The sequence below is a fragment of the Chlamydotis macqueenii genome, chromosome 4, assembly GCF_036417535.1.
Source record: "Chlamydotis macqueenii isolate bChlMac1 chromosome 4, bChlMac1.mat, whole genome shotgun sequence".
Lineage (NCBI taxonomy): Eukaryota > Metazoa > Chordata > Aves > Otidiformes > Otididae > Chlamydotis > Chlamydotis macqueenii.
This window is the reverse complement of record NC_141559.1, coordinates 7,666,672-7,738,760: the sequence shown is the minus strand read 5'-3', so window position 1 is coordinate 7,738,760 and position 72,089 is coordinate 7,666,672. Positions and strand designations below refer to the sequence as shown.

Here is a 72,089-nt window from a genome sequence, read left to right as displayed (position 1 = left end):
AATACTGAATAGAAACATTACTCTGAGAAACACTGAGATGCAAAGCATTGACTAGCAAATAACAAACCTTTGCTATGTTCCCTTTCCTGCCCTTTAAATGATAGGCATTTTCAAATGTCATCACCAAGAACCTGTTGCTTCACAGTTTAAAAATAAATGCTTTTGTCAACTCGCCTCAAAAGTGATGATTTATCCCAGAGGACTCTGTTCAGATACGATTTTTGCAGAAAGACAGCGAGCATACTTTCTGACCTGCTGGCAGACTGCGTTTTCAGACCCCTTACCACCAAAGGCAGCGTGCAGAGATCCTTGGCTGAAGTTAAGTAAGCGTGTTCCTGCTCCTGTTTGCGGATGCAGACACATTTAAACCGCATGAAGAGTTGGATGAATGCTTTAACTGTGGTTAAGCATGTAATGAGCAAGAGAATTAGTCTTTGCATGGGAAGAAAACTGCCCTGAATTGCCAAAAGTAGCATCTGAGTTTTATCTGCATCAGACTATTAGTCTGTTTTATTTCCAATACCTCACTCCAGACCTGGGGAAACACCTCTGAGCTTTACACATCAAGATTTCTTTTAGATTTTTCTTGGATACCATGAAGTAATTTTAATTTTTTTGTTGCTTTTGGGTTCAACATAAGGAGAAGTAGTCCCACTTGGCATCTGTTGAAGTATTTTCCTCTGAGAAATCTGCAGGGCTGTTACCCAAAATTCTGTTCACGCGTTTGCACAGCCCTGTGCTTGTCCTTGCCTCCTAGAAATAATGATTGATTTAGAGGGCCAGTTCCATGTTCTGTCTTTAATTAAAGCCTACGCTGTCCTCCTTTTTGCTATGCTGTCTTCCATGTCCCAGAAGTCTTTACCGAGTGTATAATTGGTGCTGTAATTAAATTCTCCCATTCCAGGATCTTGTTTCTTACTATTATTAACCATGTTTTTCACCTTTAGAACAAACCTTTGCAAATCCTTTCATGTCTTTTAGTACAGACTTCACATTTCCCTATCAAGGCTTCCTAACTTCTCTCCCCTCTCAGCTTTCTGACTGCAAAGACCATTGGTACATCAATAGCCTTTGGTACACTGTCTTTGCCCAGACACCCTTGTAGCACACCTGCTTGTCATTTTACGACCATAAAAAAAAAAACACCTTTCCAGATATTTCTGTGTTTGGCTTCTCTATAATTCATCAAAATGCTTACCTAGACCCCTAACAGTACTCATAGCCTTTCTAGTCCCATCTTTCTTAAAGACGCCCTTGTTCTTGACGCTGCACCGCCGCACTTTGCCGTACTGCAGTCCATACCCTTAGCATTTTCCGCAGCTAAATGCATTTACCAACATCTATTTAACTAAAGAAGTGTTGGCGTTCACCAAGTGCTGGTTCGTAAACATTCCTCAGTCTTGCAACGCAGATGTGCATATGTGAAGGGATGCTCATTCTTAAGCAAAGTTTTACTGGTTAATAATCTTTTTTTTCTTTACCAAGCAGTTTGTAAAGTTTTCCTATTTGTACTGTAAATGGACTGTGACAGAACAAATTAGATATGAAGTGACATTTTAAAGGGTTCTAAATTTCACACAGCTAAGCAGGGGAGTAAGGATTAGAGCCAGGAGGCTACTGAAACATGGCTCTATCTAAAATTTCGAAGTGGAAGTTTGAAAGTTAGCTGAAGGTTACTTCAAGCTAACGCTGCCATTCTTCAAAATTAACTCCACAAAGAAGTCTTAAAATGTGAATTTTAATGTGAAACCTTTATCAAAAATGGCATTTATAGTATTTCTTTATGTATTTTCAGACCACCACACTGAGCATAATTAGTGTAGCTTCATCCATTTTTTCATCCACTTTTATCTTTGTCTTCTGTAATCTGGCTCATTACCTCAGTATGGGAAAAACACTTGGAGTTACACCATCCCCTCTGCGTCAACTTCTACTCTAAATATATAATCTGTTTGATGCAGCAAAAAGAACAAAACCAATAATGAATGTAAATACTGACAAATTTGCAATGCATCAGAAACCCTTCTTCCTCTCAACGTATCCTGTAATTTTTAAAAACTAGCCATAAAAAATTATACAATGTGGTTGACAATTTCAATTTTTCTCCCTCGACTTGCTAAAAGGGGGCTCTTTTCTAATTGCAATGTTCACAGTTAGGATAATCTGAAACTCACTGAAACAAAAAAATTTCTTTTTTCACTCATTTAAATTAAATATTTGAAGTACCAAAAGCTTAAATAGAAGAAAGCAAATTTAAATTAGCATAGCTGCTATTAGTAATTGTCGTAGTTCAGCCCCAACGGGGACCAGACTACGCAGTCTCTCTCCCACTCCCCGCACTCTCCGAGAGAACAGGAGGAGATATGACAAACAAAAGAAAACCAGGAAAAAAAAACCAAACACGTGGGTTGAGATTGAACAAAAAGTAAATGTAACAGTAATGACAGAAGAAAACAAGAGAGTGATGGAACACAAATACAGTATAATAGCTCACAACAGATCTCCACATCCAGTCTCTTCCAACTAGGAGGGCCTCCCTTCAGCACCCTCCTCACTTATATACTGAGCATGATGTCAGATGGGATGGAATAGCCCTTTGGCTAATTTGGGTAAATTAACCCCAGCTGTTAGCTAATTAGTTAACTATCCCAGCCATAGGGGCTACCAGCTTCAGTTCTCCACCCAGCTCAGGTAAATATTAACTCTATCCTGGCCAGAACCAGGACAGTAATAAAATATAATTCTGTAACTCACTGACAATGGGAATCATGCTTACTCAGCATGATTTAGGCCAATGCTGAACAATATTTGATGTGTATGTTCAATATATTGACAACTTCAAGATGTGATTTGAATAAACTGAATTGTCATAACACAACATTTTTAAAAAGAAATTCTATTTATAATTCTTTTTTTTTTTTAAGCCTGACATAGAAGAAACTTCAGTGACTGTGGCAGAATTTCTATATTCATGATGACTGTTTCTCAAAAATAATGACTAAATGGTTTTTTTTTTTCTGGGTAAAGTAATCTGAAAGTACCTGGCAACTGTGAAGAATTATATGAGTGAGATCCCAGCTTCCCTGGGATTTTGCTTCTGTAGCTACTGTAATTAATAATTATGCAGTCATTGGGAGTAAATGAAAATGTCACATTGATGTTATTCTTAATGAAGCAGATTTTCATAAAGGTGACAATGTGCCTTGCTTACAAACCAGTGTGATGACAGCCTTTTTTTTTTTTTTTTTTTTTTTTTCCTTCCTTTTGTGGTGACTGGTATGGTCCAAATTTTCTATGCTCCTAGGAACAGCAGCAACATGTGTTTGTGTCGTCTGGCTATATAATCAGAACATTACTATAATTATACACACACATGCTCACCTCTGACTCCGTACCCATGAGCTCTGCTGCCGCCGCACTCTCCCTGCGGCATCTCAGGCCACGCTCCCATCCCAGCTGTGCGCTGCTTCCCAGGCAGGGACTGCTTTTACACTGGGGTCCTGCCCCATTGTGGAGCTGGAAACAGCTCCAGTTCAGATGTAAGCTTTGGAAAATCTGGGTCTAGGTTCCTAAAATACTTGTTTTGCATTGTCCTAACTCCACTGGTACTTGTTATACCTTCTCCTGCTCAGATGCTGTGTATAAAAACAGGCACTGGCTTCAGTTTAGGATTCATTTAGGAATATGATTTCCTCAGCTGATTGCAATTCTTATATAGTTAATAACGTTCATCAGAAAGCTGAATTACCCAAATAATTGTTATATGTTTATAGTAAGATAATATTGAGGCTGTCAGTCAGCATCCAGTTATGCTGCATTTATTAAAAATTTACACTCTTCTGCTTGGCTTAAAATGGTGATTGTTTTAGTTTTAACTGCACAGCTTCTACTCATCTACTTCTCATTAAAAGTACCAACGCAAATTTTTCCTTTCTGGTTTGGCTGGCAGTTTCAGCATTGTCTGTACATACAGCGCAAACAAATTTTGCCTTTTCAGTATCAACCACCTACCTCCCAAGCATCTGATTAATCCATCTTATCTATGGCATTCAAAAACAAAAAACCCCTATTGCTATGGCATAATTAAATTCCCTGACTAAATATAATTTGATTTCATTTAGAGGGAGTTACTCTTCATGGTGTGGGTGGATCTCAAGGAGCATTTAGAACAATCAAGCGAGCTACTTAACAAGCAAGTAGGGGATTTAGTGGTTGTAACCCTTTGTTGCAGATAAAACGCTACAGAACATAACCAGCCCATGCCACATGGTTAAGGGGTATGGCTCAAACAAGAAGAACAAGTAAGCATAAAATGACTGGAAAAAATATTTCTACTAAATTAGAGCATCAGGTCTTGCTGGTTGATAAAGCTGGCACAACCGCTTTGGTCACCACTGAGCTTGTATACTACTCACATCTGACTTTGGTTTATGTCAATAGGATTATAGAGCAGTTGATACACATGAATGCTATTACCTCCAGTAATAAGACTCTGAATTAGCAGTAAAACACTTAATCCTCTTCCACTGAATTTAATGCTGTGGATATAGTGCAAGAGAAAACACGGATGAATCTAAAACTCCCTGAAAACAGCCACTTAACTTTTCATTTTCCTTAAAAGCTGCTGCAAAGTAGAAAGTGTCTACTTGACTTCCAGTCATTTCTGAAATGTGGAGCACTTGTCAATGGAGGGAAACAATTACTGTTTTTCTATTATGGCAATGACACTAATTAGTGTCTTAACATGGGGAGTTAATATAGTAGCTTAATATAGGGATGTAATTTATCATTCTTAATTAGAAAGTCATTGAATTAACTTTCTGGTTTTCTGACAAATCCTGACAGAACTGATAAACTTGGCTTTAACCTGCTCATTTTGATTTACTGTAAGGGAAATAGTGATTACCCTCTTGATTAGCGGTCAAAGGGGAAGAAAATAAACACATGCCAAAAACAGTGGAAAAACACGGCAGAGATAACGAGGTCAGAGCCACCAAACAGGTTCTTACCACTTGAGAAATACAGACTGATCCAAAAAGAGTTGCAAAGGTATTTTAAAACGAGACTCTTGGCCATGAGACTGAAAATCTGTTGATGTCATGAGTATGTAATTGATTTCTAGCAACGTTTCCAGCATGTCTATCTGCTGTATAGGCAGCTTCCCCAGTCATCTTCAGCCCACTTTCAATCCTCTCCATTACAGTGAGATTGTCTTTGTCATGGTGACTAATGGCTTTTTCCTATGTACATCAAGTTCTTCCTTCTGCTGCCCTTCTGTTTTACTTCACTGAGTCTCTAGTGAGATGCTAAAGGTTCCTTCTCTTCTCACCCTGAGAATTATTCCTTAGATAACACATATATGGGGAGATACAACTCCGAGTGTTTCCACCACTGACCGTGTCATGTGAAGGGGAACTTATCTTACACCAGCAAATACAAAAAATCCCTGCACTTCCCCAGTAATTCACACCTGCCTCCCACCCAGATAATTTAATCTGTGGAGGCTTCAGGACTCCATTTATCATCTCTCCCTCCTCTCATTTACTAGATAGCTAAAGTTATCTCCACCTCCTTCTGCCTGAGTCCCATCACCCACTTAATCTATTTAAATCCTTCTATTATTTTTTTCTTTCTGCTAAATCACTGGTTTCAAGGTCCTGTGTGCCACCTCGTAATGTTTCTAAGTACATCCAGCACTAAGGGACCAGAGTGCTCTTGCTAAGACTCAGTTGAGCCAGCAAAGACAATTTATCTTTTGCCCTTTGTCTGCTGCTTATGACTATAATAAAATGGACTTTGTGCTTTTTTTCCAGTCTTCCTGCAGGTTCAGGATCACAGGAATTCACCTGTAAGGAGGTAAATAGGTCAGACTGGTAATCTGTTTAGTTTAATAAGCCATTTTCAACACAAACTAGTATTAATCTTTTCAGAAGAATTATATCATGAAATTAATGATTTTTTTTATCTTTTAACCTCAACTCCATTTGTATCTTTTTTAGATTTTTTTAAATGAGACTTGCTTTAAAGAGAAAACTAAAATAATAAGATGGGTCTTGCTCTGCATCTAAATATCCTTTAATCCTTTTGGGCAGTGTACTCCACAGTCATAAACCGTCATCATAAACCATCTGCTGCATAAGCCAGATCTTCATCTCTTCTCACAGGTTTCAATTTCATTGTCTGCTTCCTAAGAGCAGCATTTTATGAAGATGAGGCACTCATGGAAACAAACTGTACCCAAAACCTTTGAGCTTTAAAGACGTGGATTTTGACTTCAGTTTGGATTTCTACAGCATGCTCATGCAATGCAGAAAAGGGAGGGTACTTGGTCATGCAAGTTGAAGAGCAGCAGACAGCTAATAGTGAACAGCAAGATATTCAGCAAGGTAGCATCACGCTCAGTGCTGCTGAAGAGCTGTTTCCAAGCCATCCTCACATTTGTTTTCCAGGTTCCGAGTATGCTGGTCCAAAACGAACACCGCTGAAATCTACACTACTTTAGAAAAGTCTGTGTCTGTCAATTTGGGTCAACTTTTTGCCACTTACTGCAAAAGAGGGTATTTGTGGAAGCTTCTGTATAATGACTTGTATGATTTCCTTTTTATTCCCTTTATAAAAGGAATTACTATGAGAATAGATAGTCTGGAAGATGGAAAATAGGATGAGTTTCTTATTTAGGGGAAGGGAATTAAATTCTGCTTATCAAAGGACATTAATGATCAAACTAAATTCATTTCCACACAAAATGCAAATGCTGGTTTTCAGCAAACATTAATTTTTCTTTCTCATTTTACTTTCAAAGTCTAATAGGACATTTCTAGGAATATATTTTAGCTTCCTCTTCTAGATCCAGAAGATCTGTAACTAATCTAAGAAGACTTATCCAAAATATGCTCTAAAAATTCGTCATCTCACTCTGTATTTTCTGTGTTTAGAAATGTGTTAGAAAAGGACTAATGAAGCAATTTTATAGATGCAGCGAAAGAGAGCATTTTAAAAAATCTCTCTTGTATTTTTGTTTGATTATAATTTGTCATGAATAATTTAATTTTCTGAGTGTCTATAGTATTTTAGTAGCCCCAGTCTGTAAAAAAAAAAAGTTTATATTACAATTTTTTTTTTTTTAGGATTATGCTGATTATTTGTATTTACTAAGTTTGTAAGCACAAAAATAATTCCACAGGCAATGGGTAGGACTTTTCAAATAGACCTCAGTTGGACGATGGAGGATGCTGAAGTGGTGTTTTACCCTCCCTTTCCCTGCCTCAGCCTGGGCAGGGCGAAGGCCAGAGCTTCCTGTGACCCCATGAGCAACGTCGTCGGCAAGGGCCACCAAGCCTTGCTGTCTTCTGCTCCTGGCTCCTCCAGCGCGCTCGTTGAGTTGTTGGCCATGCTTTGTGTTACTTGAGTCTCCTCATAAGAAAGGAGGATCTGTATTTGCTATTTTAAGCATGCCTTATGTTAAGGAATAAAGATGGGCATGATTGCATTCCATACTATTTTGCAAAACGCTGATAACTCTGGAAGCTTAGCTTATAGATAAAACCAAATTTGCATTTGATAGATGTAGCAGTCTCGCAGCGAACGCAATGAATGGTAGAATGCCTGCCCAGCTTCAGATGGAGCAGGCTGCTCCCTGTTCAGGCGAAGTTTATTTAAAAGGACAGGCAAAATCAAATCCTGCCATTTTCTGACTTTAAAACGATGACTTACGGAGCACCCACAAATTTAGAAGAATAGCAGAAGAGCAACAGCAAGTGCTTCCTGACCCTGGGGGATTCTGTCAAATGGGCAGCCTGCCTGCACAAGGATTGTAGTATGGTGCTTAAAATACATGAATTCACAAATAACAAGAAACTGTATTGAGAGAGGGTAAACTACACGGTGAGAAAATGAGTTACATTGACTCTTTATAGTACATCAGCATAACTTCTCGCATAAAGGCTTATGAGCTACCATAGGCTGAGGGCAGAAGTTCATAAAAGCACGTACAGCAAAAAATATTTTAGTTATTTATTACTTACGGTTTCGCCTGGATAGTTTACACAGATTCAGTGACACATCAGTGAAACTTAGCCAGTTACAGCAACTTTATGGCTATTTTGTGTTAACTAAAGTGGTAGAAAATATTTTGGCAAATTTTGCTTTACCTTGCCGTTTGATTAGATGTAAGAAAGGAGATAGGAAAGATGTACTGGTTTTATGGTACTGATGGGGAAATAGAAGCAGGTAAGGAGGCATGAGTTGCTCAAGAAAACAGAAGCAAGCATTCAAACTCTGCTTGTGACACAAACTAACGAGGACAGTGAGATTACATGAGGAATATACAGTATGTACTCTATTTGGACACAATTTACCAAAGTTTACAGCTTATTCATTTCTCACATAAATCAAACACTTTGTTAGATTTCACTACATTTATACAAAATCCTCTATCAGCATCAAGTCTTCTGTTATTGTAGTAATTCTGATTCTTCGCACAAGTATTATACTCTTAGGCAACTGATTATCTTTTCATACCCGGTCTGAGAATGATACTGAATATATTTCTCGTCCAACTCACATTAAAAAGTTACTCTCTTGATTTAGTTTTCCCTTATGGCTCACTGCTGCAGGTTTTTATCTTTCCACTCCATAGACATTTTCACACCATCATTTAACGACATTTGAATTCTTCCCAGTTCCTCATAGGTTTTCATCTGACAGAACTAGTTATCAACTGCAGCACCTGTTTTCCAGAATATTATACTTTATTATTACTTTTGACTGGCCTTGTGCATTGTCAACTGTTATGAAATGGAATGGCAATGCTATGTCGTAATACGTGTCGCACAAATACTGGGTAACGTGTTACATCAAGGTGGGAGGAAGCTGAAGTATATTCACGTCCCTGTATACGCAGCAATATTCAAGGTTAGAATGGCACAGGCTGGACAGACTATAGCACTCCAGAGCACTGCATCAACATGTATTTTTTAGATGCTAAAAGCAGTCATTTTGGATTTTTTTTGTTCGTTTGTTTAGCTGCCTAAAAATTGCAATGCATTTTCCAGACATCCAACTAAACCCATGCCCAGTAAGTATCAGAGGTTGAGTACCAATTATTAAATAGAAGTTCCATCTCTTCCCAGTTCTGTGCAGACGCATATTTGTGTATATATATTCTAAAAAAAAAGAGATGCTGCAGCAAATCTTGAAAGCCAATGCCTCTGGTTTTGCCCAAGAGACATAAAACTGTCTCTAGCCTATCAGCTAAATTTAGTGTGCAATCCTGGTGCCAACGTCGGGAGGACGGTGCTCTCACGTAGAGAGAGAGGAAGAAAAAGGCTACTCCAGAAGCAATTCAGAGCGTTCGGGCTCCTATTTCAAATAGCCATCTGGAGAAGTGTTTTTCCTGACAGTGTAGTAGTGATGAGCAATTGTACTACTAGGATGACAGTATCACATAGTAGTAGATATAATCACAGTTATAACTACATGTGATATAAAAGATATCCAAGCTACCAGGCACTCATGTAATTACTGTCTCTGCAATACCGCTGCTGTGTTTTGCTCCGGTTTTGGCAGCTCATCTTGGCTGTCCTTCGATGTATTACATTTTGCTGATACTCCAGCTGGGGTAGACCTACCTGCCCCGCCTCTTTGCTCCTCTGCTATGGAGGAGGCCGAGCTGCCAGCTCCTAAGTGCCTTAAGCCAGGCAGTATTGGTGCCTCTTCCCACCCACAATCTTTTCCAGGCGTGGGCAGCAGGTCTTTTCAGTTTCTCCATTCTGTTTTTAAGCTACAAAATGACCATCCACCATTGCTGGGGTATTCAATGCACATATGTAGTTGCACGAAGGATGAGGATATGTGGATGCAAACCTCCTCCCTTCCCTTTTCTGTGGGTACAGGACAGCTGCTGTTATTTGAAAGAGAGCACAGATCCCGACCGTTGTTTATCAAGGAGCAGATAATTGCCTTTTCTAACCTAAAGCACAGCAGCCATTTTTCTACCAAAGTGCAACTAGAATATGTTGTAATGACCTAGAAATTAATGCTGTCAGCCTGGAAATGAGAACAATTTCCTTTTTGGGGGGAATAAGAATGCAGCTCCCTCCTCTCCTGACCAAGTGTTCCAGCCACCGCACTATACTATCGAGGATCTTTTGTTTAATTTTGCTTCAGCTCAATCATTCTCACATCCTTTGTTCACAGAAACACTGTTTCAATAGATGGGGTAGATAGTACTCCTACCCAAATTACTGGGTAATGAAGAAGGCTTGAGGAAGGAGCTGAAAGGAATTGTTATATTTCCTAGCTATATTCTTACATAAAAACACTATTGCCTTCATCTATTGAAAATTGCAATGATGAGAGGAAGTCTCTGGTAACTAGAAAAAGAAAAAAAAAAACCCAGCATTATGTTCCTTTTTAAAAAAGGCAAGGAGGATGCAGAGAACTAGATGGTCAGCCTCACCTCAGTTTCTGAGGCACTCGTGAAGCACATCCTCTTGGAGTCCATTCCCAAGCATGCAACACTGTAGTCAGGCAAACTGAGCTCTACCAGCACAACTGAGTATGACTGACCATGCGGATGAGCAGCAAACGGTGAATGTGATCTAATCAGACCCTAGCAGGGCTTTTGAGATCCCCTGTAGCATTCTCATTTAGGAGCTGAGGAATTATGGCCTGGAGGAATAGACGATCAGGTGAGTTGGAAACTGGCTGCACGGCTGGGTTCAGAGAATGGCAACTGGAGGCGCAACATCCATGTAGCAGCCAGTGACTAGCCCGGGGCTCCAAGATCAATACCAGGGGCTGATATTTCCCAGTATATTCATTGCTAGCCTGGATGATGACAAAGAGTGCAATTTGCGGCAGGCATTGCACTACACCAGAGAAGTCGCTGGCATGTCAAACAGCAAGCTTCAGGCCAGAGGGAGCTTCTTGAATTTCAAAACTGGACCTCGTGAAGTTCAACATGGAGAGGTGCAGAGCTCTGTGCGTGGCTCAGAGCAATCCAAGGCACTTCCCCAGGCTGAGAAGCAACCAGTGGAGCTGCAGCCCTGCCAAGAGAGACTCACAAACATTGCAGACAATGCCAGGTTGAACACGGGCTACCCATGTACAGGACTTCCAGATGATTTTGTGGAGGCATCTTATATGACACTGACAGGCCCAAGATGAAAGCGCATCTCACTCTAGATAGATTTTGGAATTAAGACATTAGACATCAGTATCAGAGAAATGCCTTTGCCTAAATATTTAACGCGATAAGACTTCCACTATTTGCTTGGGAAATTATAAAACTCTTCTGTTACTGTTTTTACATTATACTAAGTCTACACTATCTTTACCATCAACTTCACTAATTTTACCCGTTAGAGATTGAAAGTATCTGAACTGATACATAATTCTGCATGGAAATCAGTAACTTAAAGTTAGAACAGTAGTTAAAATGACTACTACATGTTTAAGTAGATAATCACACCTCACGCCCACCCTTGCAAAACATTTATTTTTGGATGTGAATCACTGCCTACCAAAAGCTTTACCAAAGACGCTACAAGCTTGCATGGATTTGCAGCTCCGCTCCCTTCGCGTGCAGAGCCGGCTCCGAACTGGCTGGAATGTGCGTGCATCCGGACCGCGGCACCCGCAGCGGGTCTGAGTCACACACGAACCAGAAAAAGAGGCAAACTGCTAATAGCACTCCAAACTACATACAAAGCAATCAAAAGTTTACATACGCATATGATGGCTCAGATTTTGATGACTTTAAGTATCAGCCTCACGCTGCCTTCCTCCTTGTGATCAATGACCTTCTCTTGCCCATCAGGATTGACTGCTTCCACATCCAAGTAACATCATATTGAAACTGTTAAAATAATTGAAAAACACGTAACAGTCTTTTCTAATACTCTGAAAAAGATGTGGCAAATCATTTAGAAAGCACAACAGATTTTTGTTCAAGCCGTTCCCTCATGTTTTTCACTGTCAGTGCAGACTTTGTAATGTTACAACTTTCTGTGCAATCTTTTCAGCAAAAGTTTATTCTCATTTTTTTAGCCTTAAATAGTATTTAAGTATAAGACAGTACCTAAAACCATGCATGACACAAACCTCCCACCATATTTTAAAACCAGGCGCTGCAACGTGGCTCAGGTTAAGCAAGAGGGTTACTACAGCTTCAGACCACTGAAGCTAAAAGAAGAGAAAGGGTTTTTTTTTTTTTTCAGATAGGAAATTTTGATCTGTTTCATCTTCTTTGTGTCTCTTTTAGGTTTTATCTATCAGTCTCATAGCCTGCAAGATTGCACCCAATTATATCACCGTTGGTTTGCTATCTATGTCAAACTAAGTTATACAAAACCACAATATAAGGTTTGGTTCTTATCCTGATGCTGTCTCATTAACTACAACATCACACAATTGTATCAGTAATATCTGACTCTCAGCTATAATAATTCACTAGGATGATGTCATCTAAGCTGTCACGTTATATATAGGAGGTACTATGCAAATAAACTTGATAACAAAACGCCTGCCTTGCTTTTGAAGATTGACTTCAGGGTCTTAGTTTTTTGTGTACAGATGAAAGATCCCAGCCTAAGCAGCTGTGTCTCTTACTCTATGACAATCTCTTTTTTTTTTTTTTACCCTTTGAACTTTTTTAAAGGATTTTTTCTTTTCTTTTTTTTTTTTTTTTAAAAAAAAAGGATTTATTTTCAAATATGTCTATATACTTTTGCTTCCTAATACTAATTCAGGGGCGTCAATGCGAGGCCACTACCAGCCTTCACCTTTAGGCTGTACCCACATCCTTTCGGAAAGAAGTGTGCAGGTCATACTTTGGATTTTGCAAAATTTTGCCTTCTTTTGAACGAAAGACTAAAAATCCTACCAGTGATACGGGTATAATTATCTTGTAGGCCTGCCACATTTTTTTGCTACTTCTATTCTCCTCTCCCTTTCCCTCTCCTCCTTCCCCTTGTCATTCCCACAAGTACTTAATGCTCCTCATGCTAGGTACAGAAGTGATATCCTGAAGGGAGGCAGTACCCACAGGTTAGTTTTGGAGGGTAGTTATTTTGTGTTCTCTGTCCCATGCTAAAATAAAATTATTGTTACCTGAGTGGCTGTAGGATTAGCATGGGAATTAGCATTAGTATTAGCATGGGAAGTTTAGTAATTTTACAATTATTATCTAGAATTCTATCGTGATTACACTTCAATATCTCTGATTTTAGCAAACCGTGCTATTATTCCTCCTGCTATGGTATATTCATATCAGATGCTGTGAAATCTGATGGCATGTTTTCATGTAAATTGAGTTTTCATTTGTGTCTTGGCCACCAGAAAACTGAAGCTGCACTTTCCCCTGGGTCTCACCATTGTCCAATTTCATCCTTTTCTTTTTTTTCATCCCCTGGATCATCTACCAGTCTAATGTTTGTGCCTGAGATCTGTCTCTTAAGATGCTGAGTCTGCAGTTATTTCTTGCAGGTTTTTTAGAATTTCTTTCCCTCTGTCAACGTCTGTTTTGTCTCCAGCCAACTCAGCTGACCAGACCTGCAATTCCATCACTCCAAATCTCTATTCCTTTACTGTTAAAAGAAAAAAAAAAAAAAAAAAGAAAAAGAAAACATTTTAGAGTTCAAAGTCTCTTGGAACTTGTGTTAGCATCAGTTTTGGAAGTTGTGAGTTTCTACAACATCTCAAAATGGAAGGGTGGTGCAGCTGGGAGAAAAAAAAAAGCCTAGAGAAGACTATTTGCCTAATGTGCGTGGTTAAAAAACCCCAACCAAGTAAGAAAACTTAACCCCCCCACCTCAAAACAAAACAACCACACAACTTTTTCTCACTACTGATCTTATTTCTGTTTCTCCCCCACTCCCAATTGCTCGACAAATTTGTAATTCGCTGCTTCCAAAGGTTCTTCAAACTTGTTCTACTGGTTTTCAGAAGCAGGCAGACTTGTTTTTCTAAGCTCTTCAGTATTCCAACTGAATTTATTTAATTTTTCATTTTGCTCCTACAAAAGAATCCCAGGACACTCCTTGACGGCCCTAAATCACTCCGTTGTATCATATGGGTACATGCAGCGTGTAGGCCACAATACTTTTAATTACCTGCTACACGAAACCACGCGGAGCTGCGCTGAGATGAAGGCGCTTATTTAGCAATCATAGAGACCTTGATCCAACGGTTAATGGAAAATATCATCAGAGTAAACAGCACGCTCGGCTCCAAGGGGTGCAAATTTTTGTGAAAACCCTTTCCTTCCAGCCAAAAGAGAGGAGAGCTCTCTCTTTCTCCTCATGGGTGGAGAGGGCCTTCCAGGAGCAAGCCCTACCCAATTTTATTCTACATGACGGTCCCTGGTTTTTGTAGTTTTTGGGTTTTGTTTGGTGGTTTTTTGTTTGTTTTTGTAGGGATTTATACACGGTGAAGCTGCAGGGCTGCGGTGTTAACGCGGGGCAGCACAAGGGGAACGCAGCGGCCGGGGCTGGGCCTCAGAGGCACCGGCCCTCCCGGCAGCGGGAGCCACGCTACCGCCCCCTGCAGGGCCGCGCCGGGAGGACCCCACCGTCGCCGCCGCCGCGGGCCCTGAGATGAAGGGGGGCGGCCCGCGGAGGTCGGGACAAAGCCCCGGTCCGCGGTGAGAGAAGCGGGAAAGGCGCCACCGTCGTCCCGTCTCCCTCCGCCCGAGGACTACTTCGCCCCAAATGTCGGGCGGCACCCGCCGCACGCGTTGAGGGGGGGTGTGGAGGGGGAGGAAGGGGGCGGGACGGGGTGGAGTGGCGGGCGGCACCGGGCGGAGCGGCGGCGGGGTTTGGGGTGGGGGAGAGGAGGGCGGTCAAGGAGGCGCCGAGGAGAGACTACGGGCTGGGGAACGGGCTGGGGCGGCGGCGGCGGCCGGGGGCGGGAGCGCAGGGGCCCGGAGGAAGAGGAGGAGCGCGGCGCGGGGAGAGCCCGGAGGAGCGGCAGCCGCTGAGGCGGCGGCGCCGGCGGGAGGTGAGTGAGCAGCGGCGGGGGGAGGCCCCTCGCCCGGCGGCGGCGGCGGCGGTTGCGGGGCAGGCGGTACCTGAGGCGAGCAGCGGCCTGACACCGGTGCGTGGAGGGGGATTTTTTTTTTGGGAGGGAGGTGCTGTCTGCCGCCGGGGTGCGGTGCCCGGGATCTTTGTGCGGAGCCGGGTGTGTGTGTGTGTGTGTGTGTGCGTGCGCTGGGGGAGGGGAGCGGGGGACAGGGCGTGTGTGCGGAGCAGATGAAGGGCGGGCGGGGGTGGTGGTTGCGGGGGGGGCTTCCCAGCTGCTCGCTTGACTTGAGGGGGTTTTTCAAAGGGAGATGGCTGCCGGAGTTGACTTTTGGGCCGTCTGTGCCTCGGCTGGAAGAAACCGGAGCGCGGGGTGAAAGCCCAGCCCGTGATAAAGGGGTTTTGGGGCCGGCGGGGGTACACGGAGCGGTGACAGGGGCGGCGGGGTGGGGGCCGTGGCCCCGGAGCCTGCGAACAAAGAGGTGTGCGGAGAGCCCTCGGCGGCTCCCCCCGCATTCCCCTGTAGAATAAACTTCAGACAACACCCGAACAAAAAACCGTAGCCGGCAGTAGAAAAATTGGGCGAAAAAAGAGAGGATTCGGTGCTGAAGGCTTGTGAGGAAGAGTGTTTCTAAGATGAAGGGGGGTCTTCAGCTCTCCTCAGGGGAAGACGCAGGACTTACTGCTTCTGCGGCTTTGAGGCCACTGTCATGTCTTTTTGTCGGATTTTTGCTGTGGATTTTTTTTTTATAGATGGCTAATCGTACCTGGTAACAAACTTCTCTGAAACAGTTTTCTAGATTAAATCGATTTAACAGTATAAGCAAAAATAAAGAATAAGGACCCCTGGCTTATACTCTTTGTTGTCTGCGTTTGCGATTGACTGACTTATGACTTGCACGCAGGGTTAAAAGTGCTGTCTTCTTTATTTCAGAGCTCTAGGGGAAGATGTTGTCTCTTCTGACATCTTGCGATTAAGATACCTGAGAACAGGTTCAGTAAGAAGTTCCTGAAGAAGATGCTTACGAATGTATTGAAATAAGAAGCTGTAAACATTTTTTTTTCCCCTGTCATCTGTACTGCGTAAGAAACCATAATCTGAAGCACTTCTCAGACACTCGCCCAGATGTATGAAGTCTGCAAAGCTCGCTGTCCAAACTGACCGTTTCTTTTTAAGTGGTGCTTACCCACATTTGTGGTATGTACATAGTGCTCTGAAGAAAAAATCACTTACTCTATAAAATTCCCAGAAGGAACATTTTGTTATGGACAGCTTTTTTCTGGATGTATATCCAGAGAGATTAATGCCTGGAGTTGAAAAGCATTTAAGTATACACTGCAAAGTTGGCTTTCCCTCAGTTTTTCCAGATGTATTGTCTCCCCTCTATACTGGGAACACGCACAACTGCATAAACGACAGATGCAGCCATGGAGCTGTATGAACTCTTGAGCCATATGAGAAGTGTTGTTGAGCGCTGGTATCAGACGCCGCTTCATGATGCCAGCTGAACTGTGATTGCGTTATGCTAATTGTCGCAAAGCCTACAAATGGAGTGACACCCTTCCTGGGAAGAGGCTGTCAAGTTTTACGAGAAAGGTTAACTGATTGCCGTAACCTCTGTCAAGTTCTGCGCGGAAGACTTCTCTGTGCAAGATGAATGCGTGTCTCCCTGCTCTGAGAAGTTGAAGGTGCGCTGCTGCTTATGACCAATCCAAGAGAAAAAGCTTTATAAAATGGCTCAAACCAGCTTGCTGCAGGGAAAGCAGTTTTACTGTAGGGAGTGGGTTTTCCACAAGCTTCAGCACTGCCTCCAGGAGAAAGCTAACTGCAGCAGTAGCGCTGCCAACAAACCATCTCTTGTGGCGAATTCTGGGAATAATACCGGTGGTGTCTCTGGGAAAGGAGCTGCCTGGGGTGTATTGTTGGTAGGAGGGCCTGGTAGCGGGAAGACGGCCCTCTGTACCGAGTTACTGTGGCCAAGCTCACCTGCAAACCTACAGAGAGGCTTACACCGTCAGGCTCTAGCCTTCCATTTCTGCAGGGCCCAAGACTCTGACACGCTGTGTGTTGGAGGGTTTATTAGAGGTTTAGTTGTCCAGATCTGCCGCAGTGGACTGATCCAGGGATATGAGGACAAACTAAGAGATCCGGCTATCCAAAGTCTCTTGCAACCTGGGGAATGTGAGAGGAACCCTGCTGAAGCATTTAAAAGGTAAAAACAAATTAAAAAAAAAACTATTGAAAATAAAACCCCAGTTAAAAAAATACTGGCTTCTGTTTAGGTCTTCCTTCCAAAGAGTCTACAATGCAGACAGTTTAAAATATGTTTGTTTCATGGCTTGTTATCTCTGTCAGAGCTTGCAGACCTGCCGTGGAAAAAATCTTAAGTTTGTCCTTATAGCTGACATAAATAAATATTTACTTTTTAAACAAAATTTATTATTAATAGTGAATTTATTTACATTTGCATATTAATACACTCAGTTGTAACCGTTGTTGTGGAAAGACTTTAATTGACTTCAGAGTGGAAGATAACTTAGTGGCCTTCACGTGCCATAGGGCAGGGCAGTTGTCCTTCACAGGACCCTCACAAAAGCTTCCAGTATCGTGCTTTGTCTGAGAGGAAACTGGACTAATGGATCTCTGGGTCTGATCCAGCACATCGGTTTTATGTTTGTCTAAAAATATGTGGTAGGGAAATGTCAATTAACTCCTTATGCTACTTCTCACAATATGTGCAGATTATGTCAGATCTTTACTGCCACTTTTAATATACGTGCTCCGAAGTGTTGACTGGATCAGAAATTTATCAAGAGAGCTCACCTTGCCTATTAGAAGGTTTGTCAGCTATCTAAGCAGAATGAAAATATTTATTTTTTTATTTAGTGTTCCCTAACAAACCAAAGTCTCTTCAGTATGTTACTGAGAATTTTGTTTCTGTAAGGATGCTAATGTGTTCGTAAGAGTGTGTATCCGTAGGTCACTCAAACCAACGTGCTGTCTTGAGCACAGCCTTTACAAGCACGCGTCTCTCTCTCTTTATTCCTTTGGGTCACAGTGAAGGAAAAATCATAAAGGATAAGGCTTGTGTCTGACAGCAGAGCTTCAATTGATTGTGTTGCTAGTATAAAACTTTCCTGGAGTATTAAACTGAAGTTCTTTAGTATTGTGTAGTGACATAATGTTTTGTTTTACTTAAGGGTTTATTGGATGATGTCTGCAGTATAAAAACAATTCTTGTGTCTCTTTTACTTTTTTGTTTTTTCCTGACTACTAAGACTGGATAAACAAGTGCTGAGGTTGATCTGTAGTGCTTGCTCATATTGTCATGGTGGTGTAAAAAAGCCTTCCAGTTCTGGTGGCTGCTGCATCCTTGCCCGCTGAATAAACAGGATGCACGTCTACATTGTTCTCAGTGTAGTGTCTTAAAACAAATAGTCTAAACCAAGATGAATTCTGGTTTGTTTTTTTTTTTTGTTTATCGCTGAGTGGAGATCCAACTTCTAGCAGCTGTTAAGATTGTAATTTCAGAAGTACTAAGCCCTCTCAATTTCTAATGACTAAAAACTGTGTGAAATGAAGTGTGTATCAATGTAACAGCAGACTGGCCATCCAGCTTCAGGCGGTCTTTTGAAATCATGGAAGTGGATTAATCTGGTGAGTAAGAGCCTGTTTAGGTTTAAAAGTCTATTACAAGGAAATCTTACTAATTTAGTACAGGCAGGTCTAAGAGCTGGAATCCTTCCTCTGTTCCAAACGTGATTGCCTTACTCCAAAGAAAGGAGATAGGTAAATGTCTTTAGGCAAAACTGCAATGTAGAAATGTAAAATATACTTGTAAGTTAGACTCAGCTTTTTAGATAAGACTGCTTTTTATGAGCACAGGGGTTAATGATGGGCTGTTTGAGTATTTAGGTCAATACACAGAGTTCTTGGTTTTGTACTGGAAAAATAAAACATGACACAACATCTGGTGCTAGTCTTTCCCTTTTCAGATTTTGCAGCAGCGACTGTGAACTCTTATTATTACGCTAAAAATGCTTATGTTGTAGTACAACAGATTCAGTCAAGGAGACTTTTTTAAATTTTTTTTTTTTATTTTGGCCCTTCATATATTCCCTTGCTGCCCACCTACCCTGATCTCCTGCTCTCAAAAGCAGCTGTGGTAAATAGTCTTCGTTCTCATATTTCAGATTTAAGGGAGATGAGGTGTTAGAGACAAGGTGCTGTACTGGGAATATAAGTTTTCAGCACTGTGGCAGGGGACCAGGAGATGACTGTTGACGGTACCACGAGCTTGTTCTGCTGCCAGTGTGATACAATCACTGTCCACAAACAAAAGGAACTTGGCAACCCCCTTCCCACTATCAAATGCCTCAATCATTTGTTAATTGAACTTTTGTTAATATAGAAAGCATGCAAGAAATGTTTAACGAAAATATGGGTTAGTATTTTTCGTGGTTTCTAAGACTTGTCTCTGAGCACTTCAGGATTCTGGTCTGGTGTGTGTTTATGTATGCTCTCTGTTCAGTGAAAGGTGGTGTGATGTGAAATGCGTTCTAGGAAGACTTAACAGTCAGCTGATTGCTTTTCGCATTGTGTAAAGGCACTGAAACAGCATAAAGCTCTCATCTCAGTGCTCCATTGATTTTTTTTTTAACCTTATTTTAGTTTTCTTTATTCAGTAGCAGAGGGGAAAGCTCTTTCTTTAAAGACACTGTCAAATTTTTGCTCTGCTTCGCACGGCTGCTCCAGACCCAGCTATGTATTCATGGCCTAAAATGGAAAGACTTCTCTTCCTAAGTGCTAAACAAGATTACACCATTCTATTTTTGTGCGAATTGTCGTAGAAATAGTAAGAAATGCCTTGTGGCATGCCAGTTTATAAACAATATAAAGTTCATTAATTAAAACAGCGAATCTTTTTTCCGAAGAACATTTTTTTAAATATGTTCTCAGCAACCCCAGTGGTCATAATGATACATGTGATGATCCGAAGAGTTAAGACTTTTCTCTTCCTGTTTGAATATCTTCTCCTAAAGATTACTCATGTATTTATAATCTTAACCTGCCCTAAAAATTTTTTCAGGGACAGATCTTGGAGATTTGGTGAGCTGGAAGGGCTGATCTATACAAATGTATTTAACAAGCATTTGTTGCTGCCCTGACAGCTCAGAGAAAGAACTACTTGCAGCACCACTTCTGAGGCACTTTTCTTCTCACGCGTGCGGTACTGGAGCAGAAAGAGGTCTTAAATGTAAGGGAGAATGCTGAAGCCTCATAGTCAAATTTTAGGTGAAGGTGAAGCAGGAAGTATGAAGGAAATGGTAAAGAGTGTTGCAGACTCCAAAGTAAGAAGAAATGATGTGTTAAACTGAAAGAATTTAATTGAAAAGGCCTGTTAAGCTAGTCTTCTATTTTTAAATAGAAAAGTCAAAATCAGAATAATCCAAATTGTGCAGGGCTATCTCTAGGATTGTGGATGGGTGTTGGTTTTGTTTTTGCTGTAGCAAGTGGGTACTTCCAGTGATTGGCAAGAATAGAGGCAGCTATCAGTTATCCACGGCCATGAGGACATAGAGGAACTTGGATATGAACCATGGACAATACTGAGATTTGTGCAAAACTAAGCTGTAAAAAGACACTCACCCTTATGATCCTGGTTTCTGCTTTTCAGAACATTAAACACCTTCAGACAGTAGGAGAAGGCACGTAATTCCCATGTGTTGTGCTACAGTTAGGATTAGTGGTGGAAGGCAGAGCTTGGTTAATTCACAGCCCAGAAAGTGGATGTTACTGGGAACGTAGACCTAGTTTACCCTGCAGAGTTGATTTCTTTTGGAACCATTGCTCTGAGTTTGAAAGGTGTCCATGACCAGAGCTCCTGAGTAATTTTCAGAGAATTTAGAGGTACAACATGGCTGTTAAATAATATAGAATCATAGAATGGTTAGGGTTGGAAGGGACCTTCAAAGGTCTTCTAGTCCAACCTCCCTGCAAGGAGCAGGGACATCCCTGACTAGTATAATTTATAATGCTTTTGAGCTTGCACTAAACTCGCCTTTAGCGTGTGTTGCACTAACAGACTTAAAGCAAAATTTGAATTTTGCCTGGGTGAATTTCTGAAATTAATAATAGCTGAAATTAATAAATACCCCAAAAATGGTGGATTTCCACATCTCCTAGTGGGTTGGTGCTAATGGAGCTGCTTTGCTATTGCTCACGGATGAAGTTTCTTGCTATCTTCTGCATGTCTTTTCCAGAAGCTTCCAATCTTGCGAGACTTTTCATGTTTTTGTTTCTCACATACTGAATTTGGGTCAATGATGTTCAAGTGTTTTTTTTAATTGTGAAGTGTCTTAAAACTTTATTACTAAAGTATTTCTAATACAATTACTTTAGTGTTGGATGGTCCAATCAAAGAGATTTTATTGGAGGAAAAATGAAGCTATGAATTCAGATGTCCGCTTACTTGCATTGGTGAAATTGCATTCCCATGCAAGTAGCTGTCCCTGATCAGTAGGGACCCAAAAAAAGAACAATTTAAAAGCGGGGGTGGAACCCCAACTGCTGAACAAATTTGTGATTGTATAAGAACTTTATAGAAGTTTTCTCAAGCTGCTGTTACATCTTCTTTACCAAAAATGAATATACTGGAAACTATGCCCCAGAACTTAAGTATCCTTTTTTTCCATGAAGGACACCAGATACAGTTCTTTTTTTTGTGCACACTGGTGCTAAATTCAGTGTCATGGTTCCTTTTACAGCTTCCCAGACAGTTGGAGCTTTTCTTCTAACTCCTGATCTCTGCTACTCCTACTTGAAAAGGGAAACCCCAGACGGTTCACTAAGCTAGACAGGTGACGAGAGGCATCCACACCAAAACTTGAAAATAATGGCAATAAAGAATTGCTGGGTGTTGCAGTTTCTCCACACGCGCTGTGAAGCTGTACTGAGTATCTGTGGTATGGTTCCTATGTGTCTGTGTGCACAACGGATTTGCATTGCAATGGAACGTGACAAATAATGTTAAGTGATATAAAAAGTAAAGCAGTTTTACAGGTCTCTAGAATATACAGATATCTGTAGGCTTAATTGTAAAAAGCGCGAGAGGTCATGTAAGGTTTTCTGCTGACTGCAAGTTTGAAGCAGGGGTTTATGTTGATTAAAACTGAAAGCCTTCTTGCATGAGTCATGTGTTTGGACAGCATTAAAATACAACAAATCTGATGCCAATAGCTGTTATCTATGTAAAGTTACTTTTACCGGTCTGGAGGAGAACTCCAAAGGATCCAGCCTCTGATGGTTTGTGTTTGGCAGTATGATGGAAATCTCCTAAGCAGCAGAATTCAGAGTTAAAAAAAACCAAAACCCTAGGATTGTCAACCAATGCTAACAAGCATTTCCTCCCCTCCACCCCCAAGGCCTTCACCTGTATTGGCTTTCCATGCTACTAATCTATTTTTTTCTTTTTTTCCTTACCCATTTCCCCCAAGAGTGGTGTGTCCTCAGAAAGTTGCAAGTTGCAGGTGATTGAGAGAGCTTTCACCTTTATCAAAATGAGGGGAAACAAGTTTTATTTCAAGCTCTGGATTGTTTGTCTGCCAGTGTAGAAAAACACAGGTTTGTTCAGGAAATGTTCTATGACTGTTGTCCAGGGACTTTAAATCTGCAGTTCTGAAAGACGTTGGGTTTTGTTTTTTTTTTTCTTCTCCCCATTTATTCAGCATAGATGAAGGAACAAGTTTAGAAATTGAGTTGTACTCATTAGCAAATGAAGGGTGAAGAAGCTGTTCGTTTTAGAACTCCTTGTACGATCTTTGAAGCCAGTAATAAAATTATCATGGATTGTGTAGGCTTTATTGAACAATTAATTAGTGAGCTTTTCACTCTTTTGGAGTAGCTTATTCTTAATTGCAAAAACTTCCATAGTTTTTAGAGTAAATCTGAGACATTGAAGGCCAGCTTCTCTTCCCTCTTCTTCCCTCTTCTTCCCTCTTCTTCCCTCTTCTTCCCTCTTCTTCCCTCTTCTTCCCTCTTCTTCCCTCTTCTTCCCTCTTCTTCCCTCTTCTTCCCTCTTCTTCCCTCTTCTTCCCTCTTCTTCCCTCTTCTTCCCTCTTCTTCCCTCTTCTTCCCTCTTCTTCCCTCTTCTTCCCTCTTCTTCCCTCTTCTTCCCTCTTCTTCCCTCTTCTTCCCTCTTCTTCCCTCTTCTTCCCTCTTCTTCCCTCTTCTTCCCTCTTCTTCCCTCTTCTTCCCTCTTCTTCCCTCTTCTTCCCTCTTCTTCCCTCTTCTTCCCTCTTCTTCCCTCTTCTTCCCTCTTCTTCCCTCTTCTTCCCTCTTCTTCCCTCTTCTTCCCTCTTCTTCCCTCTTCTTCCCTCTTCTTCCCTCTTCTTCCCTCTTCTTCCCTCTTCTTCCCTCTTCTTCCCTCTTCTTCCCTCTTCTTCCCTCTTCTTCCCTCTTCTTCCCTCTTCTTCCCTCTTCTTCCCTCTTCTTCCCTCTTCTTCCCTCTTCTTCCCTCTTCTTCCCTCTTCTTCCCTCTTCTTCCCTCTTCTTCCCTCTTCTTCCCTCTTCTTCCCTCTTCTTCCCTCTTCTTCCCTCTTCTTCCCTCTTCTTCCCTCTTCTTCCCTCTTCTTCCCTCTTCTTCCCTCTTCTTCCCTCTTCTTCCCTCTTCTTCCCTCTTCTTCCCTCTTCTTCCCTCTTCTTCCCTCTTCTTCCCTCTTCTTCCCTCTTCTTCCCTCTTCTTCCCTCTTCTTCCCTCTTCTTCCCTCTTCTTCCCTCTTCTTCCCTCTTCTTCCCTCTTCTTCCCTCTTCTTCCCTCTTCTTCCCTCTTCTTCCCTCTTCTTCCCTCTTCTTCCCTCTTCTTCCCTCTTCTTCCCTCTTCTTCCCTCTTCTTCCCTCTTCTTCCCTCTTCTTCCCTCTTCTTCCCTCTTCTTCCCTCTTCTTCCCTCTTCTTCCCTCTTCTTCCCTCTTCTTCCCTCTTCTTCCCTCTTCTTCCCTTTCGCATTGTCTTTACCTAACGGAAATTTTCAAATCCACTTTAATGGCTGAGGCCAGAGATTAATTAGAGTATCCTGACTTTCATGGGGTTAGTCTGTGATACTTTGCCCTGCAAACTTTGGAGTTTTCCTCGCTAGTGAATTAACCACAGTACGTGCTTCCGCTGCTGTTTGCAGCACCCAAAGGTCTGTGACTGCTGTGAAAATAAGCAGTGTTAATTTTGCTCTGGAGGGCGTGAGGTGACAGCACGTGATATTCAGGCTACTTTTCTCTGGCTTTTATGTCTTTTAAATGAAACGCATTTAGTGAAAGTCTGGTTTTACCATGAGTTGAGGAGGGATTGGAATAAAAGATACACTGAGAGGCGGCACATTGGGGACGGTTACAAATGCCTGAGCTTAATGGGAACTCAAAAGCTGCTGGGTTTTCTATCAATTTATTCTATAAGACATTAGTAATTCAGTATTAATCTTTTTATAGAAAGGAAATGCCTTGACTTTTCTCACCCAAGTCGCACAGACTGTCTGGAAGTGATCTACATATCTTTCTCTAATCTCCTTTCTCCTGTAAAGGGCTGCTACGCAGCCTTTCCTTCTGCTTGTGCTGCTCCAGTACAACCTTGGTAGCTGTAGCTTTGCAGTGGCTAGAAGGAGGATGTGAACGTAGAGCTGGTCAGACTCTCTAGTTTCATAGAGCTATAAATGGTAGAAACAAAGCCAAGGCCTAACTGTATCCTGTTTCATGTGAAGAAAGACCTGAATGCATAATGAATTAATTTACAAGACCCTTTAAACAAGAAACTTGTTAAGCTTCCAGTGTGTTTATTCACTTACCACGTGTAAAGTTCAAATTCAAAGTGACTGATTTTGACCTCAAGAGAGAAGGTTGGTAGGGGACCTCAGAAAATCAAGTGCACCATCTGCTTCCCCAGACAGAAGAAACCAAGTCTCTTTGAGAGATGCTTGCTTCATCTGCTCTTACACTTCACAATTCTTATAAGAAAAAAAAATCCATATGTTGTAACCTAAGGTTTTTTTCTTGCTATAATCTAAGCTTCTTACTACTCAGTGTTCTCTAGAAGCATGGAGAATAGATTCATTCTTTCCTTTTGGGGACAGCCTTCACGTATTTGAATACTGCTGTCTTCTCTTTCACCTCATCTTTAAATTAAGTTATTCCAACTTGTTAGTCTTTCCTCAGAGGTCATACGTAAGAATGTGACATTAAAAAAAAAAAATCCCTTAGCTAAATAAAGTTTTCTGTATCTAAAGGGAACATTTTGGATGTGTAAACATGCAAAATTATACTTCTGTACTTTCCTAGAGTTTTGTCCATTCCTACATCTTTCACCTGTGCTTGACTAGAATGCTGAAGCTGGTTGGATCCTAGCCCAGAGGAGCTTGATCTACTGCAAGATGGAATTCTACTTTTAGTAGGAGCTGTAACCATTTTCAGTTAAAAGCAAGCCAATTTCAGTTAAAAGCAAGTTGTTTTGTGTTCAGTACTTTTTCGTAGACTTCCTGTGGTGCATCGATGGATTGTTCAAGATCTCAGCACCTGCAGTGTGCCAAAGGAGAAGTGCAGGTGGTGCTCTAGCAAGGGAGGTTCTTGGTGGTCTCTCCCAAGTAGTCTTCTGCCTGTTTCTGGTCTCCGTTTGAGACTCCACAGAAGTTGGGTGTTGGAATGAGAAGTTCTCAATTCTGTGTGGTTTAAGGCTGTATTTATGAAAGGTTTTAATTCTCTGCTTTTTTAAAAACTTAAGACTGTCAAACGTAGTCGTGCTAGAACTCTCACTGACAGTTCTATGTACTCAATCGCGATGGAGTAATGGCAATTTGATTTTAGTATCTCATTTCTGGTGAAGAAACCTTGCATCAGAAATAGGTACCCTCAACATCAAGTGGCTGAGGTACTTTTTAATTTAGAAAAGTTTACTCCTACAGATTTCTTTAGAAGGACTGGACAGTTTTACGGTCTTTAGCTCCCTGGTAGATTGATCTTCATGCTGTGGAGGCTTACACTTTTAGTGATTATGTAGTGAGAGACATAAAATATTAAAAATAGCAGACAGAATTCACAGCGCAAGGCCTTTTACGACTCATTATAGGAAGCAGCTATATGTGTGCTGATATCTGCAAGATCAAAAGAGCTTTCGAGATCTAATGAAGAAAAATGGTGAACAAGACAGTCTGTATGGAAGAAGTGAGGAACAGTACCGAAAAAGATTGCGCTGAACCTTAGTACTGTCTCCTGTGTCGTGGTGTACTGTGAAGATGTGAACAACTACAGTGTATTAATGCTAAATGTGTGGTAAAATTCTACTTGTCTTCAGCGTAGTTTAGTAGTTAAAACAGTTCAGGTAATTATGGATACAGCTTTTTGTGCTGACTTTCACTTCTGCATGGTGTCTGTTAATTTATACGTATTTACATATTTGTCATGTATCTTATAGAGACTTCTAGTAAATACGACTTTTGTCTACATTTTAATTATTCAGTAACATGATTTATTTTATACTTAAAATCAATAGAGGCAGGACACAGACTGAAAAATTACACCAGTTGATGGGTGAGATGAGAAACTGGTTTTGTAAGAGCACGCGCAAGAGGTTAAAAAGAATCTGCCAACTCAGCTTGTATTTCCAGCTCAGTGAAAGTGAAGTTGCAGAAGGTAAATTGTTATTTCATAAAAAGCATCTTGACTCTGAAGGAGCTTCTGATTCCTAGTATGTACGTGTAATGTGTAACTGATGCTTTGGACTTTTAACTGCTGGTGGGTTTCACAGAAAATGCTGTGTTCTGGTGCTCTCCAGACTATTAGAAATTTGAGCGTTGCCTAAAGCTTAAGTACTTTGTGGCATGTTTCTCTTTAGGCTTTTCCCTTAAATCTGTGGAGTTAACGGCTCACATAGCAACAGTTAGTGTTTCTGCAAGTTGTATGTTCTTCTTTCATTGTATGGAAGCGCTGCATACAGACTGAACATAATACCATTTCAGGTTTTAGCCTTTTTAGTTTAAATTACCAGAAGAAAGTTTCCCTAAGGCATTTTAATAATGACAACTTACATAGGCCTTTTTGTCTTCTACTTCTATGGGCATTAACATTTTGCCTTTAATCTGTGTGGCTCAGTCTTAAACTTTGCAGGTTTTCCTATAAGCTGTTTAGTTAGATGGACCCTCATAACAGTTCTCACTTGTTAATTATTTCCCTCCCCTCCAGTTTTCTATGCTTCATAGCTTGCGCAAGGGTTTAAGTTTCTTTTCTTTTCTTCCTTTTTAATGAAAAAAATGAAAAGGATTTGGTGGATTGTGAAGTAGAAAGGACTTAGTGTGTCTAATATATACTGGGGAAAAAGGTAGTATTGAAATACCGCCTCCTGAAAGTGTCAGTGAAGCCGTGCATTGGAGAGGCTTCAGTTTCTTCCGTGTGACGATGCGCACCATACACTGGGGATGGTGAGAAATCTTCTATTTTTGTCTAGGAGCAGGAGTGTTTCCATTAGTTAAAGCACAAACACTTCATGATTGAAGAATTACTCCTCAAAAATAAGTAATTAGGAAAAAAAAAAAGGCAAGTGTGATTAAAAAAGTTAAGAAAATAATTATGTTGTAATAAGGGTTGAGTTGTATATAGGTGTTCAAAGGTATTGCAGAGGAGGTGCCGCAAAGAATGTAGGTGGGTAGGTTCCTGGTACACTTGATGACATCAAAATGTGATGTGATAGCATGAAAGAACTGAAAATGAGATCAAGAAAAGAAGGCAAATGGGGAAATTTACCTAGCTAATGAAATGAAAGAGGCAAAACAATTTCTAGGTTCTCTCTGTGTTGCATGTTTGCAAATACTTTCACATAGAGCAAGGACCAAAAAGTCTTTTTTTTTTTTTTTTTTTTTTTTTTTTTTTTTTTTTTTTGTAGCTACAAGGCGATCAGACCTCTTGATTCGCTTTTGGATGCTGTTGTTTAAATTTACAAGAGTGGGAGGAGGAATGGGAATAAAGGATCATACATGAGTGGACTTTCATTCCACAGCCCATCAGTGATGTCTTTTCCTTTTTTTTTTCTTTCCATTTGTCACATACCTAATAAGAGTTGGTAGTACTGGTGTGTGTGTGAAGAAGGGGAGATGAACATCTGGCTGCACAGACGCAAGCCTGTGTGTTAAAGATCCGTGCTATCTTAGCAGATGAAAGAGATTAAGAGGAAGGGGGCATGGCAGCATCTTATTTAAGTTACTTGAAGGATCATGGAGTTGTCCTTGAGGAAACAGAAAACTGTTCAGAAGCTCTACGCTGGTGTGTTGATTTTGTTTAGTGAGGGGGGGGCTACGGTGGCAGCTTCTGCAAGAAGCAGCTAGAAGTTTCCCCTTTTCCCCTTTGTTAAGGAATATACCAGCAGTGTAGAGATGACGGTAACGGGCAGATATGAATGAACCTCATGAGGAAAAACTTAAGAATGGGATTACACCATGATTTCCATCTTAAAGGAGTTAATTAACAAATCTTGGTTTAACTACATTAGCTGTCCTGCAGTGATGGTGAGCATGATACAATCGCTAAGCTGTTTGTCCTCTTTCTACATGTTCATGAAGTTGTTTTTCTTTCCCCCAGAAGATTTGTAGCAGGTACTGCGCATTCATATGAAGTTTGATTTTTATGACATCAGGTATACTTTTTTTCCTTAGGGCCTCCTTCTATTTTAAATGATGATAAAGTTGCCATCCACAGTAAACATTTTGTGTACAAATTGTTGTGGTGGAAAAAAGAGGAGGATGTCGTTTCTGCCATTTGTTCTATTATAGTTAAGACTAAAAATAGATCTAGTAAATACAAAGCTACAGAATCAGTTCCAAAGCTAAATGCATCACTGCTGTATGATAATAGAGTGAGGTTCACATAGTGCTAGCCTAACAATGTTTTTTAAAGTAAATTACAGAGAAGATACGGACAGGATCAATAGGAGATTTACAGTCAAATTAAGAGAAACTGTATCTGCTTGGGGCTGGGGGAGGGAAAAAAAGCCCAAAACCCAAACCACAAGGTAGCTAATATGGACCCGAAGTGATGCACAAGGAACATATGCTGTGGATTCTACTTTGGGGAGTACGGGAGAATAATTTTGAATGGGACACACGAAAGCTGCTCCATCTGTTGCCTCTTCCAACTAAGACAGTGCAATTAAAGGTTAGGATAGTCCCTTTTACTTCAAAAAATAAGATGGAAAAAGATAGGTGGTAACACAAACATAGGAGGAAAGCTGTCTTAAGTGCTTGACTAGTATGGGAAAATCTTAACAGCTTTTCATCTGGTATTTGTGCAGAGGATTTCCTGAAAATGAGATTGGACAGTATAATCCCCTGCAATCAGTTCGACAGTTGACACATCGGGTGCTTTACGGTGATGTGCAAGAAATGAGAAATGCAGGTATAGAGCAACTTGATCAGGATTTTGAAACATATTGTTTATCCTGGTTCCTCCCGGCAGGCAATTCAAGAACCTCCTGTTCTGGAGAAACAGCTTACTGCTGAAATAGCTGCTGCAGCACCTCTTCTTTGTGCTTCCCAGTCAGTAATGTGTTTTGGTTGGGGTTTGTTTTTTTTTTTTTCTTTTTTTTTCCTTTTGGAATCAAATGCATAGGAAAAATCTAACTTGGGGGTTGTCAGACTGAACTGCAGTAATACCGGTGACTGGTTTTGTATCATGTGCATTACGCTGTCGTCTTTTGTTACACAGTGATGGAATAATAGAACGTAGGGCTGGCTGGTAAGCTAGAATATAGCCTGGCAAAAGCCACACAATTCAGCGTATTCGGTGCAGTTTTCTACCTGTCTCATCTGGGTTTTTTTTTTTTTGTCTCTTTTTCATGGCTAGCATTTCTCTCATGTCAACAAATACAATGGTATACATGGAAAGCAATGTCTTTTTCTTCAGTTGTGTTTATGCTCTGCATAAACTGAGACAGAAGAAAGAAATGAATTTTATCTATCTCCAAAATGTAGAATAATACCAACAAATTCAAATGACTGTAAAGCTACAAGAACTTTTGTTCAATTGTATACTAATGTGTTCGGGTAACGCTGTTCATAGAAAAATATATATTTTTGTTTGACAAATAAATATTAATTTTTATATGGCTAAGGAACCAGGTAGTTAATAAGGAAAGCTGAAAAGGCTATATATTGCACTTTGCTGTACCTTTGTTGTTTTTTTTTTTTTTAAGACTAACCTTGTAATATTAATACATTGTGTTGCATATATAAACTTGTTAGTTTTCTTATTGTGATACCCCACTCCTGCATGCTGCATTTCAACCACAGACTTCTGCATATTTACAAAGTAAGTTATTACTCTAACTTTACAGGTATGGAGAATAAGGTGCAGTGTAGGTAATTCTCTCATTTCAACTAATAATAGTTTTCAGCGAGTCTAATTCGGTGCGTTTGATATAAAGTGTACTTTCTTTGACACCCTCTTTTTTTTTTAAGAATGAGTTTGAACTATGGAAACAAACAATGAGAATTTAATTGATGCTTAGTACAAAGAAAAGCAGTGATTTCTTTTACTCTAATAAAAGAGAGCTTTTAAACAGGGCTTGGTGGATGACAAATCCCAGGAGTAGGTATAAATAACAGCAAGTTAGACAACAGCTCAAAAATTGGGGGTGGAGGAGGAGCGGCAATAGGATTATTCATGTAAGGTCATGGGACGGCCAAAGAGGAAGATACGTCAGGGAGTAATCAAATGCCTTGGGTGTCTTTATACTAATGGAAAAAAGGGATGGGGTAAACAAGCAGAACTGGAAATATTAGTACACAGACAAGATTGATTTAAATGCTCTCAAAGATGTGTCAGGATAACTTGTATAACTGGTATGTTTAAAAAAAAGTAGCTTGTTTAGGAGTTGCTTTGTATATCGTATGCTTGCTTGTAGTTCTAGAATAAACTGAAGAAGTTAAAGCCACTGAAAAATGGTGATAGTTTTACATGTGTGATATCTACTTAAAGGTTTGTTGGTAGAAGTGTTATCTTTTATGGACTGTAAATAAAACTGCTTACCAGCTACCTTATTAGATCATCTTGTGTGTCTAAAAGTTCACCTGCTTTGGCACAGCAGTTGTCAGTAACTAAGAGAGATTCCCACACCTCTGCCAAACCAGCAAGATCAAGTAAGCTAAGTTTCTTTATGATATCACATGGAATTATCGAAGGCATAGAATTTGGACTATAATATCTACATAATTGAAAAATGTGAATAACAAAGCAAATAGCAGATGAACATCAGCTGGGAAGGCGTGATATTAGCAGGAGTCTGTCAGTGACCATATTTCTGATGTGAAAGAGGAGAAAATAGCTAGTGGGAAGACATAAATTTGCTTCAGTCAGATGGGAAAGAACCAGCTGAGAAAATGAAAGACAACTTCTGGAGATGGTAACTATGAAATGATCTTAAATGCATGATATTTAGAAGAGGAGGAAGAAGAAGGGCAAACTAAAAGCAGTGGACTTGGAGGAATTGGTGACCTCAAATAATTTGTGAGTAAGATCTCATGAAGAGAAGTATAATGAAGGAATGAAATTAGCGGGAAAGAACACTGAGGTCTCAAGGCAGTGTATTAAGTGTCCAGTTTAGAGAAACTGAGCTCCTCGTCATGTGGTAAACACTACGAGGAAGACTGCAGGAAAAAAAAAAAAGTAGATTGACTACTGAATATGAAAGTGAAAGAGTAATGTGAAAATGAGGGCAAAACTGAAAGTTCAAGGTGCGTTATTCATGTGACGTGAGGTGTGTTTTGTTTGGTAATAAGAAATAATTCCATACATACGTTAGCAGATGGAAGACAATATCCACCGAGTGTTGGTCTGCTGTTCATTGGGGAAGAAAAACTGATGGCACTGGGAAAGCTAAAATGTTCAATGCTTGTGTATATTGCCCTTTCTTAAAAACAGTCATTTTGCAGTCAGCTAACATAATTAAAACTAGTGAAAAATAAGTCAAATTATAGAAAAACATAGCCTGGAAAGAAAAAAAAATTCCATAGAATAGATGAGATGTTTTCAAAGTGTTCAGCCTATGAACTGTTACTGATTATCTTCAAAGGACAGGTTATCTTTATCAGCATGGTTGAAAATTCAGACTTGAAAGAAAAAGATGTATAGTAGTGCCTTGCCTTAAAAAGGGACAAAAAGGCATTGGGGAATTAAAACCTGTCAATTGAAATAAAAAATGGCAGAACAAATAAGCAGACAAACTATTTGCAAGCAGCTGGAAGATAACATAGGGCTGAAAAAGAGCAACCGTGGTATGACATGGTTTGGTTTTGACAAATCTGATCTAACTTCTTCTCGTAAGAGACAGAGCAATAGTACTTGTGGATAAGGGATAACCATAAACGTCAGGTTTTGACTCCAGGAAGGCTTTGATGCTTACGTGAGACTTGTGCAAACAGGCTGTGTGCAATGTAGAACTATATTTGGCTACGTGCAAAAAGAGTTGAGTAACTGTACCTAGAGAGTAATTATCAGTAGTTCATTTTCATACTGACGCAGCACATCGCCATTCATAGAGGTCTCTCCTGAATCTGTCTCTTTTCAGTGTGTTCCTTAATGGTCTGGCTGAGTAGAGGGAAATAGTTATGAATTTTGGATACCAGTGGCTTCCTTGTGATGGCTCTTGTGTTATCCACGGGACACAAGTAATAGTGCAAGAAGTACGAGGTTTAAGTAAGTTAAGGATGGACACTGGAAAAATGTTTGCATTGTTTCCTGTACTCTCCCCCTCTTTGCTTTTGGTAGGGACGCAGATTTTTGTATGTCAGACTCTGAGTAGTTTAGAACATGTTATGTTAGCGTGTTATGTTATATAACGTGTATGTTAGCACATATGGCAAATATCTTCCATGTAAAAATACAGAGGGGGTATCAACCTGCTCATGGTAGCAGGAGTGAATGGCTTTCAGCTATAGTTGTCTGTCCTTTATAATAGCTGAGTTGTTTGCAAACTGTTCTAGGCAGTCCAACACCAAAATACTTGCTCTTAAGGTTTCTATTTCCTGAGATTTTGAGTAAATCTGCTAGTAGATCTACTGGCAATACTGTATAGACAAAAATCACCTAATATTTGTGTGAGACGATAGGAGGTCTCTGATCAATACACAGGGGTCCAGCAGGCTCTGTTTGTGGCGCTGGTTATGCGATAAACTCCGCTTTTGTCTGGCTTGATGCCCTAGATGCCCTTTTGTGCTCTCCTTGTGGGGCTGCCAGCCTGCTTTACAATTACAGATAAAATTCAGGTTGCTACAAGACGTTGCAAAATCAGGTACTGGGTTGCACAACGCTTGCCTGCTGTTTCTGATTCACCGCTTCTGAAAAGACCAGTTCCTAGATTTACATCCTCCTACTATACCTAGAGCTGTCCCAGGAGGTCATTCTCAGGGTGTTTTGTTTTGTTTTGTTTTTTCTTTTCTGCTTTCTGCCTCTTCTTTCACAAGAGTGACTGTAGCTGGATAGAACTGCTAGAGCCAGTTTCTCTTTCTGTGCAGCCTGTAAATAAACGATTTACTGGAAACAATAATCTATATTACACTGTAGTCCATCAGTGTGTATAATTCCAGTATTGCACTTTGTCAGAAAGTTGTAATCATTTTATCATGTTGAAAAATTACAGAGCAGGTGCCTCAATAAACTGCTCAGATCCGTCCACAGCTGCGCAGGTGTGCGCACATCAGACTGGGTCACTTCACTTTGGCCATACTTAGATAAGTTTTATCTTGCAGCTTTTTTAGTGCAGAAGTGTTCTATGCTTCACCGCCGTTGTATTTCTCGACCGTTCCCACCGTCAGTTAAGGATCCGGTGTGTGTGTTTTTCAGGATGTTATCACCAGTATGGGCAGCTGGGTGATTAGTGAGAAGCAAAGGCCTGTATTACTCATGGATATAGCGCCAAGAATTGGAGTGGTGTTACACAGAAAGCAGCTACTGGACTTGACCATTAGAATTTCCCTTTTAATCATTAGCCAGAATGCGTTACGAGGCAGGTAAATAAACTGTTTACTGTCAGGCATCCACAAGACATAAATGCCTTGTCAGAGGACAAAGTAAAACTTGCTAATCTACAGACAGTCCTGCAAGTCATTTGTAAAGATGCTCTGGTTTTGCTTTCTCTGTGAGTACAGCTGGTGAAAGTCTGCTCAGGAAGAGGGTAATATTTCATCAGCTGAGCATCAGGAATTGTCAGTTTTACTAGAAATGTAATTTACCTTTTCTTCTTTTGTTGTGACCTATGCTCCATATGCAGTTTGGAAAACAAAAGAGAAAAATTCAGCCATTGGTATATGTCTGCCTTTGCTGAAGCCTCTAACACTTTAACAGCTTTATCTTCACTGGCTTCATTCTTTTAAATGCAAATTGGAAACTGGAGGGGTCTTAATTAATTCTACTTCGCCCACCAACCCCTGGATTATTATAATACACAAATGAAGATGTGTCTGTAAGCTCGTGGGGGGCACTGGGGAGCAAGGTGGGGTACTTCCTGTCACTTGTGAGAGAATTTTTTAAGTACAGATGATTTAAAAAAAAAAAAAAAGGAATTCTGCATTTTGTTTTCTATTCTTATATATTTTAAAGCTTTTATGTTTAGTCCATGAGCAGTGGAAGCAGTGAAAACTCTGCTGTGTACAGATTTGTGCCATTAGGTTCCAACATCCGTAGGTATCTTGCAGTGGCCCGGGCTCCCTCGGTAAGGTCTGTATAACATAATTCTTTTCCTTTTTCCTGTCACGCAGCACCTCCACCTTTTAGCTGCTCTAGAGAGCCTTCTCCTTCCCTGCGTGTCCCCCAGCAGTGGGCTGGGAAAGATGGAGCTTCTGCTACATCTGATATAGAGCTGGCAGAGGCAACATCAGGTTCCAGTGACCGGTTAGGATTTTTGCTAGGTCTCTGTGTGTGACTTTTAGGCAACAATCCCACTACTACCTATGTTGCTGGCAAAAATTACTACAACATTACGTAAATGTAGTTGGGTTATTCACAGTTACACTATGTACTCAATTTTCTTTTTTTTTCTGATGCAAGATAAATGGAAATGAGTGTCTTAAAAATTACATGGTAAACTGCTGTGAAGCATCATGTTGTAAACCACCCATAAGAAGGAAGATGCTTGCTTGCTTTCATGAAGATTGAGATTAGTGTTTGAAGAATTGTCCATTTTGTTACACACTAGCTATTGTTAAACTCTATTGGTAAATATATATATACACACACAAGCATAGCCATCCAATATATATAGGCATATTCCTCCGGTACTTTAATCTTCAATAATTCTTTAGAACAATGTGCAGATGAGCAATTTCCTTGTAAACTCTACGAGGCATTCAGATCTTGTACAGAGGACAGCACTGTGTCGTCTCTCTCATGTAAGCTGAATGTTTTATGAAGTTCTGTTGGAAAATTTTTGCCAACAGAATGATACATGCAGGTAAAACTCAATGTAACCTTCATTGCTGATAGCAGTTGATCAGCTCCATCATGTTGCTTGTTATTGCCAAACCTATTCATCCAAGGTATTATGAATACATTTTTTTTCAGCATATGTTTACATTCCTCAAGGAATTACTTCAATTCCAAGGAATTACAATCCTCGGGGAGTTTGCAGCTATTTTCTGTTATTCCGTGTGATCGCCTACTCCTGTTTCTTGTGACTCAGAATAGTGGCATTAACATTAACGTAAATGTAAATATCACATACGAACTGTCTCACTGGCAGTGAATGTTGCTTTCCTTTTTGAAATGCAAATAGTCTTTAGGAAAGAAGATGATCTGCAGGGATCTCGGCAGGGAGGTGCTGGTGAACTCAAGCAGGAGAATGCCAACTGCCTAATATTTCAGAACTTGCAAAACCAGAGAGACGCGTGAGCTGAGGTAGAGTGTAGGGCAACCTTACCTGACAGCAATAAACATCACTCAGAGCGTTTAGCAGCATTTCTGAAAATCTGTTTGGGAGGGTTGTAGAGCACTGGAACAGGTTGCCCAGAGAGGTGGTGGATGCCCCATCCCTGGAAACATTCAATGCCAGGTTGGATGGGGCTCTGAGCAACCTGATCTGGTTGGGGATGTCCCTGCTTCTTGCAGGGGGGTTGGACTAGATGACCTTTGAAGGTCCCTTCCAACCCAAACCATTCTATGATTCTGTGTTTCCCTTGCTTTTCTTGTGCTCCGTGTCATGTAGTGGTGTGTTCTAACTTGCAGCACTGCCAGTGAGGGATTGTTCTTTCCAATCTGACGAAATGCAACAGTAAAAAGTAAAGCCCAAACAGCGGATCCAGCCACACTGCACGTGGTCCAAACCAGAACAAGCGCACAGCGTTGTGCCATTCTCTTGGTACGTAACGTGTTTTCACGTTTCAAGTTCCGCCTTTGTGAGAGTACAGGGTGTGTGCCCACTCTCAGAATTAACCCTGAAGCTGGCTCCCTAGCTGTAGCTTCCAGACATTACTTCTCCTGAATAAAAATGTTTGGAGGCATCTAATAGTTTAAAATGAGGAGGAAAAGTTAACCCCTCAGTGATTAAGGAAGGAAGGGAGAGGAAGAGACTAATTCAATATGCAGGGATTAGGAATATGACAAATATCTGGTGAATTTGCTCAAGGAATACGGTGTAGAAGCCTTTACAAAAAAAAGCAGGAGGAGAAAGCAAAGAAGATTATGTGTGGGATAATTAGATTGTCTGCTTTTTTTCAAACTTTCTTTGAAAAGAGCAGAGTTTGTAAATGCCCGACACAGACCTCCAGGATGGTTCTTCCTGGCATCATCAGCTGTAACTCAAATACGAGTGTTAAACTGTAAATGTTTGGCGAGAAGGTGACTCAAGAGGCAGTTTGTTGAAGAATTGTCCTACTGGTGTAGAAAAAGAAATGTAAGAGCTGTGGTAGTAGTTAAACAGAATTCCAAATCAGTCATTTCTGTCGTGAAATTTGAAGTATTTTGTGTTTTGCTAAAAGTAGCAGCACTTGGACTCTAACAAAGGGCGGGGGGGGGAGTGGTGGTGTGGGTTTTTTACTCTTTTTTTTCCTCGCTGCTTCTTAGGAGATGAATTTTATACGCTCTGTGTTTGTCAGTAGTGAATGCTAGCAGCTGGATAGAGAAAAGGGAGCCCTTTTAGGGACAAGCTGCATTCCCGTTGCAACAGACGTCAAACAATTTAAATGGAGATAGAACGGAATTTCCTATACACCAGAGACAATATGAGGAACACATGCATAAGATTTCGTAGGAGTTAGAACTTCTTTTGCTCCTAGAGCCACTCGTTAATGGTTATTTGGTATGTGTGCGCCTTTTTTTTTTTAGCAAGTATGTGCATTCCACTGTGACTCTCTTCAGCCTTTGCAGACAACGCCGCTATCATTCTCCTTCGTTCTGTTGTGTCTTGGTATTTTTATGGATCCAATCTGAAAATCTCAAGGATAATCATAAGCAGAGCTTCAGCATAGTCTGTATATATTCCTTCCATATGGGGAAAATTATGTTTGCATGGGTTCAGTCAAGTCGGTAGCAATCCTGAAGAATTCTGTGGGCTGGCTCATTGTTCTGAGGACTCCTTATTTGCTAGAGAGCATGTAAAACATCTTCACTCTGCATAAATAAATCATTACATTATATTGCCATTAAAATGAATTCCATCATGTAAAATACCTGATTGTGCTGTTTTCTCTAGAAATTTTGTATTTTTCCTGACTAACTAACTTTGTGGTTTTAAATAATGATTTCTATTATAGAAATTTTCTTGATGATAACCACTTTTATATGTCTTGACTATAAAAGTTATAAAGATAGAGCTGTTCTCCTTTCAGAAGGTAAAGAAAATCACCTTCTGATCTTTTTGAAAGGTACTCAGCAATTTAAGCAATCTTTCACAACAACCTGTGCTTGAATGACCGTTTACTGAAGTACTTTAAGACATCGTTAATTCCGTGTTGATTTATGCATTTTTCCTATGCAAGGAAGAAATTGGAGGGGAGTGGAATTACTAAGTCATGTTATGGAGGTAAACATGATGTTGGAAGTCACTGTGCCTCTGTATATATATGTATATGTATATTTTTCCTAGTGGAATTTAAATTATGTTAAAATTCAGAAATACAAGTATTGTGAAGTGGAAAAACACAGAGCACAGGGAGACAGGGGTCTGTGGAATAGCTTTTGATGAAGGAACATCAATACGCTAGGACTCTTCTGCCTGGAAAGAAATGGCTCAGAGAGTCCATGGTACAAGTTAGAAGATGACAGATGGCATGGAGAAAGTAAATATGACATTGGTCATCCTCCCTTCCAGTACAGAAGCTGAAGGATATCAAATGAAACAAGGACATTATGGATTTTTAGCTATGAAAAGAAGGATTTTTTTCATGCAGTGTGTAATAAGCTGCAGAAGGCCTTGCCGGAGGATGTTGTGCATACTGGAGGCTTTAAATGGATTCATGGAAGACATGGACAAACCTGTGGAAGTATAGTTGGTTAAGGGACGTTAGAATCGTAGAATGACTGAAGGGATTGGTTGGAAGGGACCTTTGAAGGCCATCCAGTCCAACCCCCCTGCAAGGAGCAGGGACATCTCCAACCAGATCAGGTTGCTCAGGGCCCCATCCAAGCTGGCCTTGAATGAAAATGTTAAATGAAAAACCTGAATCTCTGGTTCAGAAAGTCCCTGGAAGCACTGTTTGCTGTGGTCCCTGAGAATTCTGGGAAAATCTGGTTTAGTGCTTGCCCGGTGCTTACGTTACTCCTTAGACATCTGCTTTCAACCCTGTTTGGAGGCAGGGTGAACCTTTTGATTTGCCCTACTGCAGCCAACTGCTACGTACTGCAGGGATTAAGCAAAACGATTTGGGACTCTTTCCCAGACATGATGGTTCGCTTTTCTTGGTAGTGTTCCCAGCAGGTAAATACTGACACAAGAACGTTGTTGGATGCTCCAGAGATATTTTGTAGGCATTTCGTTAGGGTAGCGCAGATTTTAAGTGAGATTTTAATTTGAGATACCGTTACCGTTTCTTCATATCTCGTAGTAACATTCATACTCGAAAAGTAATTTCTTACAGGGAACTATGTGAAGAGAAGATTGGTTTTGATAGAAAAAGAAATGTTGCAGGGAAAATGTCTTGACATAAATAGCTGAGGGGGCAAGGCAGCATTCTGGTGGGGGAAGGGGTGGAAAATGTGGTCATTTCCAACTGCCTCCTTTCATTGTGGGATTGGCACCACTTAAGAAAGTAATTTTAACCTTATGGCTACTTTAATTTCCTGTTCTGTAAATTGGTAGCTGCTTAACTTCCCAGCTTAGTGAACAGTGAGTTTAGTTGTACTTCAGGCATCCTCTGAAAGAGCAGCTAGCTGTGGAAGTACCACAGAATTCTCAGTAGAATTGTGCATCTGAAAAAAAAAAAAAAAAAAAGAAAAATGTGAGAAACAGTGTTAGGGACTTAAAAACCCATCTAATACTGAGTACTTTCAGAACACAAGTATTTTGTCCTTCCTCTTTATACCTTTGGGGAAATTTCTCCAAGTGCAGTAGATCACCTCATCTGCTCTGCTGGATTTTGCTGTCGCCGTCGCACGCGAAAGGCGCACCGCTCTTGTTTCCACTTCGCATTTTTCTCAGTCAGAAAACCAGAACGTAACAAACCTTCCACTAACCGGGCTTATGAATCACTTTTGAAGTGGGTTGCGTTCTTCCATTAACAGGCCAGACTTGCCTATATTCCAGTTTGAATGCTCGGTAGGTAATAATATATTGACCAAAGTCTTCTGAAGATAAATGTGTTCAGTAAACAAAACAAGAAATTATTACTACGGTCTTCAGTAAAACAAAAAATACTTACGCTGTGCGTGCCTTCTGGACATGTGCAATGTCCAGATGCATGGAGAGATTGGATGATGGACTGGATAGATGCATGACAGTTATGTAGTAGCTATTTAAAGCTAAAGTAAGTGCAGAGTTAGATATGTTTTTAAGGAGTACTGTTAAGGGTGGCAACCCTTAAGGGTTTGAGATTTTTAGCTGCACAGTCAGATGCGTTGGTATAGATGCTAGCGTCCTGAGGATGCAGATAATCCTTTCCCAGTAATAAAAACTTGGCAACTTCAATATAAACAGAAACTAATACATCAAAGTCACTACCAGTCTGATAGTAAATTAAGTTGCATTTGATTTGTGAAGGTACGGCAGAAATTCTGTTCTTTCTGAAACTCTTATTCATTCAGACGTAAACTGTTTGAGGTTTCATATTTCATGTGTCTTTTATTTAGACTTTTGTTTCATGACCAACTGTTGTTCACTATTAGTTTCTGATAAGCAAGAACAACAACTTTGGCAGAGACAACAATAATGATGTTCTTAAACTTCAGGCCAAGTAGCTTCTTTCTTAACGAAGCAACATTTTTCCAAGTCGTCTAATCAGCCTTGAACAACTTTACATTGTTTTAAAGTATTGTTGTAATTTATAAGTTCATTAAAAAGTAATATTGCATAAGCAAGAATTACATGACTGACTGTTCAAACGGTCTCTGTTTCTGTTAGTTCAGTCTACCTCAGTATTTTCTGTGGTAACTATTTAGAAAAAATCCTTAGGCTGTTTAAATTAAAATAACTTGGCATTTTTAAAGTGGATCATAGCTTCAACTTGAATGACTGTATGATAGTCAATGTGTTGCTAAATGTATTTAAAATACTGATTTTTGTTTCATGTTTCTTCCAGGTGCATTCTGCTCCCTCTCTTGGGAATGAAGCCCCCTCAGCAGAGCCTCTTCCTGCTCGTCGATTCGGTTGATGAGGGCTGTAACGTTTCCGAGGGTGAACAGACTTCCACCAGTTTATCTGGAACGATAGCGGAGCTTCTAGCTGGCCACTTTGAGTTCTTCCCTCCCTGGCTGCTCCTCCTGTGTTCTGCCCGCAAGCAGAGTAAAGCTGTTACAAAAATGTTTACAGGTGAGTACAGAGCACAGGGCGCGTTTGATAACTAGGTTGTAGTATTTACAAGACCCTTGGTGATGGCTGAAAGCACTAGTGGATGCTTAGTTCTTAAAAAAATGACAATCACAAAAATGGTGATTCTAAAAAACCCACATTCCATTTTACTGAGAGCTATAGAAAGGTTAAATGAGCTAAGTATTGTAGAGGTAAATTATGAGTTTGCAATACATCTGCAAAGAACGTGGCTGCTTCGAGTTTTCCTCTTGCTTTGCAAGTTTTCAAAAGCTTTGAAACAGCGGAGGTGATGCATGAGTACCTAAGTATGTTGGCTGCGTACACCCATTCCTTGCAACCTCCAAAGATTTTTTTTTTTTTCTTTCATCTCCCATTAAAATCTCTCCCCTTATTCTCAGAAAGCAAGGAATAATCTTTAAAGGTGGAACTTGAGAGGGGAACAGCGTAGAGGTGGATTCTTGGAGTATACTTTTGGCAAAGGTTGCACGGTAAAAAAATTCTTTATAGCTTCTTCAGCCAGGCTTTACTGTGTCAAGAGAACATTTCTTCACTGTAATGACATTGTTACTGGAAGTTTTCTGCAATTTAATAAAGGGCAATATTATCTAGACTGGATTCCAGGCCTATGTATAAAGCCTGTATGTATTAAGGACACAATTAGGACAAAAATGTCATTACAGAACATAGAGCCATAGGCTTGCTCGTTTCCACAGGGGTAAAAGGTCAATGGGATAATTGCATTTTGGAATGAAGCACTGTATTAATCAGTGGCAGACACGAAGATCGGTATTTGGGAGAATGTGAGAACTGAAGGAAACTTTAGGGTAGCTTCTTTGGACGTTCATATGGGAATACTTTTGTCAAAGCTTGGCTGATTAGATACATTGTCCTTGCCAGAAAAACAGACGCAACTTTCTTCAGAGCAGTTGCAGTTTTATTTCCTTTCCATTGAATCATAGAATGTTTCAGACTAATCCTAAAAAAATTGCTGTTGTCTTCTAAGTATGTTTCCAGATGGAATTCCCAACAGGAAAAATCAGCAGAACTAATGGATGTGCCTTTAAAATAAATTTAATTTGAATGAGTTAATTTCTCATTTCCGCAGAGCATGACTTGATGAATAGCATAAAGGAAGTCGGCTTGTAATATTATAATCCCATCTTCACTGTGGAAAAGGTACAGCAAAGAAAGAACGCATCCCAAAATAATTTGCTACGAATTGAGAAGAAAATTTAGGGTCTATTTGGAAGAACTGGTGTTTTATCCACTATGAAGGAGAAGTGTGACATTGCAGCCTACGTGACGGCTGCCTGCTTAACACGCTGTTGCGTGATTTTCCTGTTTGTAGCCAATATTCAAGTTTGTGAAGGGTATGGTGAGGATTCGAGGGGCACGGCTGAGGCTTCTGTTAACCTCTGATACATTGCAACTTTGTGTTGTAAAACTTGAGCTAATGTTGATTTCTGTTCTGGTTCTGGCCTGGAAAGCATAGACTGTCATTAACACTTCTGGGCAAAACTCTTCTCCTCCTCTGTGGTATTTGAATGTTTACTTTTAGCTGAGTCAATTTATAAAGCTATTTAATTGGTGGGCAGGCAGAATTTGAGATCAGCGATAAGTATTTTTGGCCCTCGTGACTGAAGGAATAGATGTGTATAACGTGCGCTGCACGCTGGGACACTGTTGTGCTGACTTTCTAATACTTCCAATTTCCCAGCAAATAAGTGTTTGCAACCGAAAGGATCATATAATCACTGTACATTTTCTTCAAATGTGTTTTTTTAGTTTGGAACCAAAAAGAAAATCAGTTTCACTGTAACTTAGTAAGATAGATGAGAATCCTTTTAGGGTTATTTTAAGAAAATGTGTACCATCTGTAGTTTTCTCTGCTAAAAACTTTAAAGGACGATACGAAATGTGCATTAACCAACATTAATTTGTTCACAATCAGTTTATCTCTGTTTTTATTTACAATTTTCATGCAGTGAAAGCTTCCTTCAGATACCTGCTGATATGAGAGCTAAACTGGTTTGTGAGAAAGCGTTATCCATGACTGGGAGCAGGATTGCTGCAGTGACCTGCTCCTGATGGTGCTCTTTTTTAGGTGTCCAGTGCAGCTGAGATTTCTGCAAGCATCTCCCTAGCCAAAAATAGCAATGACGTGGAACAGCGAGTCCGATCTTTCTCATCCGCTGTCATCTTGCCGCTGCCAGTGGTGAATACGTCATCCCTACTAAGAGTCATCCACTCTAAGAATGAGAAAAGGAAGAGGGGTGTTTATTCTGGTCCTTGTAGTTCCTTCACTTTTATTGGTGACTTATTTATGAAAGTTGAATAGTTGTGCCTGCATCTACTGCAGCTTGTGCTCCAGACCCTCTGTATTCCCAGATTCCTGTAGTAGCACAATGTGCTACAGATTTTTCCCCTTACTCAGATTGTCAGCTTTCATTAATTAAAAATTAAAAAAAAAAAAAAAAAAAGGTTTTGCCTTTTGTGGCTGCAGAGACAACCTCAAAAATGTGAACCAAATGTAAAATGATGCCTGCATGAGTCTGCGGTCGCCCTCCACAGTGAGCAAGAGGCAGCCAGTGAGTAAAAAAGGAGGGGAACAGATAGTGCGTGTCCTCCTGCCTTCTCCTGCACGTGCTCTGTCACCAACGGCTATACCATGCCTGTTTGTTTTTCTTATGGACTTTTTCCCCTAAATGTAATAATTCTGTCTTGCACCCAGAATTATCCCCGTTATCTCCCGCATTGTTTGCTGTCATTTGGCTGCCAGTATGGACAGTCAGCTACATTAAACGTAGTCTTTCTAGTCTTTCTACTTTAATGTTAAAAAAGTTTTCTTGTATTTTTAAATAACTGTGAAAGTCCTCTAACCTGAAAGTGGTGTAGAATATACAATTTCTTTTAATGCATCAGCTAATTAGCTAATAAAAATGCTTCTTCCAAAATGAGGCTAAAACTTGAAAGTATAGTAGTTGTTCTTACAAAACTAAATTCTTTTTTTAAAGATCCATCATATTAGTTTAAAAACTTCAGGCATTTGAAAATCAGGCAATTTTCTTTAGATAAGTTTGAGTGAAAAGCAGAGAATTTCTCCTTAATAGCGTAAAGGTAAATAGACAAAAGCGCCTACGTACAAATCCTCTATTCATTGGTTTCAAGAATAGGCATTTGCTTAATTTCTTCTTTTTTTGCTACACAGGTGAGTCAAATATCTGTGGCATCTGCCTTGATTATACCCCTTAATTAAGCACTGACACTCTTCATCCACAGAATTCGCTCTCATGCGAGAGGCGTGAGTGCGCCGGTGTGGTATGACCCATGCAGGTGTCACATCTTAGGGAGCTGTAGCTCCCCTGAAGTTCATGTTAAATACTGGAAAAATGCTGAAAACTACAGAAGAATGAAAAGTGGACGTGAAAGGGTTCAGTTTAGCCCGAGAGGCAGCTTAAGCTCCGTTCACCCACTTATCCATAGGCAAAAGCAGACAATCTGTCATTCATTTTTCACTCTTCCTTTTTATCTGTCGTTCAGTTTCAGACGGCTAGATATTATTAAGAGCTGATATTTATCCAACTTCTTCTGCATTAGAAATCTCAGGAGCGTAAGTCTTTTTCGTATGTCTCCTATTTGCTGGTTCCGATATGGGTAGATGTGGAGGGTTGTTTTTCTTCCTAAAATTCAAAAATAAGCAAAAATGTAAATACTTTAGAGAAATACAGTAAAAATCACAATCCAGCTTCTCTACACCCAGAAAACTCATACTGTTTGGTTCAGTTACCAAAGCTACTCAGGTAGGTGTATTGCTGAATCCCCAAATCAGTTGCCAGGTTTGGAAGGGAACCTTTTCTCATTAGCTGCATCCAGAAAATCAGTGGCATGAGACCACTTCAGGAGAGATCGCTTCCAAAAAGAAAATCTAAGTTATCCTCTAATTTTTCATTGTAGGAATTTATTTGGGTGGTTTCAGGTTACTTCAGAGTCTTTATGGGAGTTGGATTTTTACCATAAAAGATAATTTTTAGATAAACTAAACTTCTGTTCAATGACACGGACCAGTGAGAGCAGCAGATTTCGGCTTCAAGGTCTCTTAGCATCTGGGGCAGATGCAGTGAAATTTGTAATGCATAATATACCACGAATGCACTAAAAGCAAAGTGTGCTGCTTGAGTTCTCAGGTGCATTTTATTCTGCTGGATACATGATTCTTTTTGAGCAGGTGTGCATAAATGGCCAAAGAAATACTTAATTTAATATATGCTTAGATCAGTAGTGTAAATTATTAATGCCAAAACACTGCAGTGTTTTTAATCATTTAGATTCCTTTAAACTTAACAATTCAGTTAAATTAAACATATTAAAATTTATTTAAAACTTTTGTCATTTACCTATCTAAACGTATTTAAAGATGTGAAAGTAGAACAATATTTTTAAGTACTTACTGGAACCTGCTAGTTATTAGCTTATTTTTTTTTTATTTTTAAAGTTTGAAAAAGTTGACATACTGTAAAAGTATTTATATAGCCAAGTTACTTTTTTTTCTTTTATTTCTTTTTTTTTTTTTCTTTGAATGACCCTAGATCTTGCCAAGAAATACATTTGGAACTGATTTGTTTACAGAACTGCCAGGAATTTAATAAATCAGGAAAATCCATATTGGAGCTCCCAACTGGGTTGAAAGTGATGTGTTGTAAGAAAAATTTTAACAATGCAAAGAGCAGGGTCGTGGGACTGCAAGTTCTGTCTACTGCCCTGCTGTTTTGCTGAGCTTAAGTAGTTCATGGGAATGCATCTGAAACAAAATGAGCTTTCTCTTAACGTTTTGGTGCTTCTTGTCCATGAAAGTGACTTATTGTATCTGGGAGGGTTGAAAAGCAAGTTTGCAGGGTCTTTGTTAGGAAATGTAAAATGACCTCATTGAGATAGATGTTTGGGCAAAAAAACACAGCTTTGTTTTCCTCCTTCAAGCTAAACAAGAATTTGAGATTTAAAAAAAAAAAATAAATTCAGTCTTTAAGGCCTTTTTTGAATGATTTGCTTATTATAGAATGGTATAGTGCGGTGGTTAAAATTAACAACCTATTTCTGTTCCAAAGTCTGTTACAATGGCAGTTTGTTACTCCCAGCCCTTAAGGAGCCCATCATCCCTGGGACGCGTGAAGATCTGCATGAGTGTAGGGCGCTTCTTGCTGTACAGACTTGTCTTCAGATACAATACATAGGATCTCATTAACAAGGAATATTTGGAAATATTGAAAAAGAAAAGAAACAATTTTTAGCTTCCAGGAACATGCAGGACACCAAATTGCTAAAATTACTGACTTTTGGAATATTCACTGCTCTCAAGTCTTCTGAAATTTATTTGCTTGGCTGAAGTGCTTAGGCATTTGGTGTGTCTCGGGTAAGTACAGAGCAGGGCAACGTTTTAAACCCTAGTATGGATCAAAATGGCGATACAGCTTCATTTAAAGGGAGGGGGGAAAGACCAAACACACAAACCCTTCCTTTTTTACTTTTTTGGAGGGATTGACCTGTTTTTTTTAATCACATCCCAAATTATTTTGTTCACTTTCCCACCCATTTTGGGAAGCAAAATGAAAATTGGTGCTCAAAGAACACAGTGAGGTAAGCAGGTCTGTTGCTTTTGAAGCACACGTACAGGGACTGAGACGCGTAAACAGTTCTGTCGCTGCAAGTGTTCCTGTGGAGGCTGGGAGCCAAGGGAGGTGAAGTGCAGCCGTTAGCCAGTCAGCGCTGAAGCTTTGCTGAAATCCCAGGATAGCTGTCGTGTGAGTCAATCAGGGCTTTTCTCATTGCGGGGGAAATGAAGTCAACTGCTGAAAAAACACTCGAGTAATTTAAAACTAAAATAACTGACATATGCAGATATATATTGGAAGGAAGGATGCGGGCATGGGATCAATGTGAGAGTCTGGGGATGTTATGAACAGAGTCACTTACGACTAAATTGAGGAGGAGTTTGCAGAGCCCTGCACCTATTTTCATGCAGCCAAGTGACAGGTACAAATCTGTACGAGGAGAAGCAGAGAAGTTCAGAGACCTGGAAGGTGAGTGAATGTGGTGGGTTGCGTGTGCTCTGAATGGAGCAAAACAGAGCTGTTCCCTGCACAGGTGAGACAACCAAAGGGATGCTTCTGTCTAATTACAGCTCCGCGAATGCACGCACCAAGCAACGCCCTGGTTTTAATGCCTCTGTGTTCACTTCTGTATCTTCTGAAGCCTTTCCCTTGATGCGGAAGCTTGGGATCTACAGAATTGCAGGGCACCATCTGTTCTTACTCAGAAAAGTTTCTTATTTGGCTTATGAGCAAGAATTAAGGGCTTTACAAAGTTACCTACAGAATATTTCAATATTATCAAATACATAGTAAATCGATGAATTATGGCATTTTGCTGGTCAGGTTAGGACATTACTTGAAGTTGTTACAAATGATGGTGGATGAAGATGGTTCTGCGTTTCTGTTGAGAGGAAAAAAATATGCCTCTGTGGAATGGAGAAAGATCCTCCCAAAAGAAAATTATTTTCTGCCTCCTGGCCTTCTCATTCAAAAATCTTCAAGTAGACAATCTCAGTAGTCTTAGCCTGAGAAGTGACTGTGCAAGTGTCCTATGCAGTGATTTTATTTTGGGAAGAAGCATGATTTTGGTTTAGGTATTCTGTTGATTTACCCCTGTTAGTTTTGTAATGTTACCATAATTAATAAAGGAAGCAGAAATATTTTTAGTAATGCTGCCATAGTTTACCTCTTGGTTCTAATGTGTTGCGTTTGTACAATGCTTATGTAGACCAAACAATTAACAGAGTGAGCTTAATGTGACATTCAGAGCCTCTGCTGAAGATACTCAGGAACAGAAAACACAGCTCTGTTATCAGGCTGAATTTTCAGTCAGAACAAGCTCACAGGCTGAGCAGCTGGAACCACAGGATGTTTAAATACAATAAGACCATAGATCTGAAAGGAACATTCTTCAGAGTCTCACTTAAAATTATTTGTTCGTGGAGACGGGACCAAAATTGCATTGAATGCGTTGTTCTGCGGTTGCTTTTCCGTCAATATAATTTGGACGTTAGTTTGAAAAGCAAAGTTGAAGGGTTTTTTTATGACTAGCTGAGCTGACTGTAACGAAATGTTTGCACTAACTTGGCGCTACCAAAGCCAATGTTTTAAATGACAGGGACAGCAGTGCAGTCCATGCAACTGTGTCTTCATTCCACCTCCTTGAGAGCCTTCAACCACTGAGGTTGTTCTAGGGACGTCTTCACGCGTGCTGCTAAGAGGAGCATTCTTTGCTTTAGGGGGGTGGGTGTGTACATGTACGCGTGTAGGGAGGAGATGTACATGCACATGTATGAAATAATTTCCCTTTTTTCCTCTAAAGAGTAAACAGGTTGGAAAAACAATGAGGTCATATGACTACGGGCAAACCTATTTCCTTATCTAATGAGTCACCTACCAAAGAACCAGGGTGTTTTTCTAAAACTCAGCCCTTGCTTGAAAAAAGTAGGGAATTTTCAGTGCGCAGAGGTGTAAAGATATTTAAAACTATGTTTGCATGTTTCTCTCTCCTATATCATAAAAGCTTTTAAAAGACATTAAGGTGATTGCGTTGAAGTGATTTATGTACATTTCATCATGCATATTCACCAGATGTGAATAACGTCCTCTGTAATTATATTAATATAATGGTTGTCTTAATCTAAATAGCTGAATATTATTTGGAATTCCATTGGTAACCACATTGGAGAAGGGATTATTCCTTTAATACTATAATAATACTTAATAATCTTACTTTGGTTGCAGTTCTGGTGGTTTTGCTTAGGTGTTTAGTGTTGTCCAAGGCGGACACACAGTGCCTGATGCAAAGTGAGTTTTAAAATTCTCGTCGTTAGTAGCATTTATTGCTTCTTATAGTAGATGATGCTAAAAATGTGTCTATTATCAAAGTTCTCTGCTGTTCTTATTAATTTACATTCACTAAGTGTACACACAAAATATGTTATTGTGGATGTTCCCCACGCAGAAATGTCTGTCTTTTATTTATTTATTTTTTAAGTTAAGCAAAACTATATCAGAAATAATAATAACTTTCTTACTTTTTTAATAGGTTTTCGAAAAATAAGCCTGGATGATCTGCGAAAGGCTTATATTGTGAAAGATGTGCAACAATATATTCTGCATCGCTTAGATCAGGAAGAAGCACTGAGACAACATCTCACAAAAGAAACTGCAGAAATGCTGAATCAGCTTCACATCAAAAGCAGCGGTTGCTTTTTGTATCTGGAACGTGTCCTAGATGGAGTGGTGGAGAATTTTATTATGTTACGAGAGATCCGCGATATTCCGGGAACGTTAAACGGCCTGTACCTTTGGCTCTGTCAGAGACTTTTTGTGAGAAAACAATTTGCAAAGGTCCAGCCTATTCTTAATGTAATTCTTGCAGCCTGTAGGCCGTTAACCACAACGGAGTTGTATCATGCAGTGTGGACCAAAAATATGACGTTGACGATGGAAGACTTTCAACGCAAATTGGATGTCCTGTCCAAAGTCCTTATTGATGGACTGGGAAATACAAAAATCTTGTTTCACTACAGTTTTGCTGAATGGTTGCTAGATGTAAAGCACTGTACACAGAAATATTTGTGTAACGCAGCAGAGGGACACAGAATGCTGGCAATGAGTTACACTTGCCGAGCAAAGGATTTAACACCATTAGAAGCTCAAGAGTTTGCCTTGCATCTAATTAATTCAAATTTACAATTAGAAACTTCACAGCTGGCTTTGTGGATGATCTGGAATGGCACACCTGTCAAAGACTCCCTGTCAACCTTAATTCCTAAAGAACAAGAAGTATTACAGCTGCTGGTAAAAGCTGGTGCTCACGTCAGCAGTGAGGATGACCGCACGTCTTGCATTGTTCGGCAGGCCCTGGAGAGAGAAGATTCCATTCGCACCTTGTTAGATAACGGAGCATCGGTAAACCAGTGCGATTCCAATGGGAGAACGCTCTTGGCCAACGCAGCCTACAGCGGCAATCTCGATGTCGTCAACTTACTGGTTTCAAGGGGAGCGGATTTGGAGATAGAAGATGCTCATGGGCAAACAGCACTTACCTTAGCTGCTCGGCAGGGACATACCAAGGTTGTCAATTGCTTGATCGGGTGTGGGGCTAATGTTAACCACACTGATCACGATGGTTGGACGGCGTTGCGATCTGCAGCATGGGGTGGGCACACAGAGGTGGTTTCTGCGCTCCTTTATGCTGGAGTCAAAGTGGACTGTGCAGATGCTGATAGCCGAACGGCACTGAGAGCAGCAGCTTGGGGAGGACATGAGGATATCGTGCTGAATCTGCTTCAACATGGTGCTGAAGTCAATAAAGCTGATAACGAGGGCAGAACAGCTTTGATTGCAGCCGCATACATGGGGCACAAAGAGATTGTGGAGCACCTGCTGGATCATGGTGCAGAGGTAAACCATGAGGATGTGGATGGAAGGACTGCGCTGTCTGTCGCTGCGCTTTGTGTACCAGCCAGCAAGGGACATGCCTCGGTGGTTAGTCTTCTCATTGACCGCGGTGCTGAAGTTGACCATTGTGACAAAGACGGCATGACGCCACTGCTGGTAGCTGCTTATGAAGGACATGTGGATGTTGTCGATCTGCTTCTAGAAGGAGGAGCCGATGTTGATCATACAGACAACAATGGTCGTACACCACTGCTGGCAGCAGCCTCCATGGGCCACGCTTCAGTTGTAAATACTCTCTTATTTTGGGGTGCAGCTGTTGATAGCATTGATAGCGAAGGGAGAACAGTTCTGAGCATAGCCTCTGCACAGGGCAATGTCGAAGTAGTACGGACTCTGCTGGACAGGGGGCTAGATGAAAATCATAGAGATGACGCAGGCTGGACACCTTTGCATATGGCAGCTTTTGAAGGCCACAGGTTGATATGTGAAGCTCTCATAGAACAAGGTGCTAGAACAAATGAAATCGATAATGATGGCCGTATACCTTTCATATTAGCAGCACAAGAAGGTCACTATGATTGCGTGCAGATATTACTGGAAAATAAATCCAACATTGATCAGAGAGGCTATGATGGGAGAAATGCTCTCCGGGTTGCTGCTTTAGAAGGTCACAGAGATATAGTTGAACTACTGCTCAGCCATGGAGCAGATGTAAACTACAAAGATGCTGATGGCCGGCCAACACTTTATATCTTAGCATTAGAAAACCAGCTTACGATGGCTGAGTATTTTTTAGAAAATGGTGCAAACGTAGAAGCAAGTGATGCTGAAGGAAGAACAGCACTCCATGTTTCCTGCTGGCAGGGCCATTTGGAGATGGTACAGGTGCTGATAACGTACCACGCTGATGTGAATGCTGCAGATAATGAGAAGAGATCTGCTTTGCAGTCTGCTGCATGGCAAGGTCACGTGAAGGTAGTGCAGCTTCTCATTGAGCATGGAGCTCTGGTTGACCATACATGTAATCAAGGTGCTACTGGACTCTGCATTGCAGCCCAAGAAGGGCACATTGACGTTGTCCAAATACTACTGGAGCATGGTGCTGATCCAAATCATGCCGACCAGTTTGGGCGCACTGCTATGCGTGTTGCAGCTAAAAATGGACACTCTCAGATTATTAAATTACTGGAAAAATATGGTGCATCAGCTCTGAATGGTTGCACTCCATCTCCAGTCCACACAATGGAGCAAAAACCCTTACAGTCAGTCTCCTCCAAAATGCAGTCATTAACAATGAAGTCAAATAGTTCAGGGAGTACCGGTGGAGATATGCAGCCCAGTATGCGTGGCTTATCTAATGGGCCTGCTCATGCCTTCAGTTCTCCTTCAGAGTCGCCTGATTCTACGGTCGACCGTCAGAAATCATCCTTATCAAATAATTCCCTGAAAAGTTCCAAAAATTCTTCTCTTCGCACCACGTCGTCGACCGCGACTGCTCAGACGGTGCCCATTGATAGTTTCCACAGCCTGTCATTCACAGAACAAATACAGCAGCATTCCTTGCCACGCAGCAGAAGTAGGCAATCTATTGTTTCTCCTTCTTCCACAACTCATTCCCTAAGTCAAAATCATAATTCACCAAGTAGTGAATTTGAATGGAGCCAAGTCAAACCTAGCTTGAAATCAACTAAAGCTAACAAAGGGGGGAAAACGGACAACTCCAGCAAATCTGGGTCAGCTGGAAAAAAAATAAAACAAAGTAGTTCCTCCCAACCGAAAGTGTTAGAGTATGAAATGACTCAGTTTGATAAACGAGGACCCGTTGCCAAATCTGGGACAAGCGTGCCACTTAAGTCAATGCCGGCAGAGCCACAGTGCAAAATTTTGGTCCCACCAGTTCAGCAAGAAGTTGGTCGATCTCAGCAACAGTTCCTGATTCACCAACAGAGTGGAGAACAGAAGAAGAGGAATGGAATTATGACGAATCCAAATTACCATCTTCAGAGCAATCAGGTTTTTCTCGGTCGGGTTTCGGTCCCACGAACAGTGCAGGATAGAGGGCATCAGGAAGTTCTGGAAGGCTATCCTCCCGCAGAGACAGAACTCAGCCTTAAGCAAGCCTTAAAACTTCAGATTGAAGGTAGCGACCCAAGTTTCAACTACAAGAAGGAGACACCGCTATAAAAGGTAATCTGTCCCGTCAGAAAGGAAGCAAATGCATGTATTTCGTCATGTTTGTTTTTAAACATGCTAAAATTACATTTCATTGTCATTTATCATCGTAATTACTTTCTTAATGAAAACCATGAACGCTAAAATCTTAACCTGGCAAGTATTTGCTTTGCTGTCATTTAAAAGCATCAACCGTAGAAGAATTGAATCACCATTATATTTTCTACTGAATTCTGATTGCTCAAGTCGTACCCCACTGTTTTTGAGATGCCACTGAATAAAACAGCGGATTTCATGTAGCATTGATTTGGAATTTTCTTTTCAAGCCTAAGGACAGCTGGGAATTTTAATATGGGATATTTTCAGATGTAGTGATTATTTATTTATTTGCAAAAATGCTTTTCAGGAAGCTTCTGAAGCTTCTTGTAAGTTACAGGCAACCACTTCTGTGAATTTGGATTTTAAATGTGAAATACCAATAGCATAATTATCTACAAATTAAAGAGTTAAAATCCTACACTAAAGCTTTGATTTTTATATTTCTGTTACTGTGAAGCTAACGCTCCTATAAAAGAGATGGCATTCCTCAGAGCAAAATTAGAATCTATGTTATGGTACCAGTTTTCTGACTGTTCTGTAGTTCTTAATCGGTGGAGTTAATTTACTGACTTTTAAGCTGAAAAAGGAATTTTGTGTATCTTTTTCAGACCTGAATTGTCAGTGAGTCAGCTAAAACAGAACTATTTTTCTCCCTCTTCCTGATGAGGTTTACCTTTTCTGGAGTATTGGGAATGTGTTAATAATTAATATCTTATTCTTTATTTGAACTTCAAAAACACAGCATCTTTATGAAATCTATGCACACCTCAATGCATATTTGCTTATTTTTGAAAACTTTTTTTTTGTCTGTTTGTGTAAATGCTGCGTTTTTGACAGATCAGACTGCTGCTCCTTAGAACAAGAATGTTCTTGCTAGCTGCCTCGGTTCTGCTGCAGTTCACCCAAGACTGCAGGTTTCTAGGACGATTACAGGTGGTGCAGAATCCACAAATGGGAGGTTTTCAGCTGTCAAAAAAAAAACAAATGGGCTTTTCCCTGAAACGTCCTGGAAACTGATTTCACTTTAATGGAATGCATCTCTCTAGATGCAGCCGGGGTCTCTTGCGAATTGCAGAGCGTTAGAATATTGCGCAGGACTCGGAGATGTTTCCTTGGGGTTGGCATTTGGGTTAAATCAGAATATTTGAAACAATGCAGTGTTTCAAAAAGGCTGCGTGTTTGTAAAATCCAAATATTAGCAAAGGGTCAGGTGAGCTGTGAGGCAGGCAAAAGCGAAGACAACATCAGCAGGTACAGAGAGGAATAAGCAGGTGAGAAAGAATGCGCCCTAAATCTTTGTAAAAGTCAAAAGGACTTTAGATTCCCAGAGTTCTACATCGTGTCCAAACAGGCTTTAAATTTGTTTGTAATTTTTTTGTTTCCTGTCTCCATAAAACATATTAAAATGTTTAATTAAGAATTATATTTCCTAACTCTTCTGTACCTGCGCCTGATGTTTGGTGCTTGCTTTCATGTTGCGCTTTATTGTAAATAAATTGTGTAGGTCTGACATAGGATGTATTGATTTGACCTGGCCTGTCTTCAAAAGACTAGTTTTGATGGATTTTCCATCTTTGATTTTAAAATATAAACAAAGCGTGTAAAAAAAACTGGAACATTCCACCTACAATTTTGAAACTCAAATTGGGCTTTGCTTTATCTGGAACAAATAGTGCTTTACTGAAAATTCCAGGGGTTTTCTCTGTGAAGTACTTGTTTATGCAAGTGGCTAAGCATATGAGGTGCTGGATAACTAAATAGTTCCTTTTGCTTTTTCTCTAACAATTTTTCATAGCGTCATTTTAAATATGGAAGCTTAAAACAATTTTGTGGAGGTAATGAATTGTTCGGCACAGGCTATAATTTACCTCCTCTTTTGCCAAGTCTCCAGCACAAAAACAGTAATTTCCCTGACCGGTGAATAAATTAGTCACCTGTGGAGAATCACATCAGAAAAAGTCTACTGGCGCACCTGAGGAACGGCTTTCCTTCCCTAGCTGCCGCTTCCGAGCGCTATTTGGGAAGCTCTCCTGCTGCGGGGAGCTGGCAGCTGCTTTGGATGGTAGAGAGCACAGGGAATCAATCATGGGATTTGAGTCAGGCAGGAAATACTTTTCGTGATTGGTATGCTGTTGTGTGCTTTTAACTTTAATTAGAAGTGATCTAGCTCTCTTTCTGATAACAGTGTATTATGGAGTATTTCAAAACTTTTTTTTTTTTTTCTCTCTCTCTACTTTTAGGCCAATTCCATGATGCTACGAACAGAAGCGCTTCAGCTCTGAATGATTTATCAGCTGGCTGGGATGAAAGCGTACAATGCTTGTTTAGTCCACCTAAAAATTCAAGAATGTGATTACCACAGTACAGTTACCTTAATTACTGTAACGTGCCTACATTTTCAGGCTGCCTTCTCAGTATAACCCTCTGTGCTTCAAGAATTTTATTTTGTGTACTTTGTATTTAATACACAAAATGAGCACTTTTTTTTTAATTGCAGAAAGATACATGCCGTATTTCCCTGACAACAGCTGAAAATGGTGAGAACAAGGAATTCTGGTTTCCTTTTCCAGAACGCTTGGTAGAGGTGCATGTGCCACGGTGAACTGTGTATGGAAAGGCAGTGCTTTTTGTATTTATTTTCCTGTGGCTAAAGAAAATAAGGAGACAGCTTGTCACCTTTTGCATTGTTGTAATGTATGGTCAGTTCCCTGTGTCCTTCAAAAAGTTCTCTCCAGCAATACAAGTCTTGAAACAGTATTTTATAAATACTGTACTTGTGTGTTCTGTCTGTGTAACAGCTGTTCAGTGGTAGTAAAGGAGTCGGACTGCGACCGTCTGCAGTATCTTTGGGATTTTTAAGAGACAAAAATCCACTGTCTGGTACTACAGCACCAAATCTGGGTGGCAGACTGTGACCACTGAAAGCAATAGGCAAATTTTTGTCTTGGACACCTGATCTTAAACAGCCTCCATTATTGTTACGGTAATGAGATAACTGGATATGGGTATGTTTTAGGTGCTAAAGTAAAAGGTCTAATCCTGCTTTCATGTATAAGTTTATACGTTAGAAACAGCTCTTTCTTTTTTTTTTTTTTTCCAAGTTAAAGGACTGTATTGAGAATGTCAGGAGAACAAACCATGGAAAATACAGACGCTTTGTTAACGAGGCTGAGAGAATATACAGTGAGAGTACGATGGAAAAGTAAACGGTTCGTAATACCATTGTCTGGGGAGTACAGAGAGTAGGGAGTTAGCCCTGTCCTGAGACAATAACTCTTTAAAGCACAAATTTGTATGAATGTGTTACTGCTTCGGATGGATTAGGTAGAGCCAGCGTATCACTGTACCTGGAGCACGGTTAATTGGCAGCCTGGGTAGTCCATCTACAGACAATGGAAAGCTGGTTCCCCGTTCTTGCAGCAGAAGAATTTTACTCATATGAAAGAGAGCAAAATCAAGGCCATTGTTGTGAAAGAGAACAGTATGAATTTTTCCTTTGAATGTGCACATCTTACTTGCACAGCTCTGTGAGTGATAAAATGAAACAAGTGGGTTATTTTCTCCTAAAAATGCAAGCTCTATTCTGCTATTCACCATTACACAGCCTTGCTCTTTAGAAAATAAGCCTATTTTTGTATGTGAGTATTTCTTCTAAAGGCTTGGGATTCATCTTTTTCATACTCTAATTCTGATCATTCCACAAATAAGATGATAGAAAGCTGAGGTTATTTTTCATAGAGGATTCCTTAAACGTATGGCTATCCTGCAACTTTGATAAATGGCCCCTGGATGTATATGTAGTGCATATTCTGAGGCACTAAAGGGCTCCGTGTCTTGTTATTATGATTAACAATCATCAGAACATTTTTATTTTATTTTTTTTTTTTAGTATCTTGCACCTCCATTCTTATTTGCTTGTTAGTAAATGTAAAAAGAACCTTTTCTAGTCAGGCATTCAGCATATAGTAAAATTAGATGTGAAAAGTTGACACACGGCAATATTAATTATTCTGAATGTTTCATGTATTGAATTTCTTGTCCCCGTGGGACAATTATAAAACAAACATAACGGGAGTCTGGCAGAATGGCCTTAAGATGGTTGATGGCTCAGTAAAGAGAGAGTACCAAAATGTTCTCAGCAAACTTGTTCTGAACCTCAAGTAGAGTACATTTGCTATACTGTGCAAGAATAGAACTTTCCTTAGTTGTTAGGTGTACGTTTTGTTCTGTAGAAAAGGATTCCTGAATGCCAACATTTTTCTACTGACTTCGACTGTCATTGGGGTTATATTTATTTAATTTTATTGTGTTGTTATTAATCGCACCTTGTGGACAGAGGACGTAAAAATATGGCCAGTTTCACAAGGGGCCACAACTTATAGATAGCCTGATGGTTTTTGTCTGAATAATATTTACATTTGAAGCAGTTGCTGGGGAAACCTTATATCCAAATCAGCAGAAAATAGACCTGTTGAAAATGTTTTCAGAACGACAATTCTTACAGATTTTTTGAATATCACTTTGGAACAGAGCATGAATTGCTTTAAAACATCTACTTTCTCAGAAGGTCTGTGTAATTCCACATCATTGCTATTGCGTGCGATTTTTAATATCACTGTTTGTGAAGGTTTTGCGTAAAAAAAAAAAACAAAAAAAAAAAAAAAAGTTGCTGTTCCCCCTGTTGTTTGCTCTGTTCTGCTCTGCTCTTTCGCATCTGTACAATCAAGTGGAGGTGAATGGAATTGCATAGCTGTGACTCAGCACAGTTTCTCCTGGCAAGGTAACAGTTCTCACAATCTAAAAAAGCCTGAATAAAACATGAATCCTCTTTCTCTTCATCCCATTTCACTGGTGTTTCCAAGGTCATCTCCACAAGACATCTAAAATTCTTTATGGGAGTGCTGGGGAAAAGGCTGGTTTGTGAACACCGCTATCAATACTGTATGCGTGTGGAAAAGCTCTTCAAAAGAGAAATGCATTAAGAGAAACAGAGGAACAACTGGTGCATTTTTGTCTTCTCTGTGATCAGTATTGAAAACATTACCATTTATTTAAAAATAAAAAGGTATTTTCCCTCATCAGTTACTCTGCTATGCAGATGTCTGTTTATGCTTAATATTCCCCATCTGAACTCCTCAGTTGACTTGGTTTGCAGACAGACTGTTTTTCCTGGAGTGGGTTGTAAATAGCCTTTAATGTACATTGAATGAATTTCACATTGTAAAATTTTTATTTTATTCCTTGTATTATATTAAGCAAAAATCCCTGTGTATATGAAAGTGCATAATAAATATATTTGCTTTTCAGCAGACATCTAACTGTTTTCATTTTACTACCTCGTTTCCTGGGACATCTCAGGAAAAGGTTATTAAACCTGATTAACATTTGTGTAGTACTTAATGAAATGCAATGTATGTGTCCAGTAGGCAGTTTAGGCTAAACTCGTACCCCGATGTTAATTCGTGTGACCCTGCTTATCACTCAACTGGCCTTTTTCACATTAATCTGAGTCAACCTTGAGCATTTGCAGGAGAAAACTCACTGCATGTTCTTTTGTTCAAAGTGACCGTTATATACCATATATACCAGGAGGGCAAATAAATTCAGTATTTCAGTTGCTGTAAGTTCTTTACCACTTCAAATGGTATTTGTTGATTATCTCTTTGATCAGTGTTCCTCTGTAGTATTTTTCAGTTGAAGCAAAAGCTCGCTTACTGATGGTGGCTACTAATTTTTCTTGAACTTGTTATTAAAAAAAAAGGTAGGAGTGAGAAGTTTTCTGATCACTACAATAATCCCATTTGCCCCTGTGATCTTGTCCTCACCTCTGATTTAGATTATATACCCATCCTGATTTCTCTGCAGAGTTGTTGAGTGTGAAGGCTGTGCCTTCTGCAAATGATGGTTCAGGTTTAGCTCCGTGCATTCTGGTTCACGGTGCTTCCAGCTGTCGACTGATTCCATGGGTCGACTGATTTCTAAGATTAGGAGAATGACAAAAATTGTCGGTAACTGTTGACTTGTTTTCTGTGTTTTTCTGTGGTTTTTCACAACAATTATTGACCCACTTTTGTTAAGTTCTTTATGTCTGAAATAACTAAGTATGAGATATTAGTTCAGTGGCTATTTTTCATTGAGGCAAGGAGTCATTTTTACTGTGAATTAATCTTTTGAGTCAGTTATATTACATTCCAGAGAAACACATTTTCTTCAGATAATCACTGTAATAATATTTAAATAAAATTATTCAACACCTGGTTTTAATCTCTTATTCTATGGAATATAAACAATCATGCTGAATAATGCTTCACATCTTCTGTGAGATCTTTACAACAATTTGACATGTTATTTTCCAAAAGAAAGCTGGGACTAGTTGGCACAGTGAACTACAGCTTTTCAGTTGGAGGCCCTTTGAGAGGCAGCAATGAGAATTTGGCATTGATCTAACTCCTAATCATTTTATGCTACAAAGAGTCACAGAAATAGGGTGTGGGACTGAGAATTCTACTTGGCAAATCATTATATTAAAGAAGTCTCCAAATTTCCATGTAGGTAACATAAACAAATTGACCTTTAGAATGAAAATCTAATTTACTGGTGTCCCAGAAAGACCTACTGTTCTCACTTTTATTCTTTTAAGTTTGTGACTTACAAGAATAGACCAGCCAAGTCACAGAACTACAGTTACAGGTAGGTTTTGAGCCAGAAGCCAAAACAGCTTCTAACAGACTCCTGTGATAAAATCTTCCATCTTCAGGAATTTAGTTTGCGTCCTGTAACTGTTTCTGATGGATTAAGAACACAGTAAAGGATTTCGTGGTTTGATTTGGGACCTTTTTGTCATCTTTGTGTCTCATTAGTTCATCTTGGACTCCTCAGTTTGTTCTGTAGGTTTATCTGTTTTACTTACTGTTGGCCTATGTTAATTAGGCCAGGTTCCAGAAACCCCCATTCCAGTCTGTTTACTATTTCTAAATTTTATTATTATTTTGTTTTTAAACTACAATAGTTCACCAAGTTAAGATGAGAAGTCTGACTCACGTAATGTGGGCAAGCTGCTACCCTTAAAGAGTGGTTTTCCAGCTCCGGTCTGCAAAACCCTCATGATTCATCAATGAATTTTAAGGACTTCATAAAAAGGTAACCCAAAAAAAAAAAAAGAAAGCAAACCTATTATTAGGCAACTTGAATTCATAAGGGGGCCTTAGGCATTTGCAAATCAAAAGCCTGAAAACCACAACTCTAAAGTTTCAGCTAAATAAGTAAGTGGGTTTAAGGCTAAAAATTTTTTATTTACTAGTTGGTTTGGGAGCAAATAAAAATGCAAAAATTTTGAGAGCTGTTCCAGGCACCTATTGCAGTTCATCCAGTCAAAGCCTGGCAGTTGGGTTATGATTTGATTTAAAGATGTGGTTGTATTTCCAGTTAAGTTTTGTTCATTACAGAACTAGGAGAAATCATAAATACTTCCTGCAGGGGAACAGCACCTGTACATAGGCCGTTACATTTCATCTTTCTGCGTGCAAAGCCAGTATTCCCAAAAGAGAAGAAAGCATACAGGAAAGTGTTGGTCAAATTAGCAGGCGAGGGTTGTAATGGAAAGGCCAAACAAGGGTAAGTTAAAGTGAGTGTTCAGAATATTTCACTTGACCATGTTAAAGACTTTACTTTTTTTTTTTTTTTTTTTTTAACTGCTGGAATGGTGATGATAATGTACATGTTCAGATCTATACTTACTGAGAAAGGCAGTCTGTTTTATTTGAAGTGCCAGAGAGGGCAGGAACTTCTTAAAGAATCCTTTGCAAGATGCTTGGTTAAATTACTGTTGCGAATTGTAATTGCAAATTATTGTTACGGGCAAACCAGACTCAACTTGGGAAAAAATATTTCAATTTATTAATAATAAAACCAAAGAAGGAGAGAGGAAAAAAAAAAATGAAAGAGAAAAAAACACCTTCCCTCCACCCCTGCCCTCTTCCTGAGTTTTACTTGATCCCAAATTATCTCCACCTGTTCCCCTCACCCCCAAGCAGCACAGGGGGAATAGGGAATGGGGGTCATGGTCAGTTCATCACTTGTCACTTTCCTTCTTCTTCGGGGGAAGAACTCCTCACATTCCTCCCCTGCTCCAGCGTGGGGTCCTTTTTCACGGGGTGCAGTCCCACCAGAACGGCTGCCCCAGCGTGGGCCCTCCATGCGCCACAGCCTCCTTCAGGCATCTGCCTGCCCCGGCGTGGGGTCCTCCATGGGCTGCAGGTGGATCTCTGCTCCTCCATGGGCTGCAGGTGGGCAACCTGCTTCATCACGGGCTGCACCATGGGCTGCAGGGGAATTCTGGCCAGGAGCCTCATTACTGCTCCCCTCCTTCTGCACTGACCTTGGCATCTGCAGCCGTTCCTCTCACCAGAAATTCTTCACAACCGGCTCGGGCAGACACCTCTCAGGTTCTCCTCACATCTCCTCTCCTCTCTTCTCTCAGCCCAGCCAAGTTGGGCCCAGTCAGCCGCCTGGTGGGAGGCGAGAGGGTGAGGCCTGCAAGGCTTCTGCCTTCCACTCCCTACTCCCACTTCTGCTTCTTTTTTTAAATTATTTTCCCTTTCTTAAATACATTATCACAGAGGCATCATCACTTTCACTGGGCCAGCCGTGGGTCTGCCCTAGGCCCAGCCGAGTGCACCAGACAAAGGGGAAACTTCTAGAAGCTTCTTGCGGAAGCTGCCGCTGTAGCCCCCGTGCTACACAAAACCAGCACAATCTCCTACAGAGAGAACTTAAAAAAAAATTAAGGTAAGTAATAAAATTTACTTTTTTCCATGATGAGTTGTGCACTTGTTGTGTCTTGGTGAACCTTAGGCAACCTCACAGGGACACTGTTTAAAATTCAGAGCTTTATTCATGGATAACAAAGACAGAGTGGATCTTTATTATGATTTATTCTGTCTTCTTCCATTATACTGGCTATTGTTTACCATTGTATTTTCCCCAAGTACAAAACAATCTAGTTTTATTCAGCAGTACTGAAACAAAGAATTAGCCAAGTCTATCAGTATGTCTGAACAAAATGCATTCCTACAGTGCTCAAGATTGCTTTAATGATAATAATTACATTGCCATTTTTCCATATCACTTTTTTAGAAGGTGTTAATTTTACCAGTAAATCCCAAAACACTTTACAGAAAAGACCAGAGGAGTACTGAGATAAAGAAATGTTTGCCCTGCCAGTCACTTCACAGGCCAAAAACAAAGTCAGGAAAAGCCCCTGGGTCTCTCTCAGCGCAAGGCAGTTCTGCTGCCTTGAATAACCTGTTGTCTGGCATTAACTCATATCCTGCTTTTTTTGGTTGCTTTTTTCTGCGTTTGCAGCGTAACTTGCTGGAGGCTCTCCACGCAGCTGGGTGCCGCCGGCTCAAGGTCTTTGCCCATCCGTTTGAGCTGTGTTGGAGATGAGTCAGCTTCCATTTGGAGGCCTCTTAGCTGAAAGATTTTTATTAGGTTGGGCAGACGACTACCTCATCGCGTCTGGCGTGTACTTGGGTAGCGTGGCACATGGGAGAGAGCTCGCTGCGCTCTGTGTGTAGCCATGCTCGTTTTTGCTGCTGCAATCAGATCTTTCAAAAGCTCCTCCTGAAAAAAAAAAAAAAAAAAAAAGAGGCTTATCCAGGAACCTGATTGACAGATATGGAAAGACCCCAAGAGTTTTTCAAACTTGATGAGAAGCAATATTGAGCATGCATCCCACCCTTCATGTTCTGGTGCCAGTTTTCTCCAAATGTAATACTCTGAATTGAATGGAAAACAAAGCAGCGTGACTGTTTCTATCTCTGGTAACACTTAACGTCTCCCTCGTGCCTTGGTTAGCTGTTGATCTTTCGACAAAATAATGGGGCTGTCTGTTTCTGAAGGTTGTCAGTTGATGGTATTCATGGTATTGAGAGACAAGATCTTTTTACAGGCACAATGTTCAAAGCATATAAATTTTTCAGAAGCTGGATGCGACCAAGCTGTCTATATGTCTTTCCAGTTATAGTTTTTCTGAAAGGCAGAGCAAAAAGGACAAGAAGCATTGATGTACAAGATTTGCATGTGTGAGAGAAAACATGGTGAGGGGGAAAGGTTCATGTCATCTTACAAGTCTTCAAAACACAATTCACTAATTGCTGTGTCTAAATGACTATATTACTAGAACAAACCTTGAGGTTATTAGCGGGTGCATAATTAAGAGCAAGAGTCCTCATTTGTCTACAGGAGGTGTTAATTGCAGACAAGGCAGAAGTGCCTTTGCCCTGGCTCTGTTGCAGTGTTCTCCCTGGTAACACCATAGTTAATCCAGTCTACTTGTCTTCTGTTGAGATTTCCCACAAGAGGACTAGATGAAGTTGGTTTTGAAATGATTTTGCAAATTATGTTTTTAACATGTGATATTAAGGAACAAAATTATTCAGGGACATTCCTATTTGCATGGGGTGGAGACTCCCTCCTTGAGCAGTTACACCCATTTCCATAGCAGTACTTCAAGAGTGTGGTTTCCTTCACTTGAAGCGAAATCTGCACCTAAATTGGTGTTACAGTGCTTTTTGCTCACGCTGCTGGCTCATTTACACGAAGCTTGCTTTTACAAAGGGCAAGTCTTTCCCCTTTGCCAGGATGGGATGATGAATTTAAGAACAGCCATTTCAGGACACATCAGAAATTCATCCAGGCCAGCAATCTGTCGTTAGCAACGACCAATATTAGATGTGAATAGAAGAGTGTAAGAACAGAGTAAACTTGAAATGATTTTTCCTCTGAATACTGTCCAATAGTTTGCGGTTCAACGATTTCCAAACCCAGAGACAGTATCTTTGTCTTTAATATTTTCTATATTGGTCAATATTAACCAAATCAGGAACAAGTGGCTGAGATGGGAAAAGCACATTGTAATTTTTAAAAAGTATTTGTTCTTTAAGGGTCTGATCAATCAGCTACCAAACACAGGTTTTAATCCGTAAGTAGATTTATACCAGAGGTCTATCTATCAAAAAAATCTTGTCTGGTATGGAATAAATGTGGAGCACTTGATATTAACATTATACAATGCAGAAAGTAAAGATGTTACTTGAGACAAAAGAGCTTCCTCGCATCTGCTAAAAACTTGTTTTGCAACAAGCAAGAAAAAAACATTTGCACTGACCCAGATCCTTGTAGGGAAGCTAGTAGGTCTTTTTGCATAGAGACAAGACAATCCTAAGAGTGAAAACATCGGAGTTATTTTTTCCTTATTACCAGTTAACAATGTGAACAAACTTGAATATTGATTCATTGTCTCTTCAGCTATTAGTCAAAGCCATCAGATGTCAGTAATAAGGAACATATACTCTCAAAAATGAGTGTTTTTAAAATTAAAAGCATGCACAAAGGGGAACACAGGTGCAAGAGAGTGGTACCGTCACACTTCTCATCTGTACTGCCATGCAGCACAACTGTAACAGGGTAAAAAGGAAAATTAATCTAGCAGATTTACTCCCTCCTGCTTTTCCTAAGCTCCCAGTTTGCCAAACTGTGTTCCCAGGATCAAGCTCTTACCCTGCAGAAATAATGGCTGTTTCTTTTCAATCTGTTTTCATTTTACTCTGTGATATTCATAGATCTCACGGGCAATGACTAGAAGTTGCCAAGTAGTGTCAAGCTGGTTTAAACTTGATGTTCCCCACGCTCCTAATCTACTTCTTTAGAAATAAAACAAGTTTCCACAGCTTAGATAACACCATGGTTGAAGTATTACCTGGCTCCTCCAGCTTTCCCACTCCAGCAGGACCTCTAGGTTGCAGGTGCTGTTCCTCACATGGCAAAACCACGGTCTCAATTAAACCTGCTCCGTTTGTCACTTAATTAGGGGGCAAAGTGCTGCTGAGTGTGGAGCTGGACGAACAGAAGAACACGTTGTCTCTCATCGCAGCAGTACCTACCAACCTTGGGCAACGTGTAGGCAGCCCCTAGACAATGAAACTGCGAGACAGCAGAATTGATAACAGTATTTTATTTTTTTTTCCTAACAGCTGAAGTTTTGTGAAATTTTGAATGCTTTAAAGTACAAAAGATTTTTAAGAATGGATGTGGAAGAGACAGTCTTGGCCTTTACATGGGTGTTTATTACTGTCCCAGGTAGTGCAGGAGTAAGTGCAGAATATCTTGTTCGAACATTCAGCTCCATGGTGGGCAGCACAGGCTGGCTGGAGTGAGAGCAGACCTGATAAAAAATGAGAGATGAGAGTGGGAATCAAAGCCTTCACAAACACAAGTGGCTCTTTTTTAATATGGCAGAGGAGGGGGTGCCAATTGCGAGTCAAGTGGCATAGCAAGAGCCATCCTAGAGAAGTTCTCCTTGAACGTTGACTCAGGATGGGTATAGCACAAAATGTGAGGTATGGGAGTTTTGCCTTGCGAGAAGAAAGAAGCATTCATATATCCGAGAGATTGCTGAGACTGACAGAAGAGGTCCTGAAAAGAAAGGTCTGAGTTGATGACCAAGTTAGTGACAGGATGAGTGTACATCTTGCTACTGATGTAATCTGGGCTGTCCCCTGTTCGGGATCAGCTAGTCTGAAGACATCGTTTGGAGTACTGCTGTAGCATTAAGGTAGAAAGTAGGCTAGCACATTGTGACCACTCCCTAAGGATGTGGACTTTAATCCATGCATTCATTATTTTGAAATTACTTCAGGCTATTTAAGTGGGTTTGTTCTATTTTGGGGATGTTTGCCTAAATCTATTGTGCAATTAAGACCACCAATAGCCTGCTGTGTGCGACGTGGCTGGGACTGCAGCGTGGTTGCTGCATCCAGCGCCGGCAGCCACCGGAGCAAAGCAGCCTTCCAGGTCAGCAGTCTGCCTGCAAGTAACTCCCAACCCACCTCCCATACCGTGGGCTGCAGGGAGGGTTGGCTCTCTGGGAATGAGTTCCGTCCTTCAAGGCTATTGAAAGAGCCTGAGTCTCTTTCTAAATATGATATGCAGCCAGCTTTCCCTGACCTGTGCTGGCTCCTACGGGGCGAATTAATGCAGGCATTGAGTAGACCGGAGAAGGCAGCAGAGGCCAGGGCTGCTCCCGAGCTCGCAAAACATCCTCAGAGAGGACTAAGCAAAGAGGCCCCACATGTCTCAGCCTCTCCGCTCCAGCTCAGCATTGCCACCATGCAAAGACGTTTGGTTGCCTTGGTGCTGCCTTGCCTGGATGGCTTTTGTGGATCCTTGCACCACAGCCAAGAAGCTCCCACAAGTGCTGTGTGGGAGGGAGGCAGCAGCGTGATGCCAGTGCCAGCACCAGCCCAGGCTAGCGAGCTTGTGGGACCTCAGATGTTTCTGTGCATGCTGCTGCCTTGCACTCCCTTTCCTGAAAATGGAGGAACAGCCCGCTTGCCATTGGATGGAGGTGCTGCCGGGCGATGCTCCCAAGCTGGCCTTTGAAGCAGTGGAGACCTGTTGGTGCAGCTCCTTGCCTGGGCCAACACGCCCTGTCACATCTACGTCAGCTCTGTGCCTGCCAGCCCGGTTTATGTGACCGAGTTTAAGCAGTGAGACCTGGCTGATCTCAAGGTGGTGGGGCAGCACAGGGTGCCCAGAGTGGCCCCATCCACTGGCCTTCAGAACCTGATGGCCTTGATGTAGAGTGAAGACCCCCTGTCTCCGTCTCTTGTAGGTTTTGCACTGGGTCTTTTTGTCTCAGTTTCACCCATGTTTTTGTGGTTCACAAGTAAAATTAGTTTCCAGTGGGAGCTGTGTGCTATGATTAGCATGGTGCCCGTCTCCACTTTCTTTTCGAGGTAGGTAGTTACCAGCTTCTTGGCAGAATTTCCCCTCTATCATTAGGTTGTTTAGGAGAAACCAGAACAACGTTTCTGCTCATTTTACACTCCACTTTAATCCCCAAGTATCTGTACAGACTCAAGTTTACTGTGAAGTGAGAATCAGTTTACTTTAAAGCAATCCAAACAGAGCATGATTGAATACTGCTTAGCTAATGGTTACTACATCAACCGGTCATTGGCTGGCAGGGGGTGAACAATCTTTATGAATGTCGAACAGGCTCACTAAAAAGGAAAGCTACTTCACACAGCAAGAATTTCCATATTGGTTTTAAAAAAAAAAAAAAGGGAAAAGAAGCAAAACCCAAGCCCCTTCCCTTCCCTCCCACCAGCTTGCATATGTATCAGAAAGAACAATGCGATATAATTTGTAAAAATGTAGGCATAGCCCTGAAGGTTTTCCCTAGCTTTGTTTTTATTGCTGTAATAGCAGCTTATGAAACATTAGTGTAAAAAGACTCAAAACACGAGTCTTGGAAGGCACAAAAAACAATAAACTTGAGCCCACGTGAACAGCTCTGTCACTGCGCTGCAGTGTTCTGGTAGGGTTAGAAATACGACAAGCATTTATCGCTTCTCGATGAAATGGCTTTATTACTAGGCATTAGTATAGGAGTTCTGTAACTGAAATTCCACTGAAAGGACAGTTCAAAACCCATGAAAAAAATACTCTGAGAAACATTTATGATTGCATGTTAGTCTGAGACAAATTACAATGGAATACTGTTTGGACAGTCCTTGGTATTAACCAGATGCAGTGGGATTCAGGCTTCTCCATTGTACAAGAAAATGACTCACATATTCTTCTCTCGTCCTAAGGGACAGATGAAAAACCGATTGCAGGCTCTCACTGCTATCCTTTCATGCTGTTTGGCCCATCCTGCACTCAAGCTGGGTTTAAGAAGAAAAGATGCTTGTCTCTAAGAGATTAAATATGTTCAGACTGTAATCATTAGTTAGACCCGGCTGTGGCACTGCGCTAAATTTGTGGTGTATCCCATTCCCAAGGCATGATTACAGAGCGAACCCCCCAGTCTTCGCCCCATCCCGTTTTTACGCTGGTTTTGCTCCACTGGCTTTGCAGGCTTTCTTAACCACACAGTGCTGGAGGCTGCTCTGGCAAATTGCTACTGCTTTAATCTAGGTTCTGTTTCAAAGAGAAATACGCTCTTTTCATGGACCTTAAATCTCATGGAAGATGGCCCAATGAAATAATTTTGTATTACAGCATTTTTGTAACTATAAATACTGATGAGACTCAAAGCCAAATCTAAGTGCAGTCAATAGAGACCCAGAGGAATTGATTTCAGACTCATGCCAACAAGTTGTGATTAATTTCTTTGTTGTGGTGCAAGCTCATTTGGGAACATGTTCCCCATTAGCTCTGTGGGCATCCAGTGCAATCACTGGCATGCTCTGCAGCACAAATCCGTCCTTGCTTCTGCAGCGCTGATGGCAAAATGCAGTACCAATCTCACTGCAAAGCTTTCTTCACTCTGTCTTTACCTCCAAACTAGAAAGCTTGTTTTTTAACTGCTCTGAGGAGGCATTTGGGACCAGCAAAGATGAGTGTCTTTTGTCCCCCGATCTGTTTTGTAGTAAGATGACTAGCAACAGGCTGCATTAAGGTAAGAGTGTGTTACACTGACAATCAAAAAGATGCCTCTGGGTAAAACTGATTAGTTCCTCAAATTCTATCTTGATTTAAGTACAGTCAGAAAGTCTTGGGAAGCTGCATATCTCAGACAGATTTTGGTGCTGAAGACACTGAGCTTCCTGGAACATCCAGGGAAGATCCTCCTTGCTTACACGATTCTCTTGGAAGTGGCAATTCATCTAAATTGAAAGTCCTCAGCGGAAAGCACAGATTCAGAGAGTTCTGTTTTAATTTTGTGCAAAGTTTGAAATAATCAAAACATTTTCTTTTGTAATTTTGTTACTTCAATTTTTTAAATTAAAACTTACAGTAAAAACAGAAGGAAAAGACCGGCATAAAAATCTAGAGCTTACAATGAGCGGTCAGAATTTTTTAGCTGATCTGATGCAGTTTCCTCCTCTTTAGATTTCTGTGTCAGAGTAGTGTTCAGATGTTGATCCTAAAATCTTCAAAGACTGAAAGTTTAATCTGCACCCAACTTCAAGTTTCATGTCTTTTTGCCTTATGGACTTCCTAAACCTATGGCATGCCAGCTTTTTCACAGTGTAGGTTTTTGCGTCCTTTTAGCTTGCTTTTTTGTCCAGATCACTCAGAAGTATGAACAAGCATTTTCCAGTCTCTTGTTGCTCTGCTCCCTGACACTCCTCTGGCTGGCATCCCATCACAGAGAAATAGAGGCGCAGATATGATTTGGCTTTTTGAGAAGCGGTGGTGAGGTTTCAGAAGCAAGTGAGACAAGACCAAAGGGAAAAAGTGCATGGGGAAGGAAAATAATTTCCTCCTCTTGCATATTGTTCTCTTGATTTAATCATTCCCAGGACCCTATAGATAGAAAATCTGAGCATGTGTGTCTTATCTGCTGATGTATAAAGTTTCAGAGCTTCTGCTCAGCATAAACAAACTGAAACGTGTGTACTTTCCCAGAATATACGAGTTCATTTTTTCTTGAGCATTTCCTGTCCTAGTTGGTCAAACTGCAGGGAGTCATATTCATGGCAATAAAAATATATCTAAGCCTGGAGCCTGGCATGTCTAACAGGCAGAGAGTACAACGGATGATGCCGTGTCCAGGGACAAAGGTACACGAGGAGATCGTCTTGGATTGCCAAGAAGACTCATCAGTGTCACAATCCTCAAGTATAACCAAATTTCCTTTACACTACTGAATGTCTAGACTAGGTCCATTGAAGTTAACTTTAGATGGATGCATGATTAGAGCCACCGTTTAAAATCAGAGATGAGGAAAAGAGAAGTAATCTCTATTTCTAGGAAAACGTTACAGTGAACTCTCCTGACTTGATTTATCATAACGTAAAATAATGTCTTTGTTCCTCTAAAAGAAACATAATTATCCACTCTTATAATCACAGTAATCTGGAGCAGACCACAGAAGGAGATCAGGTAATTGGTATCTGATCTCAGTATGCATGGTTCAGGAGTTCGTTCTTTTGTCCTAGAGACTCCATCAATACCAGCTTCCAAACAGTTAATGTCACTGGTAGAAGATCATACGAATCTGGAATCTACGGTAGCTTTAATCTCACTGAAAGTTACATTGTTCAGAGCTCCTAGTGCTGTTATTTACTGCTCCACAATAATTTTTCTCTCTTACTCGGAGCCGCGACTCTGCCTTAAGTCATATCGCCTTGTGCTGTGATCAGATTTCACAGTGAAACAGAAAAGAACCGCAGATCTGTGCCCGGATGGGAGTCCTTAAAAATATATCTAGTGCTGCAGGCAAAGGCATCTGAGTCTCAGCTAGATGGTTATGCTTCTTTTTGGGGGTCTCTCCAGATGGATGAAGTATTATTTTCTGCACACCGCACAGCTGCAAAAAGAAGGGTACAGGGAATGCCCCCTCTGTTTTTAATCTCCTTTTACCTTTGTAGCTGGGGCTCTCTTCCTTATAGACAGGAACTGTTGGTTTGAATCTCTTCAGACTTACTGCCAAAAATAAAAAAAAAACAACCAGAGAAATAGGCTGAAAACAGAGGGATCAGTACGAGCGGGACTGGCACCTGCCAGCACCGCAGCACCCAGGGAAGCAGTGGCTCCACGTTCTCTTTCTGGCAGGGGAGGTTGTTCCTTCTGTCCTCCCCACGCTTGGTGAATGAAAATCTGCCTGCAACACCCTGTATCCCCGGCTGCGGGGTTGGGGTTTGCTCAGCTGCCTCCCCAGAAATGATAAGGCATGGTTCTTCCTCCCTCCTGGTCTTTCTGGATGCCTCACCACAAGCTTTTTGGAATCATAGCATGGTTTGGGTTGGAAGGGAGCTTTAAAGGCCATCCAGTCCAACCCCCCTGCAAGGAGCAACCAGATCAGGTTGCTCAAAGCCCTGTGCAACCTGGCCTTGAACGTTTCCAGGGATGGGGCATCCACCACCTCTTTGGGCAACCTGTGCCAGTGTTCCACCACCCTCATTGTAAACAATTTTTTCCTAATATCTAACCTAAATCTACCTCTCTACAACAGGCCCTAATGCAAACCTGGTTGCTAATGACATTATCATCTTTTATTATGGTCCTTTTAGTTAAGGACACAAATGCCCTTCCTTCTAGTGTAAGGCATTTAGAGGCTCCTTGCATGCCAAAGACCTACAGAAGATGATAACTCACATCTGTCTGATTCCTTGTTTTATTAAAGAAAGTGTTAAAGCTAATTATATCGACTCCAGGGCAATTACTGGCTCCATTCAGAAAGTGGCAGACACAACAAGCGTTAATGAGAATGATTTTTTTTTTTGTTTTGTTTTGTTTTGTTTTGTTTTTTTTTCCTTCACCATAAAACCAGGCCTATTGCCTCCAGGTCTCAACTGCATGAACTTGGGGATGTATTTTTGTATCTTTCAGTTTGCTTTAGCATTGTCTTGCGCAGAGTGTTTGACAATAACCTTTAATTTGGGGAGAAGTTGCTGCAGACTGTAATTCAGGCAGCCATTTGGGTTTTTATTTTTTTAAAAAAAGAAGCAATCAAGCAAAAGCAGTATCTTTTTAAAGAACAGGAGACCTCCGCCTCGTTAAGTTGTTTGGAGAGGATATTTTTAATTAGGACAACTCCCAGAGAAGTAATATGTTCTAGTTAGTGCCTTAAGCTAACAAAAAATAAGCATGGAGCTTTTTCCCCCTCAAGAAAATAACCTTCCTTTTAAATATATACAAGGTATTCTTATGGAAGGTGACTTCTTAACAAGTCTTTACTAATGTAACAAAAACAAAGGTGGGAAGTGTTTTGATTATAGTTAGGCTCAATTTCATTTTGAAGGGGAAAAGTTTTTTGATTATTTCTTAAATAATTGCTTGTGATAATACAAACTCCTTTGTAATGTTTAGTTAGAAACAGTTTATATATAAATAGAGCTATTTAATGTAAGAGTAACCTGATCTTGTATTTTGAAGTGAGATACTTCATGCCCTGCTATAGGATCAAAAGGTTCTCATTTCAGTAGATAGCTGTTTAAAAAAACAATTTCAATGATAATTAAAGGCCTAATTAGTTACTTTGTAATACTTAACCAATATCTTTACCGCTTCAAGCATTGCTAAGAAAGAGAGGCAATGACTCTGACAATTTAAGTTACAGGAACTCATAAAATATGAATTTAAATGGGCTACTTAAAAAGAAAATAAATATTCTCTTACTTTAAAAAATATTTTTAAAATTAACTAAATTAGGAAATAGTTTCAGCTTTAAAGAGGTTCTGAGAGTAGCAGTAACTGCATCAATGGATTTCCACACAAATCAGAGAGTGAGTATTGTGATTCTTGTTTTACAGAGAGGAAAAGCAAGGTGTGGAGGAAGGGGTGAGATACCTCAGATTGCCCCAGCGACCATC

At 40.5% G+C, this 72,089-nt stretch overlaps 1 protein-coding gene across 2 annotated transcripts; it reads left to right on the top strand.

Annotated features, from left to right (window-relative positions):
• The first annotated feature begins 14,893 nt into the window (after positions 1–14,893).
• On the top strand, positions 14,894–58,069 carry ANKRD50 (ankyrin repeat domain 50). 2 transcript variants are annotated; one of them, XM_086747395.1, is made up of 5 exons: positions 14,894–15,000; positions 15,955–17,233; positions 40,764–40,993; positions 49,127–52,674; positions 54,999–58,069. In XM_086747395.1, the coding sequence occupies exons 2-4, from the start codon at positions 16,755–16,757 to the stop codon at positions 52,669–52,671; spliced, it is 4,254 nt and encodes a 1,417-aa protein (XP_086603521.1). In that variant the 5' UTR covers positions 14,894–15,000; positions 15,955–16,754; the 3' UTR covers positions 52,672–52,674; positions 54,999–58,069. The 2 variants fall into 2 exon arrangements, with proteins under 2 accessions (XP_086603521.1, XP_086603519.1); XM_086747393.1 differs by having other exon boundaries at positions 14,973–15,096.
• The last annotated feature ends 14,020 nt before the right edge of the window (positions 58,070–72,089 follow it).

Bases quoted from the DNA above. Each gene is read 5' to 3' on its own strand.
- ANKRD50 (XM_086747395.1), top strand. From the start codon at position 16,755: ATGGCTCAAACCAGCTTGCTGCAGGGAAAGCAGTTTTACTGTAGGGAG. The intron at 17,234-40,763 runs GTAAAAACAAAT...TGTTTCTTCCAG, and splicing joins CCTGCTGAAGCATTTAAAAG to GTGCATTCTGCTCCCTCTCT. The intron at 40,994-49,126 runs GTGAGTACAGAG...CTTTTTTAATAG, and splicing joins TGTTACAAAAATGTTTACAG to GTTTTCGAAAAATAAGCCTG.